This window comes from Daphnia magna, unplaced genomic scaffold, assembly GCF_020631705.1.
Source record: "Daphnia magna isolate NIES unplaced genomic scaffold, ASM2063170v1.1 Dm_contigs291, whole genome shotgun sequence".
NCBI lineage: Eukaryota > Metazoa > Arthropoda > Branchiopoda > Diplostraca > Daphniidae > Daphnia > Daphnia magna.
The window spans coordinates 1-72,089 of record NW_025533226.1 but is presented as its reverse complement, the minus strand read 5'-3'; the positions used below and the strand labels follow the sequence as shown (position 1 = coordinate 72,089).

At 34.8% G+C, this 72,089-nt stretch overlaps 2 protein-coding genes and 1 pseudogene across 2 annotated transcripts; all 3 read right to left on the bottom strand.

Annotated features, from left to right (window-relative positions):
• Positions 1–18,696: 18,696 nt before the first annotated feature.
• LOC123468109 lies at positions 18,697–20,166 on the bottom strand. Its single transcript, XM_045167767.1, has one exon. It carries the CDS (start codon positions 20,164–20,166, stop codon positions 18,697–18,699), a length of 1,470 nt encoding a protein of 489 aa, XP_045023702.1.
• A 43,149-nt stretch (positions 20,167–63,315) lies between these two features.
• On the bottom strand, positions 63,316–64,680 carry LOC123468108. Its single transcript, XM_045167766.1, has one exon. The coding sequence runs from the start codon at positions 64,678–64,680 to the stop codon at positions 63,316–63,318; it is 1,365 nt and encodes a 454-aa protein (XP_045023701.1).
• A 614-nt stretch (positions 64,681–65,294) lies between these two features.
• On the bottom strand, positions 65,295–66,712 carry LOC116930732 (annotated as a pseudogene).
• Between the last annotated feature and the right edge of the window lie 5,377 nt (positions 66,713–72,089).

The window sequence follows — 72,089 nt, the reverse complement described above, 5'->3', positions numbered from 1 at the left end:
ACTTCTATATGTAAACTGCATCGAAAATATACTTGTATTCAATGTGGGATACACTGTTATACCATGAGTTTTTACTTCTATATGTAAACTGCATGAAATATACTTGTATTCAATGGAATATATACCATGAATTTTACTTCTATATGAAAGCAACTTGTATTCAATGTGAATACACTGTTATACCATGAGTTTTTACTTCTATATGTAAACTGCATGGAATAATACTTGTATTCAATGTGAATACACTGTTATACCATGAATTTTTCTTCTACTTCTATGTAAACTGCATGGAATATACTTGTAATTCAATGTGAATACACTGTTATATCCAAAACTTGTATTCAATGTGAATACACTTATACCATGAGTTTTTACTTCTATATGTAAACTGCATCAAATATACTTGTATTCAATGTGAATACACTGTTATACCATGAGTTTTTACTTCTATATGTAAAACTGCATGGAATATACTTCGTATTCAATGTGAAACACCTCTTATATATCTAACACACAAATACACTGTTATACAAATCACTGAGTTTATACTTTTTACTTCTATATGTAAACAGCATCAAATATACTTGTATTCAATGTGAATACACTGTTATACCATGAGTTTTTACTTCTATATGTAAACAGCATCAAATATACTTGTATTCAATGTGAATACACTGTTATACCATGAGATTTTTACTTCTATATGTAAACTGCATCAAATATACTTGTATTCAATGTGAATACACTGTTATACCATGAGTTTTTACTTCTATATGTAAACAGCATCAAATATACTTGTATTCAATGTGAATACACTGTTATACCATGAGATTTTTACTTCTATATGTAAACTGCATCAAATATACTTGTATTCAATGTGAATACACTGTTATACCATGAGTTTTTACTTCTATATGTAAACTGCATGGAATATACTTGTATTCAATGTGAATACACTGTTATACCATGAGTTTTTACTTCTATATGTAAACAGCATCAAATATACTTGTATTCAATGTGAATACACTGTTATACCATGAGTTTTTACTTCTATATGTAAACTGCATCAAATATACTTGTATTCAATGTGAATACACTGTTATACCATGAGTTTTTACTTCTATATGTAAACTGCATCAAATATACTTGTATTCAATGTGAATACACTGTTATACCATGAGTTTTTACTTCTATATGTAAACTGCATCAAATATACTTGTATTCAATGTGAATACACTGTTATACCATGAGTTTTTACTTCTATATGTAAACTGCATCAAATATACTTGTATTCAATGTGAATACACTGTTATACCATGAGTTTTTACTTCTATATGTAAACTGCATGGAATATACTTGTATTCAATGTGAATACACTGTTATTACATGAGTTTTACTTCTATAACGCATAATTCAATGTTAATACACTGTTATATACATGAGTTTTTACTTCTATATGTAAACTGCATGGAATATACTTGTATTCAATGTGAATACACTGTTATACCATGAGTTTTTACTTCTATATGTAAACTGCATCAAATATACTTGTATTCAATGTGAATACACTGTTATACCATGAGTTTTTACTTCTATATGTAAACTGCATCAAATATACTTGTATTCAATGTGAATACACTGTTATACCATGAGTTTTTACTTCTATATGTAAACTGCATCGAATATACTTGTATTCAATGTGAATACACTGTTATACCATGAGTTTTTACTTCTATATGTAAACTGCATCAAATATACTTGTATTCAATGTGAATACACTGTTATACCATGAGTTTTTACTTCTATATGTAAACTGCATCAAATATACTTGTATTCAATGTGAATACACTGTTATACCATGAGTTTTTACTTCTATATGTAAACTGCATCAAATATACTTGTATTCAATGTGAATACACTGTTATACCATGAGTTTTTACTTCTATATGTAAACTGCATCAAATATACTTGTATTCAATGTGAATACACTGTTATACCATGATTCACATGAAACGCAGGTTTTTACTTCTATATGTAAACTGCATACACTGTATACCAAGTTTTGTATATGGAAATATACTTGTATTCAATGTGAATACACTGTTATACCATGAGTTTTTTACTTCTATATATAAACTGCATCAAATATACTTGTATTCAATGTGAATACACTGTTATACCATGGTTTTACTTATATTAATATGAGTAAATTTACTTCTATATATTGGGATAATGTGAATACACTTCTATAATGTTTTTACTTCTATATGTAAACTGCATCAAATATACTTGTATTCAATGTAACGTTATATTAAATGTAGATACTATATGTATACTCAAAAATATACTTGTATTCAATGTGAATAATACATGAATATTACTACTGAATACACTGTTATACCATGAATTTTTACTTCTATATGTAAACAGCATCAAATATACTTGTATTCAATGTGAATACACTGTTATACCATGAGTTTTTACTTCTATATGTAAACTGGTCATGGAATATACTTGTATTCAATGTAAATACATTTATACCATATATTTTACTTCTAAAATATGTAAACTGCAATATACTTGTATTCAATGTGAATACACTTATACCATATACTTGTAAAATATACTTTATCAATGTGAACTACTACTTACAATGTGAATACACTGTTATACCATGAGTTTTTACTTCTATATGTAAACAGCATCAAATATACTTGTATTCAATGTGAATACACTGTTATACCATGAGTTTTTACTTCTATATATATCAAAGTGCATCGGAAATATACTTGTATTCAATGTGAATACACTGTTATACCATGAGTTTTTACTTCTATATGTAAACAGCATCAAATATACTTGTATTCAATGTGAATACACTGTTATACCATGAGTTTTTAACTTCTATATGTAAACTGCATCAAATATACTTGTATTCAATGTGAATACACTGTTATACCATGAGTTTTTACTTCTATATGTAAACTGCATGGAATATACTTGTATTCAATGTGAATACACTGTTATACCATGAGTTTTTACTTCTATATGTAAAGCAGCATCAAATATACTTGTATTCAATGTGAGATACACTGTTATACCATGAGTTTTTACTTCTATATGTAAACTGCATGGAATATACTTGTATTCAATGTGAATACACTGTTATACCATGAGTTTTTACTTCTATATGTAAACTGCATGGAATATACTTGTATTCAATGTGAATACACTGTTATACCATGAGTTTTTACTTCTATATGTAAACTGCATCAAATATACTTGTATTCAATGTGAATACACTGTTATACCATGAGTTTTTACTTCTATATGTAAACTGCATCGAATATACTTGTATTCAATGTGAATACACTGTTATACCATGAGTTTTTACTTCTATATGTAAACTGCATCAGATATACTTCTTGTATTCAATGTGAATACACTGTTATACCATGAGTTTTTACTTCTATATGTAAACTGCATGGAATATACTTGTATTCAATGTGAATACACTGTTATACCATGAGTTTTTAACTTCTATATGTAAACTGCATCAAATATACTTGTATTCAATGTGAATACACTGTTATACCATGAGTTTTTACTTCTATATGTAAACAGCATGAAATATACTTGTATTCAATGTGAATACACTGTTATACCATGAGTTTTTACTTCTATATGTAAACTGCATCAAATATACTTGTATTCAATGTGAATACACTGTTATACCATGAGTTTTTACTTCTATATGTAAACTGCATGGAATATACTTGTATTCAATGTGAATACACTGTTATACCATGAGTTTTTACTTCTATATGTAAACTGCATCAAATATACTTGTATTCAATGTGAATACACTGTTATACCATGAGTTTTTACTTCTATATGTAAACAGCATCAAATATACTTGTATTCAATGTGAATACACTGTTATACCATGAGTTTTTACTTCTATATGTAAACAGCATCAAATATACTTGTATTCAATGTGAATACACTGTTATACCATGAGTTTTTACTTCTATATGTAAACTGCATCAAATATACTTGTATTCAATGTGAATACACTGTTATACCATGAGTTTTTACTTCTATATGTAAACTGCATGGAATATACTTGTATTCAATGTGAATACACTGTTATACCATGAGTTTTTACTTCTATATGTAAACTGCATCAAATATACTTGTATTCAATGTGAATACACTGTTATACCATGAGTTTTTACTTCTATATGTAAACTGCATCAAATATACTTGTATTCAATGTGAATACACTGTTATACCATGAGTTTTTACTTCTATATGTAAACTGCATCAAATATACTTGTATTCAATGTGAATACACTGTTATACCATGAGTTTTTACTTCTATATGTAAACTGCATGGAATCTAATTGTATTCAATGTGAATACACTGTTATACCATGAGTTTTTTCTTCTATATGTAAACTGCATCAAATATACTTGTATTCAATGTGAATACACTGTTATACCATGAGTTTTTACTTCTATATGTAAACTGCATGGAATATACTTGTATTCAATGTGAATACACTGTTATACCATGAGTTTTTACTTCTATATGTAAACTGCATCAAATATACTTGTATTCAATGTGAATACACTGTTATACCATGAGTTTTTACTTCTATATGTAAAACTGCATCAAATATACTTGTATTCAATGTGAATACACTGTTATACCATGTGTTTTTACTTCTATATGTAAACTGCATCAAATATACTTGTATTCAATGTGAATACACTGTTATACCATGAGTTTCTTCTTCTATATGTAAACACCATCAAATATACTTGTATTCAACGTGAACACACTGTTATACCATGAGTTTTTACTTCTATATGTAAACTGCATGGAATATACTTGTATTCAATGTGAATACACTGTTATACCATGAGTTTTTACTTCTATATGTAAACTGCATCAAATATACTTGTATTCAATGTGAATACACTGTTATACCATGAGTTTTTACTTCTATATGTAAACTGCATCAAATATACTTGTATTCAATGTGAATACACTGTTATACCATGAGTTTTTACTTCTATATGTAAACTGCATCAAATATACTTGTATTCAATGTGAATACACTGTTATACCATGAGTTTTTACTTCTATATGTAAACTGCATCAAATATACTTGTATTCAATGTGAATACACTGTTATACCATGAGTTTTTACTTCTATATGTAAACTGCATGGAATATACTTGTATTCAATGTGAATACACTGTTATACCATGAGTTTTTACTTCTATATGTAAACTGCATCAAATATACTTGTATTCAATGTGAATACACTGTTATACCATGAGTTTTTACTTCTATATGTAAACTGCATCAAATATACTTGTATTCAATGTGAATACACTGTTATACCATGAGTTTTTACTTCTATATGTAAACTGCATCAAATATACTTGTATTCAATGTGAATACACTGTTATACCATGAGTTTTTACTTCTATATGTAAACAGCATCAAATATACTTGTATTCAATGTGAATACACTGTTATACCATGAGTTTTTACTTCTATATGTAAACTGCATGGAATATACTTGTATTCAATGTGAATACACTGTTATACCATGAGTTTTTTCTTCTATATGTAAACTGCATGGAATATACTTGTATTCAATGTGAATACACTGTTATACCATGAGTTTTTACTTCTATATGTAAACTGCATCAAATATACTTGTATTCAATGTGAATACACTGTTATACCATGAGTTTTTACTTCTATATGTAAACAGCATCAAATATACTTGTATTCAATGTGAATACACTGTTATACCATGAGTTTTTACTTCTATATGTAAACTGCATGGAATATACTTGTATTCAATGTGAATACACTGTTATACCATGAGTTTTTACTTCTATATGTAAACTGCATCAAATATACTTGTATTCAATGTGAATACACTGTTATACCATGAGTTTTTACTTCTATATGTAAACTGCATGGAATATACTTGTATTCAATGTGAATACACTGTTATACCATGAGTTTTTACTTCTATATGTAAACAGCATCAAATATACTTGTATTCAATGTGAATACACTGTTATACCATGAGTTTTTACTTCTATATGTAAACAGCATCAAATATACTTGTATTCAATGTGAATACACTGTTATACCATGAGTTTTTAGTTCTATATGTAAACTGCATCAAATATACTTGTATTCAATGTGAATACACTGTTATACCATGAGTTTTTACTTCTATATGTAAACAGCATCAAATATACTTGTATTCAATGTGAATACACTGTTATACCATGAGTTTTTACTTCTATATGTATACTGCATCAAATATACTTGTATTCAATGTGAATACACTGTTATACCATGAGTTTTTACTTCTATATGTAAACTGCATGGAATATACTTGTATTCAATGTGAATACACTGTTATACCATGAGTTTTTACTTCTATATGTAAACAGCATCAAATATACTTGTATTCAATGTGAATACACTGTTATACCATGAGTTTTTACTTCTATATGTAAACTGCATCAAATATACTTGTATTCAATGTGAATACACTGTTATACCATGAGTTTTTACTTCTATATGTAAACTGCATGAAATATACTTGTATTCAATGTGAATACACTGTTATACCATGAGTTTTTACTTCTATATGTAAACTGCATCAAATATACTTGTATTCAATGTGAATACACTGTTATACCATGAGTTTTTACTTCTATATGTAAACTGCATCAAATATACTTGTATTCAATGTGAATACACTGTTATACCATGAGTTTTTACTTCTATATGTAAACTGCATGGAATATACTTGTATTCAATGTGAATACACTGTTATACCATCCGAGTTTTTACTTCTATATGTAAACTGCATGGAATATACTTGTATTCAATGTGAATACACTGTTATACCATGAGTTTTTACTTCTATATGTAAACTGCATCAAATATACTTGTATTCAATGTGAATACACTGTTATACCATGAGTTTTTACTTCTATATGTAAACTGCATCGAAATATACTTGTATTCAATGTGAATACACTGTTATACCATGAGTTTTTACTTCTATATGTAAAACTGCATGGAATATACTTGTATTCAATGTGAATACACTGTTATACCATGAGTTTTTACTTCTATATGTAAACTGCATCAAATATACTTGTATTCAATGTGAATACACTGTTATACCATGAGTTTTTACTTCTATATGTAAACTGCATCAAATATACTTGTATTCAATGTGAATACACTGTTATACCATGAGTTTTTACTTCTATATGTAAACAGCATCAAATATACTTGTATTCAATGTGAATACACTGTTATACCATGAGTTTTTACTTCTATATGTAAACTGCATGGAATATACTTGTATTCAATGTGAATACACTGTTATACCATGAGTTTTTACTTCTATATGTAAACAGCATGAAATATACTTGTATTCAATGTGAATACACTGTTATACCATGAGTTTTTACTTCTATATGTAAACTGCATCAAATATACTTGTATTCAATGTGAATACACTGTTATACCATGAGTTTTTACTTCTATATGTAAACAGCATCAAATATACTTGTATTCAATGTGAATACACTGTTATACCATGAGTTTTTACTTCTATATGTAAACTGCATCAAATATACTTGTATTCAATGTGAATACACTGTTATACCATGAGTTTTTACTTCTATATGTAAACTGCATGGAATATACTTGTATTCAATGTGAATACACTGTTATACCATGAGTTTTTACTTCTATATGTAAACTGCATCAAATATACTTGTATTCAATGTGAATACACTGTTATACCATGAGTTTTTACTTCTATATGTAAACTGCATGGAATATACTTGTATTCAATGTGAATACACTGTTATACCATGAGTTTATACTTCTATATGTAAACTGCATGGAATATACTTGTATTCAATGTGAATACACTGTTATACCATGAGTTTTTAGTTCTATATGTAAACTGCATCAAATATACTTGTATTCAATGTGAATACACTGTTATACCATGAGTTTTTACTTCTATATGTAAACTGCATCGAATATACTTGTATTCAATGTGAATACACTGTTATACCATGAGTTTTTACTTCTATATGTAAACTGCATCAGATATACTATTCAATGTGAATACACTGTTATACCATGAGTTTTTACTTCTATATGTAAACTGCATGGAATATACTTGTATTCAATGTGAATACACTGTTATACCATGAGTTTTTCCTTCTATATGTATACTGCATCAAATATACTTGTATTCAATGTGAATACACTGTTATACCATGAGTTTTTACTTCTATATGTAAACAGCATGAAATATACTTGTATTCAATGTGAATACACTGTTATACCATGAGTTTTTACTTCTATATGTATACTGCATCAAATATACTTGTATTCAATGTGAATACACTGTTATACCATGAGTTTTTACTTCTATATGTAAACTGCATGGAATATACTTGTATTCAATGTGAATACACTGTTATACCATGAGTTTTTACTTCTATATGTAAACAGCATCGAATATACTTGTATTCAATGTGAATACACTGTTATACCATGAGTTTTTACTTCTATATGTAAACTGCATGGAATATACTTGTATTCAATGTGAATACACTGTTATACCATGAGTTTTTACTTCTATATGTAAACTGCATGGAATATACTTGTATTCAATGTGAATACACTGTTATACCATGAGTTTTTACTTCTATATGTATACTGCATCAAATATACTTGTATTCAATGTGAATACACTGTTATACCATGAGTTTTTACTTCTATATGTAAACTGCATCAGATATACTTGTATTCAATGTGAATACACTGTTATACCATGGGTTTTTACTTCTATATGTATACTGCATCAAATATACTTGTATTCAATGTGAATACACTGTTATACCATGAGTTTTTACTTCTATATGTAAACAGCATCAAATATACTTGTATTCAATGTGAATACACTGTTATACCATGAGTTTTTACTTCTATATGTAAACTGCATGGAATATACTTGTATTCAATGTGAATACACTGTTATACCATGAGTTTTTACTTCTATATGTAAACTGCATCAAATATACTTGTATTCAATGTAAATACACTGTTATACCATGAGTTTTTACTTCTATATGTAAACTGCATGGAATATACTTGTATTCAATGTGAATACACTGTTATACCATGAGTTTTTACTTCTATATGTATACTGCATCAAATATACTTGTATTCAATGTGAAGACACTGTCATACCATGAGTTTTTACTTCTATATGTGAACTGCATGGAATATACTTGTATTCAATGTGAATACACTGTTATACCATGAGTTTTTACTTCTATATGTAAGCAGCATCAAATATACTTGTATTCAATGTGAATACACTGTTATACCATGAGTTTTTACTTCTATATGTAAACAGCATCAAATATACATGTATTCAATGTGAATACACTGTTATACCATGAGTTTTTACTTCTATATGTATACTGCATCAAATATACTTGTATTCAATGTGAATACACTGTTATACCATGAGTTTTTACTTCTATGTGTAAACTGCATGGAATATACTTGTATTCAATGTGAATACACTGTTATACCATGAGTTTTTACTTCTATATGTAAACTGCATCAAATATACTTGTATTCAATGTGAATACACTGTTATACCATGAGTTTTTACTTCTATATGTAAACTGCATCAAATATACTTGTATTCAATGTGAATACACTGTTATACCATGAGTTTTTACTTCTATATGTATACTGCATCAAATATACTTGTATTCAATGTGAATACACTGTTATACCATGAGTTTTTACTTCTATATGTAAACTGCATGGAATATACTTGTATTCAATGTGAATACACTGTTATACCATGAGTTTTTCCTTCTATATGTATACTGCATCAAATATACTTGTATTCAATGTGAATACACTGTTATACCATGAGTTTTTACTTCTATATGTAAACTGAATGGAATATACTTGTATTCAATGTGAATACACTGTTATACCATGAGTTTTTACTTCTATATGTATACTGCATCAAATATACTTGTATTCAATGTGAATACACTGTTATACCATGAGTTTTTACTTCTATATGTAAACTGCATCAGATATACTTGTATTCAATGTGAATACACTGTTATACCATGAGTTTTTACTTCTATATGTATACTGCATCAAATATACTTGTATTCAATGTGAATACACTATTATACCATGAGTTTTTCCTTCTATATGTATACTGCATCAAATATACTTGTATTCAATGTGAATACACTGTTATACCATGAGTTTTTACTTCTATATGTAAACTGCATGGAATATACTTGTATTCAATGTGAATACACTGTTATACCATGAGTTTTTACTTCTATATGTATACTGCATCAAATATACTTGTATTCAATGTGAATACACTGTTATACCATGAGTTTTTACTTCTATATGTAAACTGCATCAAATATACTTGTATTCAATGTGAATACACTGTTATACCATGAGTTTTTACTTCTATATGTATACTGCATCAAATATACTTGTATTCAATGTGAATACACTGTTATACCATGAGTTTTTACTTCTATATGTATACTGCATCAAATATACTTGTATTCAATGTGAATACACTGTTATACCATGAGTTTTTACTTCTATATGTAAACTGCATGGAATATACTTGTATTCAATGTGAATACACTGTTATACCATGAGTTTTTACTTCTATATGTATACTGCATCAAATATACTTGTATTCAATGTGAATACACTATTATACCATGAGTTTTTACTTCTATATGTAAACTGCATCAAATATACTTGTATTCAATGTGAATACACTGTTATACCATGAGTTTTTACTTCTATATGTATACTGCATCAAATATACTTGTATTCAATGTGAATACACTGTTATACCATGAGTTTTTACTTCTATATGTAAACAGCATCAAATATACTTGTATTCAATGTGAATACACTGTTATACCATGAGTTTTTACTTCTATATGTAAACTGCATGGAATATACTTGTATTCAATGTGAATACACTGTTATACCATGGGTTTTTTCTTCTATATGTAAACTGCATGGAATATACTTGTATTCAATGTGAATACACTGTTATACCATGAGTTTTTACTTCTATATGTATACTGCATCAAATATACTTGTATTCAATGTGAATACACTGTTATACCATGAGTTTTTACTTCTATATGTAAACAGCATCAAATATACTTGTATTCAATGTGAATACACTGTTATACCATGAGTTTTTACTTCTATATGTAAACTGCAAGGAATATACTTGTATTCAATGTGAATACACTGTTATACCATGAGTTTTTACTTCTATATGTAAACAGCATCAAATATACTTGTATTCAATGTGAATACACTGTTATACCATGAGTTTTTACTTCTATATGTAAACTGCATGAAATATACTTGTATTCAATGTGAATACACTGTTATACCATGAGTTTTTACTTCTATATGTAAACTGCATGGAATATACTTGTATTCAATGTGAATACACTGTTATACCATGAGTTTTTACTTCTATATGTATACTGCATCAAATATACTTGTATTCAATGTGAATACACTGTTATACCATGAGTTTTTACTTCTATATGTAAACTGCATGGAATATACTTGTATTCAATGTGAATACACTGTTATACCATGAGTTTTTACTTCTATATGTATACTGCATCAAATATACTTGTATTCAATGTGAATACACTGTTATACCATGAGTTTTTACTTCTATATGTAAACTGCATGGAATATACTTGTATTCAATGTGAATACACTGTTATACCATGAGTTTTTACTTCTATATGTAAGCAGCATCAAATATACTTGTATTCAATGTGAATACACTGTTATACCATGGGTTTTTACTTCTATATGTAAACAGCATCAAATATACTTGTATTCAATGTGAATACACTGTTATACCATGAGTTTTTACTTCTATATGTATACTGCATCAAATATACTTGTATTCAATGTGAATACACTGTTATACCATGAGTTTTTACTTCTATATGTAAACTGCATGGAATATACTTGTATTCAATGTGAATACACTGTTATACCATGAGTTTTTACTTCTATTTGTATACTGCATCAAATATACTTGTATTCAATGTGAATACACTGTTATACCATGAGTTTTTACTTCTATATGTAAACTGCATCAAATATACTTGTATTCAATGTGAATACACTGTTATACCATGAGTTTTTACTTCGATATGTATACTGCATCAAATATACTTGTATTCAATGTGAATACACTGTTATACCATGAGTTTTTACTTCTATATGTAAACTGCATGGAATATACTTGTATTCAATGTGAATACACTGTTATACCATGAGTTTTTCCTTCTATATGTATACTGCATCAAATATACTTGTATTCAATGTGAATACACTGTTATACCATGAGTTTTTACTTCTATATGTAAACTGAATGGAATATACTTGTATTCAATGTGAATACACTGTTATACCATGAGTTTTTACTTCTATATGTATACTGCATCAAATAAACTTGTATTCAATGTGAATACACTGTTATACCATGAGTTTTTACTTCTATATGTAAACAGCATCAAATATACTTGTATTCAATGTGAATACACTGTTATACCATGAGTTTTTACTTCTATATGTAAACTGCATGGAATATACTTGTATTCAATGTGAATACACTGTTATACCATGAGTTTTTACTTCTATATGTATACTGCATCAAATATACTTGTATTCAATGTGAATACACTGTTATACCATGAGTTTTTACTTCTATATGTAAACAGCATCAAATATACTTGTATTCAATGTGAATACACTGTTATACCATGAGTTTTTACTTCTATATGTAAACTGCATGGAATATACTTGTATTCAATGTGAATACACTGTTATACCATGGGTTTTTACTTCTATATGTAAACTGCATGGAATATACTTGCATTCAATGTGAATACACTGTTATACCATGAGTTTTTACTTCTATATGTATACTGCATCAAATATAATTGTATTCAATGTGAATACACTGTTATACCATGCGTTTTTACTTCTATATGTAAACAGCATCAAATATACTTGTATTCAATGTGAATACACTGTTATACCATGAGTTTTTACTTCTATATGTAAACTGCAAGGAATATACTTGTATTCAATGTTAATAAACTGTTATACCATGAGTTTTTACTTCTTTATGTAAACAGCATCAAATATACTTGTATTCAATGTGAATACACTGTTATACCATGAGTTTTTACTTCTATAAGTAAACTGCAAGAAATATACTTGTATTCAATGTGAATGCACTGTTATACCACGAGTTTTTACTTCTATATGTAAACTACATGGAATATACTTGTATTCAATGTGAATACACTGTTATACCATGAGTTTTTACTTCGATATGTATACTGCATCAAATATACTTGTATTCAATGTAAATACACTGTTATACCATGAGTTTTTACTCCTATATGTAAACTGCATGGAATATACTTGTATTCAATGTGAATACACTGTTATACCTTGAGTTTTTACTTCTATATGTATACTGCATCAAATATACTTGTATTCAATGTGAAGACACTGTCATACCATGAGTTTTTACTTCTATATGTGAACTGAATGGAATATACTTGTATTCAATGTGAATACACTGTTATACCATGAGTTTTTACTTCTATATGTAAGCAGCATCAAATACACTTGTATTCAATGTGAATACACTGTTATACCATGAGTTTTTACTTCTATATGTAAACAGTATCAAATATACATGTATTCAATGTGAATACACTGTTATACCATGAGTTTTTACTTCTATATGTATACTGCATCAAATATACTTGTATTCAATGTGAATACACTGTTATACCACGAGTTTTTACTTCTATATGTAAACTGCATGGAATATACTTGTATTCAATGTGAATACACTGTTATACCATGACTTTTTACTTCTATTTGTATACTGCATCAAATATACTTGTATTCAATGTGAATACACTATTATACCATGAGTTTTTACTTCTATATGTAAACTGCATCAAATATACTTGTATTCAATGTGAATACACTGTTATACCATGAGTTTTACTTCGATATGTATACTGCATCAAATATACTTGTATTGAATGTGAATACACTGTTATACCATGAGTTTTTACTTCTATATGTAAACTGCATGGAATATACTTGTATTCAATGTGAATACACTGTTATACCATGAGTTTTTCCTTCTATATGTATACTGCATCAAATATACTTGTATTCAATGTGAATACACTGTCATACCATGAGTTTTTACTTCTATATGTAAACTGAATGGAATATACTTGTATTCAATGTGAATACACTGTTATACCATGGGTTTTTACTTCTATATGTATACTGCATCAAATAAACTTGTATTCAACGTGAATACACTGTTATACCATGAGTTTTTACTTCTATATGTAAACAGCATCAAATATACTTGTATTCAATGTGAATACACTGTTATACCATTAGTTTTTACTTCTATATGTAAACTGCATGGAATATACTTGTATTCAATGTGAATACACTGTTATACCATTGGTTTTTTCTTCTATATGTAAACTGCATGGAATATACTTGCATTCAATGTGAATACACTGTTATACCATGAGTTTTTACTTCTATATGTATACTGCATCAAATATAATTGTATTCAATGTGAATACACTGTTATACCATGCGTTTTTACTTCAATATGTAAACAGCATCAAATATACTTGTATTCAATGTGAATACACTGTTATACCATGAGTTTTTACTTCTATATGTAAACTGCAAGGAATATACTTGTATTCAATGTTAATAAACTGTTATACCATTAGTTTTTACTTCTTTATGTAAACAGCATCAAATATACTTGTATTCAATGTGAATACACTGTTATACCATGAGTTTTTACTTCTATAAGTAAACTGCAAGAAATATACTTGTATTCAATGTGAATGCACTGTTATACCACGAGTTTTTACTTCTATATGTAAACTGCATGGAATATACTTGTATTCAATGTGAATACACTGTTATACCATGAGTTTTTACTTCGATATGTATACTGCATCAAATATACTTGTATTCAATGTAAATACACTGTTATACCATGAGTTTTTACTCCTATATGTAAACTGCATGGAATATACTTGTATTCAATGTGAATACACTGTTATACCTTGAGTTTTTACTTCTATATGTATACTGCATCAAATATACTTGTATTCAATGTGAATACCCTGTTATACCACGAGTTTTTACTTCTATATGTAAACTGCATGGAATATACTTGTATTCGATGCGAATACACTGTTATACCATGAGTTTCCACTTCTATATGTAAACAGCATCAAATACACTTGTATTCAATGTGAATACACTGTTATACCTTGAGTTTTTACTTCTATATGTATACTGCATCAAATATACTTGTATTCAATGTAAATACACTATTATCCCATGAGTTTTTACTTCTATATGTAAACTGCATGGAATATACTTGTATTAAATGTGAATAAACTGTTATACCATGAGTTTTTACTTCTATATGTATACTGCATCAAATATACTTGTATTAAATGTGAATACATTGTCATACCATGAGTTTTTACTTCTATATGTAAACAGCATCAAATATACTTGTATTCAATTTGAATACACTGTTATACCATGAGTTTTTACTTCTATATGTAAACTGCATGGAATATACTTGTATTCAATGTAAATACACTGTTATACCATGGTTTTTTACTTCTATATGTAAACTGCATGGAATATATTTGTATTCAATGTGAATACACTGTTATACCATGAGTATTTACTTCTATATGTATACTGCATCAAATATACTTGTATTCAATGTGAATACACTTTTATACCATGCGTTTTTACTTCTATATGTAAACAGCATCAAATATACTTGTATTCAATGTGAATACACTGTTATACATTGAGTTTTTACTTCTATATGTAAAGAGCATCAAATATACTTGTATTCAATGTGGATACACTGTTTTACCATGAGTTTTTACTTTTATATGTATACTGCATCAAATATACTTGTATTCAATGTAAATACACTATTATACCATGAGTTTTTACTTCTATATGTATACTGCATCAAATATACTTGTATTCAATGTGAATACACTTTTATACCATGCGTTTTTACTTCTATATGTAAACAGCATCAAATATACTTGTATTCAATGTGAATACACTGTTATACATTGAGTTTTTACTTCTATATGTAAAGAGCATCAAATATACTTGTATTCAATGTGGATACACTGTTTTACCATGAGTTTTTACTTTTATATGTATACTGCATCAAATATACTTGTATTCAATGTAAATACACTATTATACCATGAGTTTTTACTTCGATATGTAAACTGCAAGAAATATACTTGTATTCAATGTGAATGCACTGTTATATAATGAGTTTTTACTTCTATATGTAAACTGCATGGAATATACTTGTATTCAATTTGAATACACTGTTATACCATGAATTTTTACTTCTATATGTATACTGCATCAAATATACTTGTATTTAATGTGAATAAACCATTATACCATGAGTTTTTACTTCTATATGTAAACTGCATCAAATATACTTGTATTCAATGTGAATACACTGTTATACCATGAGTTTTTACTTCTATATGTATACTGCATCAAATATACTTGTATTCAATGTGAATACACTGTTATACCATGAGTTTTTACTTCGATATGTATACTGCATCAAATATACTTGTATTCAATGTGAATACACTGTTATACCATGAGTTTTTACTTCTATATGTAAACTGCATGGAATATACTTGTATTCAATGTGAATACACTGTTATACCATGAGTTTTTACTTCTATATGTATACTGCATCAAATATACTTGTAGTCAATGTGAATACACTGTTATACCATGAGTTTTTACTTCTATATGTATACTGCATCAAATATACTTGTATTAAATGTGAATACACTGTTATACCATAAATTTTTACTTCTATATGTAAACTGCATCAAATATACTTGTATTCAATGTGAATACACTGTTATACCATGAGTTTTTACTTCTATATGTAAACTTTATGTAATATACTTGTATTCAATGTGAATACATTGTCATACCTTGAGTTTTTACTTCTATATGTAAACAGCATCAAATATACTTGTATTCAATTTGAATACACTGTTATACCATGAGTTTTTACTTCTATATGTAAACTGCATGGAATATACTTGGATTCAATGTGAATACACTGTTATACCATGGTTTTTTACTTCTATATGTAAAGTGCATGGAATATATTTGTATTCAATGTGAATACACTGTTATACCATGAGTATTTACTTCTATATGTATACTGCATCAATTATACTTGTATTCAATGTGAATACACTGTTATACCATGCGTTTTTACTTCTATATGTAAACAGCATCAAATATACTTGTATTCAATGTGAATACACTGTTATACCTTGAGTTTTTACTTCTATATGTATACTGCATCAAATATACTTGTATTCAATGTGAATACACTGTTATACAATGAGTTTTTACTTCGATATGTATACTGTGTAAAGCATCCTCCCTCTCGGGTGGATGACTTTACGGATTAAGACAAATATATTACCACGGAACTCGGAGACGTTTACCCACAATGATGACAGTGTATTATTAGACTAGGCCATAAGAATTACACGGGAAAGGACATACAATATGACAAGAAAGGGAATAACGAGCCAAACCATAACGACCAATAGAATAAGGGCAATTTGGAAGCTTACCGATGTAGCGCGAGCGTTACGGGAGCGCACGTTGGTAAAACGATACGAAGTGGCTCGGGGTAGCGAGAGCGGGACACGGTGGAAAACAGACACGAGATGGAGACGATTGGAAATACAATTCAGATAGGCACTTACGGAGACAGGTAGTCGGAGAAACACTTGTAAGAGAAAACACTAAGGCAAGTTAGGTGTCGAACTAGTGTTGTTGAAGGCAACTGAAGATTTAGCGAGCTGCTAGCTGTCTGATTTTCCTTAGATTTTGAGTTCACCATGAAACCTCGCATCTCGTCAAATTGGCGTGATGCTGTTGACGTGTCGCTATGTCGCGCGTGCAGCCAATCAGGAGGTGTTTGTTTAATGGCTTGATTGGCGTCGCGCGTGCGACCAATCAAACGGATGTTTATTTAATGGCGTGATATGCATCGCACGTGTAACCAATCACGGAAGTTTGTTTAGTGGCGTGATAATGCGTCGCACGTGTGAGTCAGACAGCAGGTGTTCAATTGGGTCAACGCTAAGATGTCTATGACAAATGGTTACTATGCGGATTACGATATTCGAATAATATGCAAAAGAAGAGTAAATGCAAGAGAGTAAAATGTAGACATAATTATATACCAAGGGAGAGTAAACATAATATTATAAGAATGCGGGTGTCATAAGATGTATTTGTAGGCCTTCGTTACATCGCTCCGGGCGGCGTAGGATTACGTCCCGTAATCAGACTTCATGTTCGTGGTAAGAAGTTTTAACTTCTTTAATCGGAGGACAGCAAATACCGAAGAGGCCAAGACAGCAGCAAATGCGTAAGGCGATGAGGACAAGGATGAAAATGACGGTGACGACCAAGGAGATTATGATGACCTCCCACCAGCTGGTATATCTCTCGACTCCTCCTGCTGTCAGTAGAACATCAGCTGCATGAGGACGATGATTCAATGGAAAATCAGCAGGTGATTGTTCATTCATGGCGGCTACGATGTCAGCTACAACGTTCATGTGGTTGAGTAAATTATCGTTATAAGCTGGATTGCTGCGATGGTCATAGTCGAAGGCTTTCACGTCTTCGTATCGGAAGGAATGAGCCAATGTACGCTCCGGCAGTACAATATTCGGGTCGATCCTTTTCCAAGTGTTGTTGCGGAAGGCGTAAGGTTTATCGTTGAAATTGACGAAACCATTCGTCCAATAGCATGGGGAAAATTTCACTAATTCCCAGCCATCGAGATTAATGGTATAACTGTTAAATTTCGGTTGTGGTCCACAAGGTGTGATTATGGTTTCAAATGTGGCATTCACAGCTTTACACTGAATCACTACGGCGGTTTGTCCAAAAGCTTGCAATTTTGCACACCGAGGTAATTTCAATAATGAAGCGGCGAGCCAACCATTATATTGGGCGGTGATGATTGCTCGTTCATTTTCAGCTTTGCGAACATCACACTCAATTGTCTGTAACATACGCGCTAATTCATTATCACGATCAATAGCACGATCTTGAATATATTGTTTATTGGCCAATTTATCCAAATCGGGGTCACTAGATGGCGAGGTGGTTTCAACAGAGACGCTTGGTAGGGCCTTCTCCTTGATGGACGCCGACTCGGCGGTGAGTGATAGAGATTTATCGACGAAAGGCCACGTTACCAAAACTAAATTTGATTGGCCGACGATTTTAAAAGTCGTTGTTCGGTTGTTGCAACTTCGATGATTGGGGTCGCAGGGTGGTTGAAGAGTCAAATGAAAATCTAGTTGACGGTCATCGTCCAAGAGGCGGAAATATTTTTCATTCGTCGTCTTCATCATAAGATTTCCGATTCCAGATTCAACTGTACGTAATTCGTGTTGAATCTTATGGGTGTATGTCGTATCCCAAACCAAAGTTAGATGGTTGTGAGACAAGGTACCGGCGGTTGCGGCAGCTTTTCCGATCGGCGTTGGAAAATCTTCATCTTCCATTTGTTGAAACAATTGTACTTGTTCAAGCGCACAATTCAGAATTTCCGAATCGACGGTTCGCATCCAGTAACCGTCAGATCGAGGTTCATGCGAAAATACATACTTCTCATCCGAAAGAGTCATTTCATAACCTTCACACTTTTTAGTGTTAATCATTTTATAGCACTCAGAAGCCGTTGTGTCTAGAGGAATTTTCTCAGGCACGATCACTGTTTGACCGAAAAAGTTCATAGTCATGCGGTGAATATTTCTCCATCTGGCACAAATAAAACCCGGAAATTTCACTGCGGCGCGTTCATCACTGTAGACAACATATCTCACTGGAACAGCACTCGTGGAATTCATTTTCGGCTTGCAATCAGCATCAGGAAATTGAATAATTCCCATATTCTTCGGTTCAGCGCAATCGCATACGGTTGTTTGGAATGCGCGTGCGCGTAGGTAGAGACACAGCAGTAGCAATAGTAACGGCATTGACGACATTACTACATGTAAAAATATATGGTAAATGACATAACAAAAAGGAACAGTATACTGGCCAACTTAGTCTAAGTCATCATGTGGGTTTACTAAGCTAAGTTTATAATCAAATATGAAAAAGAAATAATGGAAGTAAACGTCAAAGTAAAAGAGAGAAAACAACAACAAAAATTTCTGACGGCTTTTGAAAGGTCAACGATTTCCCGTCGGCTTTTCATCGGCTACGCCACGGCAAAATAATAGAAAACTAGGGGGTGTCGTAATATAACAGTTTTTTATGGTAGAAGGACACAATATTTTTCGAATAAATTTATATCGTTGGAACGAGGGGAAAGTGAGCTTAATTATCAAAAAGAAAGAATTGAAAAATATTGAATCATGTGGAAATGTTGACGAGAAAGAAACGTTTCAAAGTTTTACGGCGGAAAATTTTTTCTGCCGTGGAAGGACACGCGCATATCTCGTTTTTTTTCTAAGTCCAATGCAGGGGAAAGTACAAATGGGGGGAAGAAGCGGAGAGAAATAAAAATGGAATAGGGGGAGTAGAGAAAGTAGCCTTCGGCAAAAAGGGAACTTAGAATATTTTCAATATTGCTGCGGCGGGGAAGCTACAGTAGGGAAACGAAAGGGAAAGTGAAAAACTTAGCTTATGTTGGGGTGTGTAAGAATGGAATGCGCTAGCGGTGGCGTTTTTTTATGTGTAGTGTATATGGGAAAAGTCTTTGCAGTGATAGTAAAGCTATAGAAAAGCATAGAAGGGAAGTGATATACAGTGGGACTTAGAAAAATTTTTAGCTGTTTCGTTCGTGTACGGATCTCTAAGAGACGTGGGAGTTGTTGAATTCAAATGGAATACATTACTATCAAGGTTTTACTTATTTCCTTTTTTTCAATACTTTACTTTTTTACTATTTCCAATGTTGTATTGCTACTGAATAAGAGTAACAGATGGACTTCTAATAAATTCTACTATTTCTTTCAAGTTTTTTTTTCGATAAATGTCTGCTACTTCTATCGTACAGAGTGAAATATGGGAAGTTTTGCAATTTATGGGCCTACTCAGAGAGGGAACAACTCAAATGCAAATATTTCAAAAGAACACAGAGGCAAGAAGAAATAACAAATTATTTTATACTTGTTGGACACGAAGGTTGTTTTATGGTATCGTAACATATGACACGACATACGTATGGAAAGAATGTAAGAAGTTCAATAGTCTAGAGAAATATATTTTCTTTTTTGTTCCTCTATTTTCTTTGTCTTTTTTTTTTTTTTTTTTTAGAGAACGCATGAAATTTTGTGTTTGTTTGTTTGTTTGTTTTTTTTTTCAAGAATTTATTGTTCTCATTTGTCTTTGTTTGTTTGTTTTGTTTTTTTTTTCGTTTTGTTTCTTTTTTTTCTTTGGTATACCTTTCATTTGTTTTATTTTATTTTTTTTCTTTACTACTAATGGAGAGACTTACTTCTCTCTCTCTCTTCTTATGTTTTATTTATTATATTTTTTTCGAGATGTCATAAAACAACCAATGTATTTCTACTTAATAACTACAAAGGGTACAACAAAAAAAAAGAAAATCACGACGGCGACGTCATTGTGGAGACCGACGGGTGGTGGCTCGCGGCGACCCGTCTTCTTGTAGTGCTGCTCGGCGCCATCGTCGGATCAGCAGGTCGATCCTTCTGTGCCGCCAATGCAGGAACTCCCGAGAATCGGTGCTGGGAGCCGGTGAATCGCGGTCGATGTCTGGATGATGTTGAGGTTCGCTCGTTGGTGTGGCAGGAGTTGGTGCTGGCATCCCAGCTCTTGCCCCGGGGACGGTAATTACCAAGATGTCTCGTCCGCTTCCGTCCGGAACAAGGGTAACCAATCGGTTAGCGCTTGTTGGGCTTGTCATTTTCTGGAGTTTTTTTTTTTTTTTCGTTTTCTTTCGGGTGTAAAGACAAGCGTGTGTTCTGTCTGAACGCTGGTTGTCAAGTTGCCGAGCAACGTGTTGTGTTTTCAGTAGCAGCTTCGGTAAGCGGCTGAATTTCATTTATATTATTTCTTTGCGTAAGCGAAATGCTTTTGCAGGGTCGGAGGAAGTCGGTGAGGGTGTTAGGGAGCGTCGTGTTTCGTCGGCGAAAACTTTGCCTTCCCGCCAAGTGTCGTATTCTGTCGACGCATCGGATAGAGAAAGAAGATGGAAGGAAGATATGCGAAAGAAGAATATAGAAGAAGTGGGGCGTATGGGAGCTACCACGGAGAAGAATAAGACCAATTTGTAAACCTAAACTGTATATAGTTATGCTTTTAGTTATTTTCAAATTCTTGGCGCGAGCGTTTGTATGGGGCATCCCATGATGTAGCCCATCCATAGAGAGGGGGGTGACGGCGTGCAGGATCGAGATCTAGGATCCTCTTCAACGTCACGATGGCTCCGCTCCAGTTGTCGTTGCGGATTTGTTCGGTCAGCCGGTTGGATAGGAGCGCGGTTTGGACCTCCAGGCCTCTCTCGTAACGGCGTCGCGCCCTATCCCAGGAGTTTCCGCCATCGGAGTCCGGAGAACGTGGCGTTTGCGCAGTGGGCTGAACATCCGGCTGCTGCGCTGGCACCCAGCTGAGGTCGACGGGTTGCACCTCAGGTGTGTTAGCGGGTACCTGCAGGCTGGGCTGTTGATCGGTGGTTAGACCCCAGTCGTCGAAAGCGGTGGTCTCCCAGGTCTGTGACGGGACGGGTGGTTGGGCGTCCTCTGGTCGACTGGCGTCCTCTGGTCCAATTTGGTGATTTTGCTCCATGACGGCAGTTGAAAAGCGTGTCTTAGCTGGGATGAATAGATGAGCAGCGTTGAGAGAATCTGCGAAATACTTGGTGGTTTTCTTCATGTTATATAGTCGAGCGACTTCTGATGACATTGATGTCGCGAAGTAGGTATTATATTCTTTTCGCAATTCGCGTTATTGGACTCCGTCTCTGTAGCGAAGGGGCTTACTTCGATTGCGCTGTGGGCGTCCGGTGACATTAAATTGTCCCACTGCCTCTGTCGACACCTCAGTCGTTGATTCTGTTAATGGACTTTTGTCCGAGTCATCCGTGGCGCGTGTGGTGTTGTCCTCGGTAATTGGAGGATGGTGACGCTGATCTGCGGCATCGGTGCATATTTCAGCGGATGGCAACTGATTTTCTGTATTTTGATGAGATGAAACGGCGACGTCCTCTTGGCTTAACTTTCGTTGATCCATTTCTTGAGTCGGAAAATTAGTGTCAAATGGGAGGGCGTCACTGTCAAAGGTATCGTCTGGATTGTCACTGTCGGGTCCGATTTCATTTTCGAAGGTATCGGTAGTCTGAGTCGCAATCGATTTGCGGAATCGATTTTCAAAATCCAATGAGTTTTCAATGGATGGACAATCTTCAGTCTTCCAAAGCATTGTTTCGTACAAAGGTTTCAAACGATTGACGTGGGTACGTTGGCATACATAGGAATTATCGGCTATATCTACTGTATTATTGGTATGTACTTTTACAACTCTATAAGGGCCTTTATATTTCGAAGTGAATTTCCTACTGTCACCTTCTTTAACTACACGAATATCTAATAAAACTCTATCTCCTACGACATATTTTCTTTCTTTCGCACGTTTATTATATTGTTCACGCTGACGATTCCGTGCTTTCTCGCTTTCTTCACGGACTCGCTGAAAGCTATAGCGCAATCGATCAGCTAAATTTCCTACATAGTCGGATACAGATTTAAAAGTTTGAGGGACAGCGTCCAAAAATTCATTAATGGGAAGATTAGGGTCTCTACCGTGAACTAAATAATAAGGGGTTTCAAGTGTCGAAGAGTGAACTGAACTACGATAAGCGAATAAAACATCGTCTAACATATTTTCCCAATTTGAATGTTCTCCGTCTTTCAATTCTTTTCTTAACATCGCGGTTAGTGTCCGATTAAACCTTTCTGTCTCGCCATTACTAGCGGGATTGTAGGCCGTTGTCAATCTTTGGTCAATTTTTAATTTCTTACAAAAATAACGGAACAATTTCGAGGTGAAATTCGTTCCACGATCGGAAATAATGGCTTTAGGCATACCATGTCTTACAATTATTGTTTTATATACACATTCTGCCGTGGTTTGGGCAGTTTGGTCTTTTAGAGCAACTGCTTCCACCCAGCGACTAAAATAATCAATAATAACTAAAATATAACTATTTCCATTAGGCGAAGCGGGAGTAATAGGGCCTAAAAAATCCATGCCAATTATTTGGAAAGGGGCTTTAGCAATTTCATGGGGGTGCAAAAGTGCTCTATATGTGGAAGAAGTGTTAGCTATACAAGTTTCACAAGCTTGACAATATTCTAAAATATCTTTTCTCATTGTCGGCCAATAATAATGATTTTTGACCTTCAAATACGTTTTATAAAAAGCTAAATGTCCACCCATCGGTGCGTCATGTAATTCTTTTAGCACTAAATGGCGGAGCGATAAGGGTAACACTACTTGACAATTAATTTCGTTACGCTTACTATTTTTGGAAGGCACTTCGTGTCGATAAAGTGTACCTTCTCTAATTTCAAAATATTCGATTTCTTTAACCCATTCGGGTTTAGATTGGCTATTTTCCTCATTGAGCTCTCCTTTCTCTAAATAATTTCTAATGGCTACACAAAGGTCGTCTTCTAGCTGTTTTTCACAAATTAATTTAATATTATTTGGTACCGGCTGAATACTAGCTACTTTCAATCGTGATAAACAATCAGCATTTTGATGAATACGTCCAGGCCTATACTTTAATTCATAATTTGTAGCAGCTAAAAGTATAGCCCATCTACCTAACCTACCGTTATTATCTTTCTCATTCTTCAGCCATTGCAAAGGACGATGGTCACTAATAATTTCAAAGGGTTTATCCAAGAGATAATGTCGGAAATGTTTAATTGCATCAATTACGGCTAATGCTTCTTTTTCAGTTGTACTGTATTTCATTTCGGCCCTGGTCAATTGTCTACTAGAGTAGGCTATTGGATGTTCTTGCCCATGTTGCATTTGAGACAGCACGGCTCCTATTTCATAATCGCATGCGTCAGTAAAAAGCAAAAATTTTTCGTTAAAATTTGGATAAGCGAGGACTGGGGGAATTACCAGAGAAGTGCGCAATTTCTCAAAGGCAACCTGTTCCTCCGTTCCCCAGGCAAAAGGTTTTCTACTTAGATCTTTATGCATTAATCGAGTTAACGGCTTAGCTATTGAACCGAAATTTTTAATAAATCTTCTATAATATCCAGCAAGCCCAAGAAATGATCTCACTTCGTCAACAGAAGTTGGCGTTTTGTAATTCTCTATCTTATCAATTTTAGCAGGATCGGGTTTAATACCTTCCGTTGAAATGACATGACCTAAATAATTTACTGAACGTTTAATAAACTGACATTTGTTAAGTTTTAATTTTAAATTTGCTTCTTTTAATAGGGTAAAAATTTCTCTGATATCTCGTAAGTGATTTTCAAAAGTGTCTGAAAAAATTATGACATCATCCAAATATACTAATGCTTTACTTCCTAAGACGTCTCTTAGTACATAATTCATTAATCGTTGAAAAGTGGCCGGTGCATTACACAAACCGAATGCCATTCTTTTAAATTCGTAAAGATTATTTTCTACAACAAAAGCGGTTTTTTCAATATCTGGATCATGAACTTGAATTTGCCAATAGCCGGAAGCTAAATCGAGAGTTGTGAAGAATTTTTTTCCATATAATTTATCCAACGTTTCGTCAATTCTTGGCATGGGAAAAGAATCTTTCTTTGTAATACCATTTAATTTCCTATAATCGACGCAAAATCTTATTTCTCCATTCTTTTTCTCTACTAATACCACGGGTGAAGCCCATGGGGACTGCGAATATCGAATTACATTTGCTTGAAGCATTTCTTGCACTTTGTCTTCTAATAATTTCCTTTGGTTATTTGTTACTCTATATGGGCGTTGTCGAATGGGGCCTCGTCCTTGGGTATCAATTGTGTGTTTAATAAGGTTAGTATTCCCTAGTTCGGAATCTTTTGAAGCAAACAAGTCGTGGAAGTCATTTAATAATTTAGAGAGCGGTGCTTGAAATTCAGTGTTGACTTCTGAAATTACAATAGGCTCAGTTATTTCGTTAGGCTTCGCTTCTCGTTGATCTAAAGCTATTTTTCCGATGACATGATGAATTATTTCAATTACGCCTAATTTGGTGTTTCTTGGGATTTTGACTTGGTTTAACGAATGGTTTTCAACTACAATATTATACGTTCCATCTCCCGATACTTTTCCGATAAATTCTTCAATATAAACTTCTGCCGGCAAATTTTCTACTGGTGTAAATATAAATGCGGTGTTAGGGGAAACATACGGAAATGAACCCTTTAGCTGGCCTACAATTACGAGCGACGTCTGACGAGATAGCGTCGTCTTTTTGACCGTCGCAACTGCCATTTCCGGTACCCTAAAAACAGAAGATGAGCCTTGCCCATCTCTAGCTAGATAAATGCTCTTCGTTTCTCCATCAAGCTTAAATGCGTGTTTCTGAATTGCGTCCCATCCAAGGATACAATCTTCAGAAATCCCATTTGTAATGATAAATTCTTGTTGTAAAATTGACTCTCCGTATCCAACGGGCAAAGTCACTTTTCCCAACGTATGTAACTTTTTCTCCCCTACGTCATATAAATCGAAATCAAGCTGATTGCTGATCACCTGACCTCTAGGGGGCAACTTTTTAAATAATCTCTCGTGAATAATACTTTTAGACGCGCCTGTATCAAATAATGCTTGTAACGGGACCTGGAAAATTTTTAACGGAATTCTTGGAGTTGATTCATTCGTAATGGTTGTTAATTTCGCGACTTGTCGGGATTTAAAATGAGGCTCTTCATCAACTGACCCGAAGCTACAGTTGATCCTTACTGGTTTCCCTGGTTTTGCGGGGAACCTGGTATGTTAGGCCTATTGGTGCTTCTGAACTTAGGGCAATTATTAGATTTATGGCCGATGTCCCGGAAAGAATAACATATAGGCGGCTGAGATTGTTCTAGTCCTTGACGTTGATAACGGCGACAATCTGCCTGAATATGACCGCGATAGCCACAAAAATTGCAAATTATCGACGGCTGTGTAGGCCTATTGTTGGTGTCGTTAGATGATCTCGGAAACGATGGTGTAGCGTTTGTAGGCCTATTCTGTGTGTTTGAGAATTGTCGATTCCCACTATTGTTAGGAAAGCGCGGTGGAGGTGGTCTACCATTACTATACTGGTTAACAGTAGGCGTTTGAAAAGAAACTTGCTTCCTGTATGCTGCGTTTGCCGGATAAGAGACGTCGTTTTTATTTAGTTGAAGTTTTTTCACGGTTTGCATAAGCTCATTAAGTACATCTTTAATTTCTTCGCTTTCTGTTTTCTTTTTTTCGACAGGTTTATCCCCGTGGCGAATATTGGCAACTGCCTTATTCACAGCTTCTTTTTGGTCTATTATCATCTGCTTAATTTCTTTTAACTCGGCACTGCTGGTGTCCTGTGACCCGTCTATGGATCGAATAAACTCCTGTTTTTCGCGATCGGTTTCCAACGCTTCTAGTCTGAGGGCATACACCCGTGTTGCTGCAACCAGTTCGTTAAAATCTTTAAATTCCTTATATTTGACTTTTGTCTGCAATTTGGAGTCTAATCCCCCAATAAATTTTTGCATGAGAATAACTGCAAACGATTTTTCGGAATGATCTAAGGGATACGCGCGTTTAAAGATTTCCTGTATACGTAGCGCGTAATCGACAACTTTTTCACCTGGCTTACGTTTGGCTTTGTTAAACTTTTGAAGATATAAATCAACATTTTCATCGCCATGAAAATGGTCAAGCAATGCTTCTTTGATTGACTCATAATCATGCGGATGTTCCTTTAAAATTGCCTTAATGACGGAAAAAGCTCTGTCCGTTAATTTAGCACGTAACATCTGAATCGTTTTTTCTTCTGACCATCCAGACCCATCTACTATACTTTCAAATGATTCTAACCAAGAGTCAAAACGAGTAATCGGGCTTCCGGTGAAAGAAGGAAGTAATTGTAACCGGAAGAAAGTATGCTGGTTATTTTGAAAATCGTCCAAATCTCTGACTGTTGCTGCTCTGGTGGGGGAAGTACAGTAGGCCATGTTGTTGTTTTGACCTGGCAATCGAAATCCTAAATTTTCCTGTTGCGAAGTCTGAGACTGTGCTGGAACGCTGCTCGTAGGCGATCGAGATTCGCTGTAACGTCTGCGACGCTCCTGGGTGGTGTACTCAGTATGCGTGGGCGTTGGGTCGAACATCGACGATGGGCGAAGCGAATAGGGCGGTGGACGGTGTGTCGCACTGGTATCGGTGGTTGAGGGGTTCTCTCCTCTTGATGGTGTGCTGGTTGTTGGGCCGCGGGTTGTTGAGGTACGTCCTCCGCCGTATGGGACGGTAGGAACCGTTGCAATCGGACCTTGAATAGGGAGAGTGTTTGTTTGATCTCCTCTGCCAGCTGCACGTTGTTCGGGTTGACCGCTCCCGGGAAGTTGTCCAATTTCCTCAGCAACGAGTTGATTTCCGGAACTAGCGGTTCCAGCGGAGTCAGCAGGCGTAGCTCCCGCAGGTAGAAGATTAAGTTGCGGACGTCTATCAGGAACGACTGTTGATGGGTCAGTAGCTGCACTTCCAAGTGGGAGGATAACTCTCTCACTTCGTACGTTAGATGTAGGTAGCGTATTTCTCGGTGTCTGATTGAAGTTCCAAAATTCTGAAAAGAGGCTAGGACTGTCTCGTGTTTCTGTGGTGTCACGCCTTGCAGTTCCGTGATGCAGTGAATTTGACTCAGCAGAAATATCAGGAATTGTCTCGCATGTGATATGAAGATCGATGTCAGCACGGACGCTTGGGCTTCCGATTGGGTTGTTTTCTTCACCTGTGCGTGTAGTTTCACCTGTAGGATCGACGTCAGATGTCTCAGCAGAATCGTTGGTTCTGTCCACACCGTCGTTGGATTCGTTTCGGGTAAATAATGGTTCGATAGACGGATGTCTTGAATCAACCAAATTAGCTGTACCCAGGTCTTCGGATCGGTCGACTGAAAGTCCGCTTCTCTCTCCTTCAGGCTCTTGATCGCAAGGATAAGGTACGGAAGCTGGCTCGTTTTGGGCTGGAATATATTCTGTTGATTGTTCTTGATTTTGTTGAATAGATGTCGTAGGCTCAGGTTCAGTTGATTTTCCATTCGGGGAGTTCCTCGTGAAAAACCCTAACACAGTTTTTGCTACTGAACTTGACTTAGGCGAAACTTTTGGAGGAGACTTAGCTGGAGACATACGCGCAGCAATTCTAGCAAAAATAGAGGAGGAAACGCTTCCCTGAAACGGTACCAGAGGCCAAGCTACCTCTGGGTTTCCGTCTGGAAACAAGATCAAGACGAGCTACGGCTTCGTACGCACCGTTAGACCTAAGCTTACTTAACTGAGAACTAACTCTAGATGGTTGTGTACTTACAACGGAAGAAGCGGGTTCACTAGCTGGTTCAGCAATTGGTTTGGGAGTGGTACAAGATGGACATGTACCAGGTGCAATTTGGGGTTCAACATGCAACTTATCAAAATTAAGTGATCTAGCGACAGTTGGCTCACTCGGCCGGGGAACGTTAATTTGGGGCACACTGGGTTGTATGGGAGTTCGTGGAATTCTCGACCCGCCAGTAATAACATCATCATTCATTGTGGTTGAGTTCAAAAAGCACTGCCACCATTATGTAAAGCATCCTCCCTCTCGGGTGGATGACTTTACGGATTAAGACAAATATATTACCACGGAACTCGGAGACGTTCACCCACAATGATGACAGTGTATTATTAGACTAGGCCATAAGAATTACACGGGAAAGGACATACAATATGACAAGAAAGGGAATAACGAGCCAAACCATAACGACCAATAGAATAAGGGCAATTTGGAAGCTTACCGATGTAGCGCGAGCGTTACGGGAGCGCACGTTGGTAAAACGATACGAAGTGGCTCGGGGTAGCGAGAGCGGGACACGGTGGAAAACAGACACGAGATGGAGACGATTGGAAATACAATTCAGATAGGCACTTACGGAGACAGGTAGTCGGAGAAACACTTGTAAGAGAAAACACTAAGGCAAGTTAGGTGTCGAACTAGTGTTGTTGAAGGCAACTGAACATTTAGCGAGCTGCTAGCTGTCTGATCTTCCTTAGATTTTGAGTTCAAATGAAACCTCGCATCTCGTCAAAGTGGCGTGATGCTGTTGACGTGTCGCTATGTCGCGCGTGCAGCCAATCAGGAGGTGTTTGTTTAATGGCTTGATTGGCGTCGCGCGTGCGACCAATCAAACGGATGTTTATTTAATGGCGTGATATGCATCGCACGTGTAACCAATCACGGAAGTTTGTTTAGTGGCGTGATAATGCGTCGCACGTGTGAGTCAGACAGCAGGTGTTCAATTGGGTCAACGCTAAGATGTCTATGACAAATGGTTACTATGCGGATTACGATATTCGAATAATATGCAAAAGAAGAGTAAATGCAAGAGAGTAAAATGTAGACATAATTATATACCAAGGGAGAGTAAACATAATATTATAAGAATGCGGGTGTCATAAGATGTATTTGTAGGGCATTTTGTTTGATTCGCTAGTGACGGGTAAAATTAAGATTTGTGGTGGGCTTTATGTTTGTTGCGAGCTGAGACTTTGGGCGGTACTACATATTTTTATTTTTAACCTTTCGGTCGTCAGGATGAAGTCTTTAAACTCTTTCCATATGCACCGGAACTTTGGGATGTCCTCGAGCGATGGTGGAAACGCTTTGTTGCTGCTTGAGCACGCCTGGATGAAGAGTGATCTTTGATTTGCGTACCGTGCACAGTGGAACAGAAAATGTTCTACTGTTTCGTCGCCATGGCCACACTCACATTGAGATGATGAGGTTGTTTTGATGAGATGGAGATGGTGATTTAGTCTGCAATGCCCCGTTAGAACTTGGGTTATTTCCTGATGTATGTAGCTTCCATTTAAGCTGCTTAAATGGAAGCTACATTCTTGTGTGCGTCCCTGTTTTGCTGCCAGCCCACTCTTCACTCCACAGCTTTTGAATTTCCGTCTTGATCTTATCTTTGAGAAGTTCTATTGACCAGGGTTGATTTTTAGTTACTTGCGAGCCAAGGTCGAGGGCAGCTTTCGCTGCTTCTTTTGCGAGATCAATACCTTCTGCTTCTTTAGCAGAGGCTAGATTGAGATGAATGTGGTCCCGATTGTCGTAGCACAGCTTTCTACAGGTGGTTGCTGTTTCGTTCAGTTTTTCATTTTTTGTGCAGTCCTTGAGGGCAGGGACAGATTTGCAAAAAATATTGCAGCTAGTATAATTGCTCTTAGTTGCAACAGCATATTGCATTGCAGCTAGCAGGCCTAGGATTTCCGCCTGGTTTTCAGTTGTGTTTGCGGCTAATTTCTCTTGTGTGGTTTGGACGACTACATTTGATGCACAACAGACAATCCCAAGACCTACTCCTGCTGTAGATTTGTGGCTTTTAGTGTAGATGGCCAGGCCGTTTTCCTCTGGTGAAAGTGGAGTTTCATCTTCTGATCTGTAGTTCAGTTTGCTCAGCTCCCATGGTGGGTGCCTTCGCGAGTGGAATTTTCGTGTGTTGTCCATTGTTTGATCGAGTTTTGGTTTATGCAGTACCGCACCAATAGTTGCAGCAGAGGAGGGAGAAAACTCGACATGTTTATGAGAAAGATAATAATTGACCGAAAATTCAAGAATTTTTAGCTCAATAGGTAAGAGATTTGAAATAATTAAAAGGGAATTTAAGGGCACATTTTTTAGAGATCTTGTGATACATTTGAGCATTTCTCTTTGTACAGTTTGCAATTTGGTTTTGTATGATTTGATTAGAATAACTCGACACCACACGGAGCATCCATAAAGGAGTTTGGGTACAATAATAGTTTTGTAGAGAGTGACCAGTTTTTTTGTGTCTAAACCCCAAGTGCGCCTTATACATCTCCTCAGAATGTGGATTTGTCTTTGGGTCGCCCGACACTTTTCCTCAATATGTGATTTCCAACTGAGTTTGGTATCTAATTCGAAACCGACAAACTTGGAAGTCGCAGAGGGTGAGATGATGTTTTCTTTGATTTTAATATTACAAGGCTCTATTGTTCTTTTGTTTGAGAAAATCATGAGAATTGTTTTAAGTGCGTTTATATCTAATAGATAGCGATCACATTTTGCAACTGTGTCGTTAGCTATTAGCTGTAAATTGCGTATGGCAATATCAATAACTTTGTGCCAGCAGACGATAGCAATATCGTCCGCGTAGCCAATTATTTTGTAGGGGAAAGGATAAGACATACTTATGAGTTCTTCCGCCAGGATGATCCACAAGAATGGAGAGAGGACTCCGCCCTGTGGGCACCCTATCCGTATTGAGCATTTGAAACGACCCTGATTTGTTTTGATTATCGCGGTCCGATCCTTGAGCAGGCTTGCGATTATGTCAATGAGATAGAGTGGGCACTTCCTTTTGGTCAGTGCGGCCAAAAGGAACACATCAATCACATCAAATATACTTGTATTCAATGTGAATACACTGTTATACCATGAGTTTTTACTTCGATATGTATACTGCATCAAATATACTTGTATTCAATGTGAATACACTGTTATACCATGAGTTTTTACTTCTATATGTAAACTGCATGGAATATACTTGTATTCAATGTGAATACACTGTTATACCATGAGTTTTTACTTCTATATGTATACTGCATCAAATATACTTGTATTCAATGTGAATACACTGTTATACCATGGTTTTTTACTTCTATATGTAAACTGCATGGAATATATTTGTATTCAATGTGAATACACTGTTATACCATGAGTATTTACTTCTATATGTATACTGCAAGGAATATACTTGTATTCAATGTGAATGCACTGTTATACCATGAGTTTTTACTTCTATATGTAAACTGCATGGAATATACTTGTATTCAATGTGGATACACTGTTATACCTTGAGTTTTTACTTCGATATGTATACTGCATCAAATATACTTGTATTCAATGTGAATACACTGTTATACCATGCGTTTTTACTTCTATATGTAAACAGCATCAAATATACTTGTATTCAATGTGAATACACTGTTATACCATGAGTTTTTACTTCTATATGTAAACTGCAAGGAATATACTTGTATTCAATGTGAATGCACTGTTATACCATGAGTTTTTACTTCTATATGTAAACAGCATGGAATATACTTGTATTCAATGTGAATACACTGTTATACCATGATTTTTTACTTCTATAAGTATACTGCATCAAATATACTTGTATTCAATGTGAATACACTGTTTTACCATGAGTTTTTACTTCTATATGTAAACAGCATCAAATATACTTGTATTCAATGTGGATACACTGTTATACCTTGAGTTTTTACTTCGATATGTATACTGCATCAAATATACTTGTATTCAATGTGAATACACTGTTATACCATGCGTTTTTACTTCTATATGTAAACCGCATCAAATATACTTGTATTCAATGTGAATACACTGTTATACCATGAGTTTTTACTTCTATATGTAAACTGCAAGGAATATACTTGTATTCAATGTGAATGCACTGTCATACCATGAGTTTTTACTTCTATATGTAAACTGCATGGAATATACTTGTATTCAATGTGAATACACTGTTATACCATGAGTTTTTACTTCCATATGTATACTGCATCAAATATACTTGTATTCAATGTGAATACACTGTTATACCATGAGTTTTTAATTCTATATGTGAACAGCATCAAATATACTTGTATTCAATATGGATGCACTGTTATACCTTGAGTTTTTACTTCGATATGTATACTGCATCAAATATACTTGTATTCAATGTGAATACACTGTTATACCATGAGTTTTTACTTCTATATAAAAACTGCATGGAATATACTTGTATTCAATGTGAATACACTGTTATACCATGAGTTTTTACTTCTATATGTAAACTTAATGGAATATACTTGTATTCAATGTGAATACACTGTTATACCATGAGTTTTTACTTCTATATGTATACTGCATCAAATATACTTGTATTCAATGTGAATACACTATTATACCATGAGTTTTTACTTCTATATGTAAACTGCATCAAATATACTTGTATTTAATGTGAATACACTTTTATACCACAGGATCTTACTTCTATATGTAAACTGCATGGAATATACTTGTATTCAATGTGAATACACAGTTATACCATGAGTTTTTACTTCTATATGTAAACTGCATGGAATATACTTGTATTCAATGTGAATACACTGTTATACCATGAGTTTTTACTTCTATATGTAAACAGCATCAAATATACTTGTATTCAATGTGAATACACTGTTATACCATGAGTTTTTACTTCTGTATGTATACTACATCAAAAATACTTGTGTTTAATGTGAATACACTGTTATACCATGCGTTTTTACTTCTATATGTAAACAGCATCAAATATACTTGTATTCAATGTGAATACACTGTTATACCATGAGTTTTTACTTCTATATGTAAACTGCAAGGAATATACTTGTATTCAATGTGAATCCACTGTTATACCATGAGTTTTTACTTCTATATGTAAACTGCATGGAATATACTTGTATTCAATGTGAATACACTGTTATACCATGAGTTTTTACTTCTATATGTATACTGCATCAAATATACTTGTATTCAATGTGAATACACTGTTATACCATGCGTTTTTACTTCTATATGTAAACAGCATCAAATATACTTGTATTCAATGGGTAATACACTGTTATACCTTGAGTTTTGACTTCTATATGTATACTGCATCAAATATACTTGTATTCAATGTGAATACACTGTTATACCATGAGTTTTTACTTCTATATGTAAACTGCATGGAATATACTTGTATTCAATGTGAATACACTGTTATACCATGAGTTTTTACTTCTATATGTATACTGCATCAAATATACTTGTTTTCAATGTGAATACACTGTTATACCATGAGTTTTTACTTCTATATGTATACTGCATCAAATATACTTGTATTAAATGTGAATACACTGTTATACCATAAATTTTTACTTCTATATGTAAACTGCATCAAATATACTTGTATTCAATGTGAATACACTGTTATACCATGAGTTTTTACTTCTATATGTAAACTGTATGTAATATACTTGTATTCAATGTGAATACATTGTCATACCATGAGTTTTTACTTCTATATGTAAACAGCATCAAATACACTTGTATTCAATTTGAATACACTGTTATACCATAAGTTTTTACTTCTATATGTAAACAGCATCAAATATACTTGTATTCAATGTGAATACACTGTTATACCATGAGTTTTTACTTCTATATGTAAACTGCAAGGAATATACTTGTATTCAATGTAAATGCACTGTTATACCATGAGTTTTTACTTCTATATGTAAACTGCATGGAATATACTTGTATTCAATGTGAATACACTGTTATACCATGAGTTTTACTTCTATATGTATACTGCATCAAATATACTTGTATTCAATGTGAATACACTGTTTTACCATGAGTTTTTACTTCTATATGTAAACAGCATCAAATATACTTGTATTCAATGTGGATACACTGTTATACCTTGAGTTTTTACTTCGATATGTATACAGCATCAAATATACTTGTATTCGATGTGAATACACTGTTATACCATGCGTTTTTACTTCTATATGTATACTGCATCAAATATACTTGTATTCAATGTGAATACACTGTTTTACCATGAGTTTTTACTTCTATATGTAAACAGCATCAAATATACTTGTATTCAATGTTGATACACTGTTATACCTTGAGTTTTTACTTCGATATGTATACTGCATCAAATATACTTGTATTCAATGTGAATACACTGTTATACCATGCGTTTTTACTTCTATATGTAAACAGCATCAAATATACTTGTATTCAATGTGAATACACTGTTATACCATGAGTTTTTACTTCTATATGTAAACTGCAAGGAATATACTTGTATTCAATGTGAATGCACTGTCATACCATGAGTTTTTACTTCTATATGTAAACTGCATGGAATATACTTGTATTCAATGTGAATACACTGTTATACCATGAGTTTTTATTTCTATATGTATACTGCATCAAATATACTTGTATTCAATGTGAATACACTGTTATATCATGAGTTTTTAATTCTATATGTGAACAGCATCAAATATACTTGTATTCAATATGGATACACTGTTATACCTTGAGTTTTTAGTTCGATATGTATACTGCATCAAATATACTTGTATTCAATGTGAAAACACTGTTATACCATGAGTTTTTACTTCTATATGTAAACTGCATGGAATATACTTGTATTCAATGTGAATACACTGTTATACCATGAGTTTTTACCTCTATATGTAAACTGCATGGAATATACTTGTATTCAATGTGAATACACTGTTATATTATGAGTTTTTACTTCTATATGTAAACAGCATCAAATATACTTGTATTCAATGTGAATACACTGTTATACCATGAGTATTTACTTCTATATGTAAACTGCTTGGAATATACTTGTATTCAATGTGAATACACTGTTATACCCCGAGTTTTTACTTCTATATGTAAACTGCATGGAATATACTTGTATTCAATGTGAATACACAGTTATACCATGAGTTTTTACTTCTATATGTATACTGCATCAAATATACTTGTATTCAATGTGAATACACTGTTATACCATGAGTTTTTACTTCTATATGTATACTGCATCAAATATACTTGTATTCAATGTGAATGCACTGTTATACCACGAGTTTTTACTTCTATATGTAAACTGCATGGAATATACTTGTATTCAATGTGAATACACTGTTATACCATGGGGTTTTACTTCTATATGTAAACTGCATGGAATATACTTGTATTCAATGTGAATACACTGTTATACCATGAGTTTTTACTTCTATGTGTATACTGCATCAAATATACTTGTATTCAATGTGAATACACTGTTATACCATGAGTTTTTACTTCTATATGTAAACAGCATCAAATATACTTGTATTCAATGTGAATACACTGTTATACCTTGAGTTTTTACTTCTATATGTATACTGCATCAAATATACTTGTATTCAATGTGAATACACTGTTATACCATGAGTTTTTACTTCTATATGTAAACTGCATGGAATATACTTGTATTCAATGTGAATACACTGTTATACCATGAGTTTTTACTTCTATATGTAAACTGCAAGGAATATACTTGTATTTAATGTGAATGCACTGTTATACCATGAGTTTTTACTTCTATATGTAAACTGCATGGAATATACTTGTATTCAATGTGAATACACTGTTATACCATGAGTTTTTACTTCTATATGTATACTGCATGAAATATACTTGTATTCAATGTGAATACACTAATATACCATGAGTTTTTACTTCTATATGTAAACAGCATCAAATATACTTGTATTCAATGTGAATACACTGTTATACCATGAGTTTTTACTTCTATATGTAAACTGCATGGAATATACTTGTATTCAATGTGAATACACTGTTATACCATTAGTTTCTACTTCTATATGTAAACTGTATGTAATATACTTGTATTCAATGTGAATACACTGTTATACCATGAGTTTTTACTTCTATATGTAAACAGCATCAAATATACTTGTATTCAATTTGAATACACTGTTATACCATGAGTTTTTACTTCTATATGTAAACTGCATGGAATATACTTGTATTCAATGTGAATACACTGTTATACCATGAGTTTTTACTTCTGTATGTATACTGCATCAAATATACTTGTATTCAATGTGAATACACTGTTATACCATGCGTTTTTACTTCTATATGTAAACAGCATCAAATATACTTGTATTCAATGTGAATACACTGTTATACCATGAGTTTTTACTTCTATATGTAAACTGCAAGGAATATACTTGTATTCAATGTGAATGCACTGTCATACCATGAGTTTTTACTTCTATATGTAAACTGCATGGAATATACTTGTATTCAATGTGAATACACTGTTATACCATGAGTTTTTATTTCTATATGTATACTGCATCAAATATACTTGTATTCAATGTGAATACACTGTTATATCATGAGTTTTTAATTCTATATGTGAACAGCATCAAATATACTTGTATTCAATATGGATACACTGTTATACATTGAGTTTTTAGTTCGATATGTATACTGCATCAAATATACTTGTATTCAATGTGAAAACACTGTTATACCATGAGTTTTTACTTCTATATGTAAACTGCATGGAATATACTTGTGTTCAATGTGAATACACTGTTATACCATGAGTTTTTACCTCTATATGTAAACTGCATGGAATATACTTGTATTCAATGTGAATACACTGTTATATTATGAGTTTTTACTTCTATATGTAAACAGCATCAAATATACTTGTATTCAATGTGAATACACTGTTATACCATGAGTATTTACTTCTATATGTAAACTGCTTGGAATATACTTGTATTCAATGTGAATACACTGTTATACCCCGAGTTTTTACTTCTATATGTAAACTGCATGGAATATACTTGTATTCAATGTGAATACACTGTTATACCATGAGTATTTACTTCTATATGTATACTGCATCAAATATACTTGTATTCAATGTGAATACACTGTTATACCATGCGTTTTTACTTCTATATGTAAACAGCATCAAATATACTTGTATTCAATGTGAATACACTGTTATACCATGAGTTTTTACTTCTATATGTAAACTGCAAGGAATATACTTGTATTCAATGTAAATGCACTGTTATACCATGAGTTTTTACTTCTATATGTAAACTGCATGGAATATACTTGTATTCAATGTGAATACACTGTTATACCATGAGTTTTACTTCTATATGTATACTGCATCAAATATACTTGTATTCAATGTGAATACACTGTTTTACCATGAGTTTTTACTTCTATATGTAAACAGCATCAAATATACTTGTATTCAATGTGGAATACACTGTTATACCTTGAGTTTTTACTTCGATATGTATACAGCATCAAATATACTTGTATTCGATGTGAATACACTGTTATACCATGCGTTTTTACTTCTATATGTAAACAGCATCAAATATACTTGTATTCAATGTGAATACACTGTTATACCATGAGTTTTTACTTCTATATGTAAACTGCAAGGAATATACTTGTATTCAATGTGAATGCACTGTCATACCATGAGTTTTTACTTCTATATGTAAACTGCATGGAATATACTTGTATTCAATGTGAATACACTGTTATACCATGAGTTTTTATTTCTATATGTATACTGCATCAAATATACTTGTATTCAATGTGAATACACTGTTATATCATGAGTTTTTAATTCTATATGTGAACAGCATCAAATATACTTGTATTCAATATGGATACACTGTTATACCTTGAGTTTTTAGTTCGTTATGTATACTGCATCAAATATACTTGTATTCAATGTGAATACACTGTTATACCATGAGTTTTTACTTCTATATGTAAACTGCATGGAATATACTTGTATTCAATGTGAATACACTGTTATACCATGAGTTTTTACCTCTATATGTAAACTGCATGGAATATACTTGTATTCAATGTGAATACACTGTTATATTATGAGTTTTTACTTCTATATGTAAACAGCATCAAATATACTTGTATTCAATGTGAATACACTGTTATACCATGAGTATTTACTTCTATATGTAAACTGCTTGGAATATACTTGTATTCAATGTGAATACACTTTTATACCCCGAGTTTTTACTTCTATATGTAAACTGCATGGAATATACTTGTATTCAATGTGAATACACAGTTATACCATGAGTTTTTACTTCTATATGTATACTGCATCAAATATACTTGTATTCAATGTGAATACACTGTTATACCATGAGTTTTTACTTCTATATGTAAACAGCATCAAATATACTTGTATTCAATGTTGATACACTGTTATACCTTGAGTTTTTACTTCGATATGTATACTGCATCAAATATACTTGTATTCAATGTGAATACACTGTTATACCATGCGTTTTTACTTCTATATGTAAACAGCATCAAATATACTTGTATTCAATGTGAATACACTGTTATACCATGAGTTTTTACTTCTATATGTAAACTGCAAGGAATATACTTGTATTCAATGTGAATACACTGTCATACCATGAGTTTTTACTTCTATATGTAAACTGCATGGAATATACTTGTATTCAATGTGAATACACTGTTATACCATGAGTTTTTATTTCTATATGTATACTGCATCAAATATACTTGTATTCAATGTGAATACACTGTTATATCATGAGTTTTTAATTCTATATGTGAACAGCATCAAATATACTTGTATTCAATATGGATACACTGTTATACCTTGAGTTTTTAGTTCGATATGTATACTGCATCAAATATACTTGTATTCAATGTGAAAACACTGTTATACCATGAGTTTTTACTTCTATATGTAAACTGCATGGAATATACTTGTATTCAATGTGAATACACTGTTATACCATGAGTTTTTACCTCTATATATGTAAACTGCATGGAATATACTTGTATTCAATGTGAATACACTGTTATATTATGAGTTTTTACTTCTATATGTAAACAGCATCAAATATACTTGTATTCAATGTGAATACACTGTTATACCATGAGTATTTACTTCTATATGTAAACTGCTTGGAATATACTTGTATTCAATGTGACTACACTGTTATACCCTGAGTTTTTACTTCTATATGTAAACTGCATGGAATATACTTGTATTCAATGTGAATACACAGTTATACCATGAGTTTTTACTTCTATATGTATACTGCATCAAATATACTTGTATTCAATGTGAATACACTGTTATACCATGAGTTTTTACTTCTATATGTATACTGCATCAAATATACTTGTATTCAATGTGAATACACTGTTATACCATGAGTTTTTACTTCTATATGTAAACTGCATGGAATATACTTGTATTCAATGTGAATACACTGTTATACCATGGGGTTTTACTTCTATATGTAAACTGCATGGAATATACTTGTATTCAATGTGAATACACTGTTATACCATGAGTTTTTACTTCTATGTGTATACTGCATCAAATATACTTGTATTCAATGTGAATACACTGTTATACCATGAGTTTTTACTTCTATATGTAAACAGCATCAAATATACTTGTATTCATTGTGAATACACTGTTATACCATGAGTTTTTACTTCTATATGTATACTGCATCAAATATACTTGTATTCAATGTGAATACACTGTTATACCATGAGTTTTTACTTCTATATGTAAACTGCATGGAATATACTTGTATTCAATGTGAATACACTGTTATACCATGAGTTTTTACTTCTATATGTAAACTGCAGGAAATATACTTGTATTTAATGTGAATGCACTGTTATACCATGAGTTTTTACTTCTATATGTAAACTGCATGGAATATACTTGTATTCAATGTGAATACACTGTTATACCATGAGTTTTTACTTCTATATGTATACTGCATGAAATATACTTGTATTCAATGTGAATACACTGTTATACCATGAGTTTTTACTTCCATATGTAAACAGCATCAAATATACTTGTATTCAATGTGAATACACTGTTATACCATGAGTTTTTACTTCTATATGTAAACTGCATGGAATATACTTGTATTCAATGTGAATACACTGTTATACCATTAGTTTCTACTTCTATATGTAAACTGTATGTAATATACTTGTATTCAATGTGAATACACTGTTATACCATGAGTTTTTACTTCTATATGTAAACAGCATCAAATATACTTGTATTCAATGTGAATACACTGTTATACCATGAGTTTTTACTTCTATATGTAAACTGCATGGAATATACTTGTATTCAATGTGAATACACTGTTATACCATGAGTTTTTACTTCTGTATGTATACTGCATCAAATATACTTGTATTCAATGTGAATACACTGTTATACCATGCGTTTTTACTTCTATATGTAAACAGCATCAAATATACTTGTATTCAATGTGAATACACTGTTATACCATGAGTTTTTACTTCTATATGTAAACTGCAAGGAATATACTTGTATTCAATGTGAATGCACTGTCATACCATGAGTTTTTACTTCTATATGTAAACTGCATGGAATATACTTGTATTCAATGTGAATACACTGTTATACCATGAGTTTTTATTTCTATATGTATACTGCATCAAATATACTTGTATTCAATGTGAATACACTGTTATATCATGAGTTTTTAATTCTATATGTAGAACAGCATCAAATATACTTGTATTCAATATGGATACACTGTTATACCTTGAGTTTTTAGTTCGATATGTATACTGCATCAAATATACTTGTATTCAATGTGAAAACACTGTTATACCATGAGTTTTTACTTCTATATGTAAACTGCATGGAATATACTTGTATTCAATGTGAATACACTGTTATACCATGAGTTTTTACCTCTATATGTAAACTGCATGGAATATACTTGTATTCAATGTGAATACACTGTTATATTATGAGTTTTTACTTCTATATGTAAACAGCATCAAATATACTTGTATTCAATGTGAATACACTGTTATACCATGAGTATTTACTTCTATATGTAAACTGCTTGGAATATACTTGTATTCAATGTGACTACACTGTTATACCCCGAGTTTTTACTTACTATATGTAAACTGCATGGAATATACTTGTATTCAATGTGAATACACAGTTATACCATGAGTTTTTACTTCTATATGTATACTGCATCAAATATACTTGTATTCAATGTGAATACACTGTTATACCATGAGTTTTTACTTCTATATGTATACTGCATCAAATATACTTGTATTCAATGTGAATGCACTGTTATACCATGAGTTTTTACTTCTATATGTAAACTGCATGGAATATACTTGTATTCAATGTGAATACACTGTTATACCATGGGGTTTTTACTTCTATATGTAAACTGCATGGAATATACTTGTATTCAATGTGAATACACTGTTATACCATGAGTTTTTACTTCTATGTGTATACTGCATCAAATATACTTGTATTCAATGTGAATACACTGTTATACCATGAGTTTTTACTTCTATATGTAAACAGCATCAAATATACTTGTATTCATTGTGAATACACTGTTATACCATTGAGTTTTTACTTCTATATGTATACTGCATCAAATATACTTGTATTCAATTTGAATACACTGTTATGCCATGAGTTTTTACTTCTATATGTAAACTGCATGGAATATACTTGTATTCAATGTGAATACACTGTTATACCATGAGTTTTTACTTCTATATGTAAACTGCAAGGAATATACTTGTATTTAATGTGAATGCACTGTTATACCATGAGTTTTTACTTCTATATGTAAACTGCATGGAATATACTTGTATTCAATGTGAATACACTGTTATACCATGAGTTTTTACTTCTATATGTATACTGCATGAAATATACTTGTATTCAATGTGAATACACTGTTATACCATGAGTTTTTACTTCCATATGTAAACAGCATCAAATATACTTGTATTCAATGTGAATACACTGTTATACCATGAGTTTTTACTTCTATATGTAAACTGCATGGAATATACTTGTATTCAATGTGAATACACTGTTATACCATTAGTTTCTACTTCTATATGTAAACTGTATGTAATATACTTGTATTCAATGTGAATACACTGTTATACCATGAGTTTTTACTTCTATATGTAAACAGCATCAAATATACTTGTATTCAATTTGAATACACTGTTATACCATGAGTTTTTACTTCTATATGTAAACTGCATGGAATATACTTGTATTCAATGTGAATACACTGTTATACCATGAGTTTTTACTTCTGTATGTATACTGCATCAAATATACTTGTATTCAATGTGAATACACTGTTATACCATGCGTTTTTACTTCTATATGTAAACAGCATCAAATATACTTGTATTCAATGTGAATACACTGTTATACCATGAGTTTTTACTTCTATATGTAAACTGCAAGGAATATACTTGTATTCAATGTGAATGCACTGTCATACCATGAGTTTTTACTTCTATATGTAAACTGCATGGAATATACTTGTATTCAATGTGAATACACTGTTATACCATGAGTTTTTATTTCTATATGTATACTGCATCAAATATACTTGTATTCAATGTGAATACACTGTTATATCATGAGTTTTTAATTCTATATGTGAACAGCATCAAATATACTTGTATTCAATATGGATACACTGTTATACATTGAGTTTTTAGTTCGATATGTATACTGCATCAAATATACTTGTATTCAATGTGAAAACACTGTTATACCATGAGTTTTTACTTCTATATGTAAACTGCATGGAATATACTTGTGTTCAATGTGAATACACTGTTATACCATGAGTTTTTACCTCTATATGTAAACTGCATGGAATATACTTGTATTCAATGTGAATACACTGTTATATTATGAGTTTTTACTTCTATATGTAAACAGCATCAAATATACTTGTATTCAATGTGAATACACTGTTATACCATGAGTATTTACTTCTATATGTAAACTGCTTGGAATATACTTGTATTCAATGTGAATACACTGTTATACCCCGACATTTTACTTCTATATGTAAACTGCATGGAATATACTTGTATTCAATGTGAATACACAGTTATACCATGAGTTTTTACTTCTATATGTATACTGCATCAAATATACTTGTATTCAATGTGAATACACTGTTATACCATGAGTTTTTACTTCTATATGTATACTGCATCAAATATACTTGTATTCAATGTGAATGCAATGTTATACCATGAGTTTTTACTTCTATATGTAAACTGCATGGAATATACTTGTATTCAATGTGAATACACTGTTATACCATGGGGTTTTACTTCTATATGTAAACTGCATGGAATATACTTGTATTCAATGTGAATACACTGTTATACCATGAGTTTTTACTTCTATGTGTATACTGCATCAAATATACTTGTATTCAATGTGAATACACTGTTATACCATGAGTTTTTACTTCTATATGTAAACAGCATCAAATATACTTGTATTCATTGTGAATACACTGTTATACCTTGAGTTTTTACTTCTATATGTATACTGCATCAAATATTCTTGTATTCAATTTGAATACACTGTTATGCCATGAGTTTTTACTTCTATATGTAAACTGCATGGAATATACTTGTATTCAAGGTGAATACACTGTTATACCATGAGTTTTTACTTCTATATGTAAACTGCAAGGAATATACTTGTATTTAATGTGAATGCACTGTTATACCATGAGTTTTTACTTCTATATGTAAACTGCATGGAATATACTTGTATTCAATGTGAATACACTGTTATACCATGAGTTTTTACTTCTATATGTATACTGCATGAAATATACTTGTATTCAATGTGAATACACTGTTATACCATGAGTTTTTACTTCTATATGTAAACAGCATCAAATATACTTGTATTCAATGTGAATACACTGTTATACCATGAGTTTTTACTTCTATATGTAAACTGCATGGAATATACTTGTATTCAATGTGAATACACTGTTATACCATTAGTTTCTACTTCTATATGTAAACTGTATGTAATATACTTGTATTCAATGTGAATACACTGTTATACCATGAGTTTTTACTTCTATATGTAAACAGCATCAAATATACTTGTATTCAATTTGAATACACTGTTATACCATGAGTTTTTACTTCTATATGTAAACTGCATGGAATATACTTGTATTCAATGTGAATACACTGTTATACCATGAGTTTTTACTTCTGTATGTATACTGCATCAAATATACTTGTATTCAATGTGAATACACTGTTATACCATGCGTTTTTACTTCTATATGTAAACAGCATCAAATATACTTGTATTCAATGTGAATACACTGTTATACCATGAGTTTTTACTTCTATATGTAAACTGCAAGGAATATACTTGTATTCAATGTGAATGCACTGTCATACCATGAGTTTTTACTTCTATATGTAAACTGCATGGAATATACTTGTATTCAATGTGAATACACTGTTATACCATGAGTTTTTATTTCTATATGTATACTGCATCAAATATACTTGTATTCAATGTGAATACACTGTTATATCATGAGTTTTTAATTCTATATGTGAACAGCATCAAATATACTTGTATTCAATATGGATACACTGTTATACATTGAGTTTTTAGTTCGATATGTATACTGCATCAAATATACTTGTATTCAATGTGAAAACACTGTTATACCATGAGTTTTTACTTCTATATGTAAACTGCATGGAATATACTTGTGTTCAATGTGAATACACTGTTATACCATGAGTTTTTACCTCTATATGTAAACTGCATGGAATATACTTGTATTCAATGTGAATACACTGTTATATTATGAGTTTTTACTTCTATATGTAAACAGCATCAAATATACTTGTATTCAATGTGAATACACTGTTATACCATGAGTATTTACTTCTATATGTAAACTGCTTGGAATATACTTGTATTCAATGTGAATACACTGTTATACCCTGAGTTTTTACTTCTATATGTAAACTGCATGGAATATACTTGTATTCAATGTGAATACACAGTTATACCATGAGTTTTTACTTCTATATGTATACTGCATCAAATATACTTGTATTCAATGTGAATACACTGTTATACCATGAGTTTTTACTTCTATATGTAAACTGCATGGAATATACTTGTATTCAATGTGAATACACTGTTATACCATGGGTTTTACTTCTATATGTAAACTGCATGGAATATACTTGTATTCAATGTGAATACACTGTTATACCATGAGTTTTTACTTCTATGTGTATACTGCATCAAATATACTTGTATTCAATGTGAATACACTGTTATACCATGAGTTTTTACTTCTATATGTAAACAGCATCAAATATACTTGTATTCATTGTGAATACACTGTTATACCTTGAGTTTTTACTTCTATATGTATACTGCATCAAATATACTTGTATTCAATGTGAATACACTGTTATACCATGAGTTTTTACTTCTATGTAAACTGCATGGAATATACTTGTATTCAATGTGAATACACTGTTATACCATGAGTTTTTACTTCTATATGTAAACTGCAAGGAATATACTTGTATTCAATGTGAATGCACTGTTATACCATGAGTTTTTACTTCTATATGTAAACTGCATGGAATATACTTGTATTCAATGTGAATACACTGTTATACCATGAGTTTTTACTTCTATATGTATACTGCATCAAATATACTTGTATTCAATGTGAATACACTGTTATACCATGAGTTTTTACTTCTATATGTAAACAGCATCAAATATACTTGTATTCAATGTGAATACACTGTTATACCATGAGTTTTTACTTCTATATGTAAACTGCATGGAATATACTTGTATTCAATGTGAATTCACTGTTATACCATTAGTTTCTACTTCTATATGTAAACTGTATGTAATATACTTGTATTCAATGTGAATACACTGTTATACCATGAGTTTTTACTTCTATATGTAAACAGCATCAAATATACTTGTATTCAATTTGAATACACTGTTATACCATGAGTTTTTACTTCTATATGTAAACTGCATGGAATATACTTGTATTCAATGTGAATACACTGTTATACCATGAGTTTTTACTTCTGTATGTATACTGCATCAAATATACTTGTATTCAATATGAATACACTGTTATACCATGCGTTTTTACTTCTATATGTAAACAGCATCAAATATACTTGTATTCATTGTGAATACACTGTTATACCATGAGTTTTTACTTCTATATGTAAACTGCAAGGAATATACTTGTATTCAATATGAATCCACTGTTATACCATGAGTTTTTACTTCTATATGTAAACTGCATGGAATATACTGGTATTCAATGTGAATACACTGTTATGCCATGAGTTTTTACTTCTATATGTATAATGCATCAAATATACTTGTATTCAATGTGAATACACTGTTATACCATGAGTTTTTACTTCTATATGTTAACAGCATCAAATATACTTATATTCATTGTGAATACACTGTTATACCTTGAGTTTTTACTTCTATATGTATACTGCATCAAACATACTTGTATTCAATGTGAATACACTGTTATGCCATGAGTTTTTACTTCTTTATGTAAACTGCATCAAATATACTTGTATTCAATGTGAATACACTGTTATACCATGAGTTTTTACTTCTATATGTAAACAGCATAAAATATACTTGTATTCAATATGAATACACTGTTATACCATGAGTTTTTACTTCTATATGTAAACTGCATGGAATATACTTGTATTCAATGTGAATACACTGTTATACCATGGGTTTTTATTTCTATATGTAAACTGCATGGAATATACTTGTATTCAATGTGAATACACTATTATACCATGAGTTTTTACTTCTATATGTATACTGCATGGAATATACTTGTATTCAATGTGAATACACTGTTATACCATGAGTTTTTACTTCTATATGTAAACAGCGTCAAATATACTTGTATTCATTGTGAATACACTGTTATACCATGAGTTTTTACTTCTATATGTATACTGCATCAAATATACTTGTATTCAATGTGAATACACTGTTGTACCATGAGTTTTTACTTCTATATGTAAACTGCAAGGAATATACTTGTATTCAATGTGAATACACTGTTATACCATGAGTTTTTACTTCTATATGTAAACTGCATGGAATATACTTGTATTCAATGTGAATACACTGTTATACCATTAGTTTCTACTTCTATATGTAAACTGTATGTAATATACTTGTATTCAATTTGAATACACTGTTATACCATGAGTTTTTACTTCTATATGTAAACTGCATGGAATATACTTGTATTCAATGTGAATACACTGTTATACCATGAGTTTTTACTTCTGTATGTATACTGCATCAAATATACTTGTATTCAATATGAATACACTGTTATACCATGCGGTTTTACTTCTATATGTAAACAGCATCAAATATACTTGTATTCAATGTGAATACACTGTTATACCATGAGTTTTTACTTCTATATGTAAACAGCATCAAATGTACTTGTATTCAATGTGAATACACTGTTATACCATGAGTTTTTACTTCTATATGTAAACAGCATCAAATATACTTGTATTCAATGTGAATACACTGTTATACCATGAGTTTTTACTTCTGTATGTAAACTGCTTGGAATATACTTGTATTCAATGTGAATACACTGTTATACCATGAGTTTTTACTTCTATATGTATACTGCATCAAATATACTTGTATTCAATGTGAATACACTGTTATGCCATGAGTTTTTACTTCTATATGTAAACTGCATGGAATATACTTGTATTCATTGTGAATACACTGTTGTACCATGAGTTTTTACTTCTATATGTAAACTGCAAGGAATATACTTGTATTCAATGTGAATACACTGTTATACCATGAGTTTTTACTTCTATATGTAAACTGCATGGAATATACTTGTATTCAATGTGAATACACTGTTATACCATTAGTTTCTACTTCTATATGTAAACTGTATGTAATATACTTGTATTCAATTTGAATACACTGTTATACCATGAGTTTTTACTTCTATATGTAAACTGCATGGAATATACTTGTATTCAATGTGAATACACTGTTATACCATGAGTTTTTACTTCTGTATGTATACTGCATCAAATATACTTGTATTCAATATGAATACACTGTTATACCATGCGGTTTTACTTCTATATGTAAACAGCATCAAATATACTTGTATTCAATGTGAATACACTGTTATACCATGAGTTTTTACTTCTATATGTAAACAGCATCAAATGTACTTGTATTCAATGTGAATACACTGTTATACCATGAGTTTTTACTTCTATATGTAAACAGCATCAAATATACTTGTATTCAATGTGAATACACTGTTATACCATGAGTTTTTACTTCTGTATGTAAACTGCTTGGAATATACTTGTATTCAATGTGAATACACTGTTATACCCCGAGTTTTTACTTCTATATGTAAACTGCATGGAATATACTTGTATTCAATGTGAATACACTGTTATACCATGAGTTTTTACTTCTATATGTTTACGGCATCAAATATTCTTGTATTCAATGTGAATACACTGTTTTATCTTGAGTTTTTACTTCTATATGTATACTGCATCAAATATACTTGTATTCAATGTGAATACACTGTTATACCATGAGTTTTTACTTCTATATTGTCGCGGTTATTTGAGGCCCCATGGACTAGTTGTCACGTCCGGCGCTTCTGTATCGGCTATTGACCGCAACTCTACCCGAGATGTCCGGCAGTCTTGTCAGCAGATATTTCTCCCGGTAGCTGCTGTCTACGTTAGTGCATAAATACTTGTGTGTGTCCCTTGCTGTGCCCCAGTCTAGTTGTAACTGTTTGTTAGTACTGTGTGTGTGTGAGCGCATCGACAGTGAATACAATCTTAATCGCTACTTTAGTCTCAACGTTATTTCTCCGTGTTACATGGTGGAGATGCAGAACTTGTGGTAAGTCTTTGTGCTGTTTCATTCTAGTGTGCTCTAGTTGTGCGGAGGCGGGGGCTGTTAGGGGCTTCCGAGAGTCGTCGACCCAACCGGCCTACGTGCCTTAAACTGTTGGGGTACGAAGCCACAGCACCGGCCGTGTGACGGGCGATTAGGGTGCGATAGCGCGGGGACGGCCATAAGATTTCTGGGGAGGTAGGTGTGACCTAGTGGTGATTAAGGGGGAGTAGAGGCGGACAGTGGTGCGCTGCAAGGCGGTAGATCACCGCCGGTAACGATTGAAAAAATCGGGACGACGAGGGGTTCGTCGGGAAGCGGCAGGTTGTCGTGGGCGACGATCTAGGGATCGGGGGTAGACGGTGTGTCATCCGTCAGGTAACGACGGTCGATCGTTGGTGGGGGAGTAGGAGTTTTGTGCAGAAGGCGGTAGATGAGTGGGGGTGCTGGAAGAGGCAGGGGGAAGACAGCGCCCTCGAGACGAATTTGGGCGATTTACGCTAAGGAGTGATCAGGTAATCGTAGGCAGTGCCAGCGGAACCCTCAGTCGTTTGGACGACGTTGTAGGGGAGCCGGGAGGATTATCCGAGAGAGAAGACCGATCAGGGGTTATAGAAAGGGAAAGTAATTTGGGACAACACCAGGCTAGTATTAGCGAGGAAGAAACTGTAGCGTGGGCTGACGGCGAGGACAGCTCCAATTCGGAAAGCAGTGAAGGTGAGTTAGAGTGGGATTTTGAGGCTTTTCGGCGCAGATCCTCGGTGGTAAGCGCTCGATTGCTACGCAGCAGGGCCGCCAGAAATCCTGTTGTAGCTGGGGTAGTCGCACCCCTTAATCCCGTAGGGATGGCGGCCCAGATTAAATTCCAGACTCCCCCACATTCACCGGGCGGGATGGGGAAGACGTAGTAAGTTGGATCCATCGCTACGAAAAGGTGGGGAGATACAACCGGTGGGGTGAAAACGAGCTCAGGGACCACATCGAGCTGTCGTTAGAAGGGGCTGCGGGTAAATGGTATGCATGCATGGAGGCATCAGGCAACCTTCCCGCTGCGTGGTCAGACGCACAGGGGCCCCGGTGGTGGCAGGAGTAAAATCAGCGCTGTTGACACAGTTTACGCCCGTAAACTATGTGCAACATAACGAGGTTAAACTGCGCGGGAGGAAGCAGGGAATTGAAGAATCGACCCTAGAATACTACTACGATGTGCTCGATCTATGCCGTAGGGTAGATCCGCATATGGCTGAGGCCACGAAGCTAGCACGTCTCTGGCAGGGTTTGCGTCCTAGTGTCCTAGAAAAACTATGGAGTTTAAAGCCCACCAACTGCAATGAGTTTCTCCAAGAAGTAAAACGCTTCCAGGAGATGACCGATCGAGGGAAGCAAGACGAGTGGGCGATGGGAGTGATGGGAAGGGAGGAAAGAACCCAGCATAGCCCAGCGGGGCAGCAAGATGCGTCCGTAGCTACGAGGTTGGAGAAAATCGAAAAGATGTTCGAAGACTTAATGCAGAAAAGAGATAATTTTAACCAAGGGAGAAACATTAATAGAGGGAGAGATCCAAAGGCCACGCCTAATTGGACACCCGATGGTAAGCCCATTTGTTTCAGGTGCAGGCAGCCGGGGCACCTAAAACAAAATTGCCAGATTCCCATGGAAAATCGGCAAGGAAACGGGAATGGGGGGAACCATCGTGCTACGGGAGATACTCAAAAGACCAACCCCACGTTCCTCGGCCTCCTAAGGGAAGAGAGCGGATCAAGTTTTCCGTTACTTCGCATTGACGTAACGAAACTTGTCGTTCAGGATGTTATGTGTAATGGGAGAAAGATACCCGCTGTCATTGACACGGGGGCAGCCGTGTCCGTTTGTTCACCCGGGGTAGCCACGTTATTACGCCTTGAGATAAAACCCTGGCTAGCGAACAGGCTCGTGTCAATTAACGGCCAGGAAATACGTCCTGGAGGAGCGGTAGAGTTGGAAATATCGGATGGCGAGTCAAAAGTAGTCGGCAGAGTTCTGGTGTTAGAAATGGGGGGAATTGACCTCTTACTCGGTAAAGACTTCCTGGAGAGATTTGGAACGAGAATGAAAATTGGAGCTCTGCCTGAATTCATCATTGGGGACATTCCAATGGGGATGATGGCAGAAAAAGAGATTGAAACACCCGAGTTGGTGTCCCGAGTAGGGCGCATGATACCCGCACGTTCATCGGTGGTGGTCGAAATAGAGTTGACAGCAGGAATCCAGGGGAAGAACGGGGCAATGATTGAACCCTCGACTAGCGTACTGGAGCGGAAGGGCGTCTCAACGGGGCGATTGTTAGTAGCGGATTGCGAGACGTTCAATCAAGTGCTGGTAACCAATTTCTCAGATCGCAATCAGTGGGTACCGAGAAATATGGTCCTGGGGACGCTAGAAGAGATCACCTTAGCTGAAGAGGGTACAGATAGCGAGAAGGAGGTGGTGGCGTTGGCCGCCCTGGGAGCACCCAAATGGTCACGAGAAGTGTTCGGAAAGTATGTCTCGAAGGAAATTGGGGTGGATAGTCACGACAAAATTGTTGGGGTACTTCAAGATTTTGAGGACTGTTTCGCCGGGGAAAATGACAGACTCGGGGTGTGCAACGTAGCGGAGCATGCGATCGAGACAGGGGACTGTCGTCCCATCCGACAAAGCCCTTACTCGAGCGCATGGAAAGAACGGGAGCTAATGCAGACGCTTGTTCAAGAGATGGAAGACGCTGGAGTAATAGAGAAGTGCAATGGACCCTGGAGTTCACCAGTGGTACTTGTGCGGAAGAAGGACGGGGCCTGGCGGTTCTGTGTGGATTACAGAAAGTTAAACGCGGTGACACTGAAAGATGTGTACCCCTTGCCCAGAATTGAAGAAACCCTAGCCAGATTGGAGGGTTCGGCTTTCTTTTCAATCACGGATCTGCAATCGGGTTATTGGCAGGTCCCCATAAAGGAGAGTGATCGCCCTAAGTCAGCTTTTATAACAGCGGATGGCCTTTATCAGTTTAAGGTGATGGCTTTTGGGTTGTGTGCGGCGCCTGGTACGTTCCAGAGAATGATGGACCTGGTTCTCAGTGGGTTGAGATGGTCCGCGTGCCTAGTGTATTTGGACGACATTATTGTTTATTCCCAAACGGTGGAAGAACATGTGAAGAGACTCCGAAGTGTATTTGAGTGTCTTAAGTTCGCGAATCTAAAGGTGAAGCTGAAGAAATGCTTATTTGCACAAACCAGACTGCAAGCTCTAGGTCACGTCGTGGATAAGGATGGAATCGCCCCGGATCCTGAGAAGATTTGTGCGGTTCGAGAATTCCCTAGACCGCCGGCTAACGCGACTAATGCCCAGAAAATTAAACATGTGAGGAGCTTTATCGGGCTATGTTCGTATTACCGGCGATTTATCAGCAATTTTGCAAAAATTGCAAAGCCGTTACACGACCTCACGAAACAGGGAAAATCCTTTTGTTGGGGAGCAGAACAAGAAGGAAGCTTTAATGCTCTGAAGGAGCGTTTGATTGAGGCGACACAATTAGCATATCCCGATTATGGGAAGCCGTTTGACATTCATCCCGATGCCTGTGAATACGGGATAGGCGCGGCGCTAGTACAGAAAACGGGAGATGGAGAGAGACCGGTAGCCTTCGCAAGTCGTTTGCTATCAGCTACTGAACGTAACTACTCAATAACCGAGAAGGAGTGCCTTGCGCTTGTCTGGGCAATGAAAAAATTTCACTGCTACATTTGGGGGATGACGGTGAGAGTTGTGACGGACCACCATGCTCTGTGCTGGTTAACTACGAAGAAGGATCTGGCTGGAAGACTAGCCCGTTGGGCACTGCTGGTACAGGGTTATGAACCCCAGGTGTTGTACAAAAGTGGGAAATTACACGAGGATGCAGACGCGTTGTCGCGGTACCCAGTAGGCCCCGCAGAAGAAGAAGAAGAGAGCGATTCCCTGCTACCTGTGCTGCTAGTCACGCTCAACGGGGACTTGGAGGGAATTCGCGTGGGGCAAGAATCTGTCCCACAATGGAAAAAAGCATTAATGGTACTAGAACAACGGCCTGACGCCCCATTTAAAAATTTTGTATTGCAACAAGAATTGCTTTATGTGCGTACAATTGGGCAACAGGGGAGCAGGCTTCGACTATGTGTCCCACCGAACTACAGACAGGTTGTCTTGAAAGCGTGCCACGATGACATTACCGCTGGGCACCTCGGGGTGCGTCGGACAGCAGATCGGATCAAAGCTCGCTACTACTGGCCAAAATTAGAGAAACATGTGTTGGGATACGTGCAGGCCTGTGTGCTGTGTCAGGCACGAAAATCACCTCCCATGAAACCACAGGGCTACATGGAAGTAATAAGAGTAGAACGACCCTTTGAGAAGGTGGGAATTGATGTTTTAGGACCATTTCCGGTGACGGGTGGGGGCAATCGGAACATCATTGTAGCGGTAGACTATCTGTCTAAATGGGCCGAGACGCGGGCCCTACCCACCGCTACGGCTAAAGATGCAGCAGAATTTTTTGTTAAGGACGTGGTACTCCGCCATGGGGCACCGGAAAGCATCGTGACCGACTGTGGGAAGTGTTTCATTGCAGAATTTACTAAGTCCATAATGGCCGCTCTGGCGGTAAACCACCGAGCTACTACTCCATACCATCCGCAGTCAAATGGTTTAGTGGAGAGGTTAAACCATACTTTGGCAGACATGTTGTCAATGTATGTGAATAAGGCACATACAGACTGGGATACCATCCTACCCTATGTCACTTTTGCTTATAATTCAAGCCGCCAGGAATCAACTCGCAGAACGCCTTTTTTTCTGTTGTATGGTAGGGAGGCAATACTACCCATAGATGTCATGATGAATGGGAACCCGAATCCGGTGAAACATGACGGGCAAGACGAGGTGGTGAAAAAACTGGGGGAAGCTCAGCAAGTGGTGGCCCAATGGCTACATAGAGTGCAAGAAAAACAAAAGGACGCTTATGATGCAGGACGAAGAGTGGCAACAGATTTCAAGGTTGGGGATGAAGTCCTGGTGTATAAACCTTTTCGCAAAATAGGGCGGTCTGAAAAGTTGCTACATCGATGGCGAGGACCCTACGTGGTTGTCCGTGAAACTTCGTCGTTAAATTACGAGGTAAAGTTGCCACGGGCGCGTAAATCAGAAATTGTTCACGTGGTCAGCATGAAAAAATTTGCTAGAGGTTCGCCAGAGGTGACAGATAGGCCTAACGAAGAAAACTTCCTAGGGGATACTTTACCAATAACTCCGCCAATGGAGGGGAGTCAACGGCCAGTAACAACTGAACCCCGACGTGGAAAAGGCCCAATCGGCGAGCTGCGTCAGCAGAGAGAGGAGAAAGGGGAAAGAACTGCACGGCTAGAAGCAATCCAGGAGGAGCCAGAGGAGGAGGAGGGTGTCGATCTCGAAATATCCCGCCCGGAACCACAAGCACCTGAGCAAAGTAGGGGAGGGAGAGGAGATCGGAGAGAAGTCGAAAACAACCCAAGCGCTATGGCAACCCAATAACCTTCAGCCCCTTGATGCTACTCTTGACACTACTATGTGGGGCAATGCCATGTGGGGCATCTCCTCGGGAGAGATTCGTAATGAGTGGGGTAGTTTTTCAAAATCTTGGGGAAGTCAACTTCAGCGACTCGGAATGGGTAGTCGTGACTGAGGTGTCTTTTCGACAAGTTGAGGCTACCCTGGGCCATCTTGGACAATGGCTGGCGGAGAAACTAACACAGCACGAAGGTGGACCACTGAACGAGGATTTTAAGATTGGTAATCGAATCAAAGAACAATTAACGGAACGAGCGACAGGCTGCCTAGAGGAACTAGGGGTAGTCAAGAGTAGATTCAATCACCTGAAGGAAGCAATATCCGGGAAACAGCAGAGGGCCAAGAGAGGTTTAATTGATGCCGGTGGGAGTGCCCTGAAATGGCTTTTCGGCGTAGCGACGGATCGAGAACTGGAGGAGCTTAGTAAACATCTCGACTCTCTGTCAAAAGAGACATCCGGTATTGTGAGCACTCTGGCTGAGCAGGCGACCCTTGTCAATGAAAGCTTGTGGGAACTACACGAGCACACTGTAGTCTTGAGTCAATTGGAGCGAGCCCATCAGACGCTGGAAAAGGAATTAAATAGAGCCAAAATAAATTTCGTAAACGCAATGAATGTATTGGAACGGCAGTCAATAGTCACGGCAAGAGTGGATGAGGCTTTCCGAGCGGCACACCGGTTATTGGAATGGACCAAGATGACAGTAGACGACATAAGCATTGGGTTAGCCCTACTGGCATCTGGCCGATTACCTCCTGAAATGTTTCCTCCCGCCCAATTAAGAACGGTTCTGTCTGAAATCCGTTCCTCTCTAGCCTCAGGGTGGGCCCTAACTCCCGCACTTCAAAGAGGAGATCTTTGGCGGGCTTATCAGGAAGCGAATGTTGTGACAGCATCCACAGAAAATGGTCTCAAGTTATTCATTCATTTCCCTATAGTAGAATTTGAAAAGACTTTTGAGTTATATGAAATTTTTTGTGTTACCCGTGTATGACGCAGAAGGTGGGGTAGGACTTCGTCATTCTTCTTTACCCCAATTTTTGGCAGTAGCAGGAGATCAACAAACGTTCATCGAATTAACCGAGGAAGAGGTAAGATCCTGCAAAGATAACTCGGGTTCGGTATGCCCCCTCGCAAGGGCCATCGAGCGGAAAAATGCAAAGAAAACGTGTTCCATGGCGTTGTTTTTACAGGATACAGAAAAGCAAAAACTTGAGTGTCAACAAGTGTTTGTGAAATGGAAAGGACCTGAAGCTTTGTATCTTGGACAGCGTCAGTGGGCGTTGTCAATAGGGAGAACCCAAACGTTGGTAATCACGTGCCCGGCGCGAGCTGGAAGTCGGAAACAGTATAAACGGGAGTTGGCGACCGTCGAAATTGTGGAAATTCCAAAAGGGTGTTCGGGTCAGACAGATGACTGGATCCTTCAGGCAAGCTATCAGAGGGAGTCATCTACTTCCTGGGAGGAATCCCCGCCATCCCAACTGAAGGGCATCAACTGGACACTCCCAACAGGATCGATAGACAAGCCCCAAGAATCGACGTCGACGTCACTACAGGCTATGATCGCCTCGACCCTTGGAAAAAACAAGGCAGCCAGAACAATGGCCGATATAGTTGGGAAATCTATACGTCAGCTGAAAGAAGAGGATGAAACCCGAATACGTCTACAGTCAACCCCGCCGTCTTACCCATACGAGTTGTTGATGGGTACGATACTCACGGTTATGGCAAATCTCACTTTGTGGTTTCTATTTTACAGGGAAAAGCAACAACATGACCGAGAAAGAATCGAGGTGAGAAAGCGGCTCGGGGTGTTGGAGACAACAGGCAGCGTTGAAGGTGCAGGTGACGGAGAGCAGGCTGCACAATGGAGCACTCAACTGGCTAAATTGGAGGTTCGAATAATAGAACATGAGCAGCACTGTTTGGAGACGCTTCGAAGTCTGGAGCAGTTAACTAAATAGAAGCGGCAAATCCCCCTACTGATGTTATTCCGTGTTCTGATGACTGTTTTATTTTTTCTTGATGCTTCGCATAGTGTTGACCTTGTAATGGGTAGATCAGATCAAATGACTTCCATAGTTTAGTCAAAAGAGGCTATAGCACTCTTACAGTAAAGAAAGCTTTGAAACCGTAGGCCTTAGTGGGAAACAGTAGTATAGCGAATTGTAGAAATTTTAGCTAAAGGGAGAAGTCTCAAAATTTAGATTCGTTTTTCTGGTTAAAAATAAATAATAGCGGTCGGGACGACTCGCTATCTAGGGAGGGAGATGTCGCGGTTATTTGAGGCCCCATGGACTAGTTGTCACGTCCGGCGCTTCTGTATCGGCTATTGACCGCAACTCTACCCGAGATGTCCGGCAGTCTTGTCAGCAGATATTTCTCCCGGTAGCTGCTGTCTACGTTAGTGCATAAATACTTGTGTGTGTCCCTTGCTGTGCCCCAGTCTAGTTGTAACTGTTTGTTAGTACTGTGTGTGTGTGAGCGCATCGACAGTGAATACAATCTTAATCGCTACTTTAGTCTCAACGTTATTCCTCCGTGTTACAATATGTATACTGCATCAAATATACTTGTATTCAATGTGAATACACTGTTGTACCATGAGTTTTTACTTCTATATGTAAACAGCATCAAATATACTTGTATTCATTGTGAATACACTGTTATACCTTGAGTTTTTACTTCTATATGTATACTGCAAGGAATATACTTGTATTCAATGTGAATACACTGTTATACCACGAGTTTTTACTTCTATATGTAAACTGAATGGAATATACTTGTATTCATTGTGAATGCACTGTTATACCATGAGTTTTTACTTCTATATGTAAACTGCATGAATTATACTTGTATTCAATGTGAATACACTGTTATACCATGAGTTTTTACTTCTATATGTAAACAGCATCAAATATACTTGTATTCATTGTGAATACACTGTTATACCTTGAGTTTTTACTTCTATATGTATACTGCAAGGAATATACTTGTATTCAATGTGAATACACTGTTATACCACGAGTTTTTACTTCTATATGTAAACTGAATGGAATATACTTGTATTCAATGTAAATACACTGTTATACCATTAGTTTTTTCTTCTATATGTAAACAACATCAAATATACTTGTATTCAATGTGAATACACTGTTATACCTTGAGTTTTTACTTCTATATGTATACTGCATCAAATATACTTGTATTCAATGTGAATACACTGTTATACCATGAGTTTTTACTTCTATATGTAAACTGCATGGAATATACTTGTATTCGATGTGAATACACTGTTATACCATGAGTTTTCACTTCTATATGTAAACAGCATCAAATATACTTGTATTCAATGTGAATACACTGTTATACCATGAGTTTTTACTTCTATATGTAAACAGCATCAAATATACTTGTATTCAATGTGAATACACCGTTATACCATGAGTTTTTACTTCTATATGTATACTGCATGGAATATACTTGTATTCAATGTAAATACACTGTTATACCATGAGTTTTTACTTCTATATGTAAACTGCATGGAATATACTTGTATTCAATGTGAATACACTGTTATACCATGAATTTTTACTTCTATATGTATACTGCATCAAATATAATTGTATTCAATGTGAATACACTATTACACCATGAGTTTTTACTTCTATATGTAAACTGCATAAAATATACTTGTATTCAATGTGAATACACCGTTATACCATGAGTTTTTACTTCTATATGTATACTGCATCAAATATACTTGTATTCAATGTGAATACACTGTTATACCATGAGTTATTTCTATAATTTTACTTCTATATGTAAACTGCATGGAATATACTTTTTTTCAATGTGAATACACTGTTAATATGTAAACAGCATCAAATATACTTGTATTCAATGTGAATACACTGTTATACCATGACTTTTTACTTCTATATGTAAACAGCATCAAATATACTTGTATTCAATGTGAATACACTGTTATACCATGAGTTTTTACTTCTATATGTAAACTGCATGGAATATACTTGTATTCAATGTGAATACACTTTTATACCATGAGTTTTTACTTCAATATGTAAACAGCATCAAATATACTTGTATTCAATGTGAATACACTGTTATACCATGAGTTTTTACTTCTATATGTATACTGCATCAAATATACTTGTATTCAATGTGAATACATTGTTATACCATGAGTTTTTATTTCTATATGTAAACTGCATGGAATATACTTGTATTCAATGTGAATACACTGTTATACAATGAGTTTTTACTTCTATATGTAAACTGAATAGAATATACTTGTATTCAATGTGAATACACTGTTATACCATGAGTTTTTACTTCTATATGTAAACAGCATCAAATATACTTGTATTCAATGTGAATACACCGTTATACCATGAGTTTTTACTTCTATATGTAAACTGCATGGCATATACTTGTATTCAATGTGAATACACTGTTATACCATGGGGTTTTACTTCTATATGTAAATTGCATGGAATATACTTGTATTCAATGTGAATACACTGTTATACCATGAGTTTTTACTTCTATATGTAAACTGCATGGAATATACTTGTATTCAATGTGAATACACTGTTATACCATGAATTTTTACTTCTATATGTATACTGCATCAAATATACTTGTATTCAATGTGAATACACTGTTATACCATGAGTTTTTACTTCTATATGTAAACTGCATGGAATATACTTGTATTCAATGTGAATACACTGTTATACCATGAATTTTTACTTCTATATGTATACTGCATCAAATATACTTGTATTCAATGTGAATACACTGTTATACCATGAGTTTTTACTTCTATATGTAAACAGCATCAAATATACTTGTATTCAATGTGAATACACTGTTATACCCTGAGTTTTTACTTCTATATGTATACTGCATCAAATATACTTAGCAATTACCAGAGGGATCGCGTAGCGATCCCGAAAGGTAATTAGAATTGTGCGAGAATAAATGAAGAGACGACCCTAAGGGTGTAGACACATATATTTTAGCTCTTTAAAGAAAAAAACAAATAAACCCGTACTCTTCCTGGGCCTGACAACGCCCCCATATCCTCAGACTTATTTTCTAGGCTTGCCAAAAAGATTCAATCACACAAACACTCATACGTGACAAATAACACGATAAACCATGAATGACCAAAACAAACAAATTCGCTGAGAACCAGAGAAAAAAACCCTGAAGTTTCTTCGACAGGGGAAAAAACAACTCTGTTTGCGAATTACAAGAAATAAACATGATTATAAACGGGAGGGAAAAAACCATCGAAAGGAACAGCGATTTATTAGCAGTTGTTCTTGAACAACTTTCGTTTAGCCATGTAGCTCTCCTCCTTGTCGGCCGCTGGGATGACTTCAATTCTGACTATTTCTTCCGTTGAAACCCCGGGACTTCTTGGATTGATATACTCTATTCAATGGCAACCAACACAATTAAATTATGAATAAATGAAGTTGCTGGGTGGGGTTGGGTGGGAGAGCGACCCTTAGGGTCGTCTCTTCATTTATTCTCGCACAATTCTAATTACCTTTCGGGATCGCTACGCGATCCCTCTGGTAATTGCTAATTGTGCTGCGAAATGACATTTCGCTAGACCCTAAGGGTGATTTCACAGATTGCGGATTTAATTGTGAGTTTGTCAGAAGACTGCCGACTCGATTGTCGGTTCTGCTGAGCGGTTATAAAACCTTCTAAATGTTGACTCATGGGCCCAGCACCCGGCCCGTAAAATTGCTTCGATTGACAATCCGCTGACTACCGCTTTAGACGCAGCGGCGCCTCTAGTTGAGTGGGCCCCAAAAACATCCGTATCAACCCCGGCGCTATTTAGCACAGAACGAATCCAACGGCTCACCGTGTTAGATGACACTGGTTTGTGGGGGGAAGTAACGGCTACCAATAGTCTGCTACAATTTGTCTCTGTGCGGAATTCGTTCGTTCGTTCTATATAATCTTTCAGCGTTTTTACTGGACATACTTTAGGGTCCGGGCAACCTGATAATGAAAACGTCTGTAGCGGACCACTTCTCTGTGCTTTCCTCAGGGAGTCTAAGGAGAATTTTACGCCGTTTTGACCGAATGTCACCGATTTGAACTCGATCGATGCAATCTCCGAAACCCTCATGAGCGTCGCAAGGGCGACTAACGTTGCTGCTTTGCCTGACAGAACTGAAAGGGATAACGAGTCGTTCTCTCCCAACGATGAAATGAAGTCGATTACCTGACTGGGGTCCCATGTAACGCTGTATCTGGGGTGCGGGGGATTCTGATTAAAACAACCTTTCAATAGTTTCACTACAACCGGATGTTCACCTATGCGCAAGCCATCGACTGGATCCAGGGTGCTAGATAGCATTGATCTATGAATATTAATAGAACTATATGACATGCCCGACGAATGCAAATGAGATAAGAATTCTAACGCTTCCCCTAAATCGTTTGACAAGGGATTCGAACGCCTCCCCAAACACCAATCCATCCATTTTCTCCAGGCGGACTCGTATGTGGAGTGATTGCTGGGTCTGTTTCCGGCCATGAGTAGGTCGACCACTGTTGCCGAAAACCCTCGCATAAGGTACTGTCTCCTGACAGCCTCCAGACGGCCAAGTGTAGCGCCCCGTTCCAGATGAGCGGGTGGGTCTCGTCTAGTGCTGATTTCTGCAGGTCTTGCGATGGTGGAAAGAGACGGGGGACGTCGCACGACAGCTCCAGTAGTAACGGGAACCACGGTTGGCCTATCCATACGGGACATACAAAAACCACCAGAGCTTTTTCACGACGGATCTTCTCAAGGCACTTGAATATCAAGGCGAAGGGAGGAAAACAATAGGCTAATAACCCACCCCAATTTACGGAAAATGCATTTGTCGTCATCGCCCCGGGCTGCGGATGCCATGATATAAATGACGGGAGCTGCGCATTCCAAGGCGTCGCGAAGGCATCAACTTTTGACGGCCAAAGATCCTGAATACGGCTAAACATCCGCTTGTCTAGCCTCCAATCGCCGGAGTCGGGTCCAGCTCGTGATTTCTCATCCGCAATTATGTTCAATTTCCCAGCTACGTGGACCGCTTCCAGCGATATTCCGCGCTCCTCGCACCACGATGTTAATTCCGCTGATATGACTGTCAGCGCTCGGGACCTAGTTCCCCCACAATGATTTATGTATGCTACCGCTGTAGCATTGTCGAGATGAATACGGATGGCTATGTTTTTCGAGCGGACTGCGAACGCCTGTACCGCGAATAATGCGCCCAAAAGCTCAAGCTCGTTGATATGTCTTGTTGAGTCCGTAAGCGTCCACGATCCCCTTGTCCTAACCTCATTACAGCAAGCTCCCCACCCCGATAAGGAAGCGTCAGTATATATTTCGAGATCCGGTGCTTGGGGAAAGAAAACCTTATCCTTCGCTTTATCTAGATTAGCCACCCACCATTTTAGATCTTCCTGTGCTTCGAGCGAGAGCAAACACTTGATCTTTAGATTGGAATTTGCCGCCTGCGCCTTCCTAATGTAGAAACTTTGTAAACGACGGTAGTGCGCCTGTGCGTACGGAATTGCCGGAATTGCCCATGTAAAGTTTCCCATGATGGACGCTATCTCTCTCAGTGAAACGACCTTCGCTAAAAGAACTGCTTCACACATAGCCTTTACCGCTTCTATTTTGGCTATTGGCAATGCGAATGACAATCGATTAGAATCGATAACCAGTCCCAAATATTCTAGCCTCTGTGCTGGTTCCAGTATCGATTTCTCCCAATTAATAATGAAACCCAGACGCTGTAGTAACTCCATCACTACTTCCAGATCTGCCAACACGCGCTCTCTAGACGTATTTAAAATTAAAATGTCGTCCAAATATATTATCAGTCTCAACCCTTTTTTCCTTAAAAAACCCATAACTACTTTGAGAATTTTTGTAAAAATTCGCGGTGCGGGTGCGAGACCGAAGGCTAGACAGGAAAACTGGAAAATACGCCCCTTCCATTGAAAACGCAAAAATTTCTGATGGGAGGGGTGCACAGGGACCATCAGGTAGGCATCTTTCAAATCTAGCTTCGCCATCCAATCCCCTTTTCTCAAAAGAAACCTGGCCGATTCTAGATTCTCCATTTTAAAATGTTCATATCGTATGAACTGATTTAATGGTTTAAGATTGATGATGGGCCTAAATCCTCCCGATTTTTTCGGAATAACGAATAAGGAGCAGACGAAACCCTCTGAGCCCTTTGCAACCTCAGTGATCGCCCGTTTCCTAATTAAGTCCTCCACCTCCTTGTCGCAAATTTTAACCATTTCTTTTGACATTGCAACAGGGGGGGGGGATTACAAGCTGGGTTGGAAGCGCCTCAAAATCTAATTTTATGCCCTGCGCAATCCCGTCCAAAACCCAACTATCGTCCGTCACCTCACTCCATTGGCCCGCAAAGGCCAACAATCTGGCCCCCACCTCCTCTTCTGACGGTTGGGTCGGAGAAATAACGGGTTTTGAAAAATGAACGTACCTCTGAACACCTCGCGTCCATGCTTGGGCACCTGCTGGTCGCCCTCGCTCACCTCCGCCTCGGTGCGGCTGCTCCGTCGCCTTTCTCGGCCGCAGAACGAATTGATGGCGCGGCAGTGAATAAGATGGGTCCGCGAGCGCCTTTCCTTTCGATCCCAGATTCGTCCTGGGTTTTGCTGTTCTCGCCAGCGTCGCGTCCTGTGATGCTTCTTTAAGCATCGATTCCAGGAACTTACCGGTGAAAAGGAGCTCGCGAGCCTCCTTTCCCGGCGCGAAAGCCTCAGGTTCGGCTGTGAGAAAGTCGAAGGACGGCTCCACTAAGGCAATCACCGTCTTCCGTCACTGTTTCGTGATATGATGGTAGGCACGCGCCCACTGTCGCAACGCATCTTGCACCAATTCTTGTGCCTTTTTCTCCGTTTTTCCCTCGCCGAGAGATAGAATGCGCGTGTAGAGATCAATAAGTGGCGGGCCCACGTCCATGATCTTAAGTTGAGTCGTAATTAATGATTCTTCCGACGCGTTTACGGCCTTAAGCTTCCCTTTCTCTTTCGCTCGCCTATGCATGTAGCCGTCCAGTTTCGGGGGCTTCACCGAAAATTCTTTGTCAAGAAATTCCAGCGGCGTCTTCTTCAAAATGGCTTTGGAATCTTCCGTCGAAACCCCTTTCGTCATCCAACCCGAAAGCGCATCACTCACCTCCTGAGGAACTACTAACGGTGCTGGTTCCGCCTTATCACTTGGCTCTGGGGTCCTTTCCTTCGACGGACCCGGCTCGGGTGACACGGACATGACTGCCGACGCACGCTTTGATTTGACGGCTGGTTGCGGTCCCGGTGGCTCTTCGGACTGATTGCTGCTTGGCCGCCACGGGCGATTATAGAATTTCTGTAGCCTATCCTGATCGTCTAAATCGTCCAGAATCAACTCGTCTAATCCTTCCTCACTTTCCGGCTGCTCTTCGTCACCGTAACTATCCTCGGTCCCTTGATCCAGAATGCTAGGTCTCTCCGATTTTTCCCTACGGAGAACGCACTCGCCGTATTGACTTCTGCCTCCCTGTTCGGCTAACGGATCCACTTGACGCTGATCGTAGATTTGCCTACCTCCGTTTCTCGGATTTCTACTGGGTCCTTGCGAATGGAAATCCCATTGTTCAAAAACGTAATCCGGCCCTACTCTACCATAACCCTCGTAGTGAACGTGGCCCGGTACAGCTGGGTATAGCGCTTGATCCCGATAAAACTCACTCGGCGCAGAACGCAAGGGCGACCTTTCTCTCTCTTGGAAACGCGATTCGTAATAGTCACGTTCATACTGCATCAAATATACTTGTATTCAATGTGAATACACTGTTATACCATGAGTTTTTACTTCTATATGTAAACAGCATCAAATATACTTGTATTCCATGTGAATACACTGTTATACCATGAGTTTTTACTTCTATATGTAAACTGCATAGAATATACTTGCATTCAATGTGAATACACTGTTATACCTTGAGTTTTTACTTCTATATGTATACTGCATCAAATATACTTGTATTCAATGTGAATACACTGTTATACCATGAGTTTTTACTTCTATATGTATACTGCATCAAATATACATGTATTCAATGTGAATACACTGTTCTACCATGAGTTTTTACTTCTATATGTAAACTGCATGGAATATACTTGTATTCAATGTGAATACACTGTTATACCATGAGTTTTTACTTCTATATGTAAACTGCATGGAATATACTTGTATTCAATGTGAATACACTGTTATACCCCGAGTTTTTACTTCTATATGTAAACTGCATGGAATATACTTGTATTCAATGTGAATACACTGTTATACCTTGAGTTTTTACTTCTATATGTATACTGCATCAAATATACATGTATTCAATGTGAATACACTGTTATACCATGAGTTTTTACTTCTATATGTATACTGCATCAAATATACATGTATTCAATGTGAATACACTGTTATACCATGAGTTTTTACTTCTATATATAAACTGCATGGAATATACTTGTATTCAATGTGAATACACTGTTATACCATGAGTTTTTACTTCTATATGTATACTGCATCAAATATACTTGTATTCAATGTGAATACACTGTTATACCACGGGTTTTACTTCTATATGTAAACTGCATGGAATATACTTGTATTCAATGTGAATACACAGTTATAACATGAGTTTTTACTTCTATATGTAAACTGCATGGAATATACTTGTATTCAATGTGAATACACTGTTATACCATGAGTTTTTACTTCTATATGTAAACTGCATGGAATATACTTGTAATTAATGTGAATACACTGTTATACCATGAGTTTTTACTTCTATATGTAAACTGCATGGAATATAATTGTATTCAATGTGAATACACTGTTATACCATGAGTTTTTACTTCTATATGTATACTGCATCAAATATACTTGTATTCAATGTGAATGCACTGTTATACCATGAGTTTTTACTGCTATATGTATACTGCATCAAATATACTTGTATTCAATCTGAATACACTGTTATACCTGGAGTTTTTACTTCTATATTTATACTGCATCAAATATACTTGTATTCAATGTGAATACACTGTTATACTATGAGTTTTTACTTCTATATGTAAACTGCATAGAATATACTTGTATTCAATGTGAATACACTGTTATACCATGAGTTTTTACTTCTATATGTATACTGCATCAAATATACATGTATTCAATGTGAATACACTGTTATACCATGAGTTTTTACTTCTATATGTAAACTGCATGGAATATACTTGTATTCAATGTGAATACACTGTTATACCATGAGTTTTTACTTCTATATGTAAACTGCATAGAATATACTTGTATTCAATGTGAATACACTGTTATACCCCGAGTTTTTACTTCTATATGTAAACTGCATGGAATATACTTGTATTCAATGTGAATACAGTTATACCTTGAGTTTTACTTCTTATGTATACCAAAAACTTTATCAATGAAACACTGTAACCATGAGTTTTACTTCTATATGTATAACAAATATACATGTATTCAATGTAATACACTGTTATACCATGAGTTTTATTTATATATAAACGCATGAAAACTTATTCAATGAAACACTGTTATACCATGAGTTTTTACTTCTATATGTATACTGCATCAAATATACTTGTATTCAATGTGAATACACTGTTATACCATGGGTTTTTACTTCTATATGTAAACTGCATGGAAATATACTTGTATTCAATGTGAATACAAAATTTACTTTATAAATCATAATAACTTATCTAATACTATACCATAGTTTACTATATGTAACGAAAACTTAAAACACTGTTATACCATGAGTTTTTACTTCTATATATAAACTGCATGGAATATAATTGTATTCAATGTGAATACACTGTTATACCATGAGTTTTTACTTCTATATGTATACTGCATCAAATATACTTGTATTCAATGTGAATGCACTGTTACACCATGAGTTTTTACTGCTATATGTATACTGCATCAAATATACTTGTATTCAATGTGAATACACTGTTATACATTTGAGTTTTTACTTCTATATTTATACTGCATCAAATATACTTGTATTCAATGTGAATACACTGTTATACTATGAGTTTTTACTTCTATATGTAAACTGCATAGAATATACTTGTATTCAATGTGAATACACTGTTATACCATGAGCTTTTACTTCTATATGTAAACTGCATGGAATATACTTGTATTCAATGTGAATACACTGTTATACCATGAGTTTTTACTTCTATATGTAAACTGCATGGAATATACTTTCATTCAATGGGAATACACTGTTATACCATGAGTTTTTACTTCTATATGTAAACTGCATGGAATATACTAGTATTCAATGTGAATACCCTGTTATACCATGAGTTTTTACTTCTATATGTATACTGCATCAAATATACTTGTATTCAATGTGAATACACTGTTATACCATGAGTTTTTACTTCTATATGTATACTGCATCAAATATACTTGTATTCAATGTGAATACACTGTTACACCATGGGTTTTTAATTCTATATGTAAACTGCATGGAATATACTTGTATTCAATGTGAATACAATGTTATACCATGAGTTTTTACTTCTATATGTAAACAGCATCAAATATACTTGTATTCAATGTGAATACACTGTTATACCATGAGTTTTTACTTCTATATGTAAACTGCATGGAATATACTTGTATTCAATGTGAATACACTGTTATACCATGGGTTTTTACTTCTATATGTAAACTGCATGGAATATACTTGTATTCAATGTGAATACACTGTTATACCATGAGTTTTTACTTCTATATGTAAACTGCATGGAATATACTTGTATTCAATGTGAATACACTGTTATACCATGAGTTTTTACTTCTATATGTATACTACATCAAATATACTTGTATTCAATGTGAATACACTGTTATACCATGAGTTTTTACTTCTATATGTATACTGCATCAAATATACTTGTATTCAATGTGAATACACTGTTATACCATGTGTTTTTACTTCTATATGTATACTGCATCAAATATACTTGTATTCAATGTGAATACACTGTTATACCACGGGTTTTTACTTCTATATGTAAACTGCATGAAATATACTTGTATTCAATGTGAATACACAGTTATACCATGAGTTTTTACTTCTATATGTAAACTGCTTGGAATATACTTGTATTCAATGTGAATACACTGTTATACCAGGAGTTTTTACTTCTATATGTATACTGCATCAAATATACTTGTATTCAATGTGAATACACTGATATATCATGACATTTTACTTCTATATGTATACTGCATCAAATATACTTGTATTCAATGTGAATACACTGTTATACCTTGAGTTTTTACTTCTATATGTATACTGCATCAAATATTCTTGTATTCAATGTGAATACCTTGTTATACCATGGTTTTTTACTTCTATATGTAAACTGCATAGAATATACTTGTATTCAATGTGAATACACTGTTATACCATAAGTTTTTACTTCTATATGTAAACAGCATCAAATATACTTGTATTCAATGTGAATACACTGTTATACCATGAGTTTTTACTTCTATATGTAAACTGCATGGAATATACTTGTATTCAATGTGAATACACTATTATACCATGGGTTTTTACTTCTATATGTAAACTGCATGGAATATACTTGTATTCAATGTGAATACACAGTTATACCATGAGTTTTTACTTCTTTATGTAAATGCATGGAATATACTTGTATTCAATGTGAATACACTGGTATACCATGACTTTTTACTTTTATATGTAAACTGCTTGGAATATACTTGTATTCAATGTGAATACACTATTATACCATGAGTTTTACTTCTATATGTATACTGCATCAAATATACTTGTATTCAATGTGAATACACTGTTATACCATGAGTTTTTACTTCTATATGTAAACTGCATGGAATATACTTGTATTCAATGTGAATAAACTGTTATACCATGAGTTTTTACTTCTACATATAAACAGCATCAAATATATTTGTATTCAATGGGAATACACTGTTATACCATGGGTTTTTACTTCTATATGTAAACTGCATGGAATATACTTGTATTCAATGTGAATACACTGTTATACCATGAGTTTTTACTTCTATATGTAAACTGCATGGAATATACTTGTATTCAATGTGAATACACTGTTATAACATGAGTTTTTACTTCTATATGTAAACTGCATGGAATATACTTGTATTCAATGTGAATAAACTGTTATACCATGAGTTTTTACTTCTACATATAAACAGCATCAAATATATTTGTATTCAATGTGAATACACTGTTATACCATGGGTTTTTACTTCTATATGTAAACTGCATGGAATATACTTGTATTCAATGTGAATACACTGTTTTACCATGAGTTTTTACTTCTATATGTATACTGCATCAAATATACTTGTATTCAATGTGAATACACTGTTATACCATGAGTTTTTTTTTCTATATGTATACTGCATCAAATATACTTGTATTCAATGTGAATACACTATTATACCATGAGTTTTTACTTCTTTATGTAAACTGCATCAAATATAGTTGTATTCAATGTGAATACACTGTTATACAATGAGTTTTTACTTCTATATGTATACTGCATCAAATATACTTGTATTCAATGTGAATACACTGTTATACCATGAGTTCTTACTTCTTTATGTAAACAGCATCAAATATACTTGTATTCAATGTGAATACACTATTATACCATGAGTTTTTACTTCTATATGTAAACTGTATGGAATATACTTGTATTCAATGTGAATACACTGTTATACCCCGAATTTTTACTTCTATATGTAAACTGCATGGAATATACTTGTATTCAATGTGAATACACTGTTATACCATGAGTTTTTACTTCTATATGTATACTGCATGAAATATACTTGTATTCAATGTGAATACACTGTTATACCATGAGTTTTTACTTCTATATGTATACTGCATCAAATATAGTTGTTTTCAATGTGAATACACTGTTATACATTGAGTTTTTACTTCTATATGTAAACAGCATCAAATATACTTGTATTCAATGTGAATACACTGTTATACCATGAGTTTTTACTTCTATATGTAAACTGCATGGAATATACTTGTATTCAA

Coding starts and splice junctions, on each gene's coding strand:
- LOC123468109 (XM_045167767.1), bottom strand. CDS start 20,166: ATGAACTTTTTCGGTCAAACAGTGATCGTGCCTGAGAAAATTCCTCTA.
- LOC123468108 (XM_045167766.1), bottom strand. CDS start 64,680: ATGGAGTTACTACAGCGTCTGGGTTTCATTATTAATTGGGAGAAATCG.